This window comes from Nomascus leucogenys, chromosome 8 (genome assembly GCF_006542625.1).
Source record: "Nomascus leucogenys isolate Asia chromosome 8, Asia_NLE_v1, whole genome shotgun sequence".
In the NCBI taxonomy this organism is placed as follows: Eukaryota; Metazoa; Chordata; class Mammalia; order Primates; family Hylobatidae; genus Nomascus; species Nomascus leucogenys.
This window is the reverse complement of record NC_044388.1, coordinates 7,856,981-7,908,227: the sequence shown is the minus strand read 5'-3', so window position 1 is coordinate 7,908,227 and position 51,247 is coordinate 7,856,981. Positions and strand designations below refer to the sequence as shown.

Sequence of the window (51,247 nt, the reverse complement as noted above, 5' to 3'; positions counted from 1 at the left end):
AACAACATCAACCCAGAAATGGAGATCGTGAAGTCTGTAGTTTATGTGGGGAACAGTGATTAACCTGTTTGGCTGAAGCAAGGGGCCAGGAGAGTGGAGAATAGAAGGAAATTGTCTTAGTTCATTTGGACTGCTGTAACAAAATACTACAGACTGGATAGATTATAAACAACAGAAATTGATTTCTGCCAGTTCTGGAGGCTAGGAAGTTCAGCATCAAGGTGCTGGAAGGCCCAGTGTCTGGTGAGGACCCACGTACTGGTTCACACATGTCTTCTCACTGTGTCCTCACAGGGTGGAAGGGGCAAAAGGGACTTCCTTCATAAGGGCACTAATCCCATTCATGAGGGCTGTACCCTCATGACCTAATTACTTTCCAAAGACCCTATCTCCTAATATCACCATTTTGGGGATTAGGACTTCAACATAGGAATTTTGGGGGGAACACAAACATTCAGACCATAGCAGAAATGAAGCTGGTTAGAGTTAAACTTTGGAGGGCCTTGAACAGCAATAGACTGGAGAGTTTTGTTGGCTTTGCTTTTTTTGTGTGTGTGTTTTTGTTTTGTTTTTAATTTTTATTTTTGAGACAAGGTCTCACTCTGTTGCCCAGGCTGAAGGGCAGTGGTGGAATCACGGCTTACTGCAGCCTCAACCTCTTTGTCTCAAGTGATTCTCCCACCTCAGCCTCCCGATTAGCTGGGACTACAGGCAGGCACCACTACATCTGGCTAATTTTTCATATTTTTTTGTAGACATGCAGTTTCGCCATGTTGCCCAGGCTGGTCTTGAACTCCTGGGCTCAAAGGATCCACCTGCCTCGGCCTCCCAAAGTGCTGATATTATAGGTGTGAGCCACCAGGCCTGGTGTATTGGTCTGTTCTCACGCTGCTATGAAGAAATACCCGAGACTGGATAATTTATAAAGAAAAGAGATTTAATTGACTTACAGTTACGCATAGTTGGGGATGCCTCAGGAAACTCACAATCTTGCAATTCACAAGAAACTCACAATCTTGGAAGGCACCTCTTCGTAGGGCGGCAGGAGAGAAAATGAGTGCCAGCAGAAGAAATGCCAGACACTTATAAAACCATCAGATCTCATGAGAACTCACTCACTATCACAAGATCAGCATGGGGGAAACTGCCCCCATGATTCAGTTACCTCCCACCAGGTCCCTCCCACAACACATAGGGATTATGGGGATTACAATTCAAGATGAGATTTGGGTGGGGGCACAGCCAAACCATATCACCTGGCCTGCTTTGTTTTTATATATGTGTTGCAACAGAGCCACTGGTAGCATCCAAATAAGCTCATGTCTCTTTTGCCTGCTGCCTGCTCCCGCCAAGCTGCTTCTACTTTTCTCTTCTCCTTTCAGCTATACTTCTTGAAAATCTTGCCTAAATGTATTTTTTCTGAAATTCAGATGCTTCTACATCCACAGCAACCTGGTTTCCATTCCATCCTTCTACTTGGAACTGGCTCATCAAGCCCATCAATGACCTTATTGCCACTTTGCAGTTCATACCATGTTGACACATTGACCCTCTCTCCTTATTTCATCCAACACCTCTGGCTGCTGTTTCTCATTCCTTGGCAGGCTTGTCTTCCTCTGCCCATCCTTAACTATCAACACGCCTTGGGGATCTAACCACATTCCTCCTCCCTTTTCGTCGTCTCTCCCTGAGGGATCTAGTGGCTCCTCTTCAGCTCTTTATCACTACTTCCATGCCGAGGACACCCAGATCCTCATCTGCAGCCCTGTCCTCTCTCCTGGACTTCTGAGCCATATTTCCACCTCTGCTTGGATGTCCCCCAGGCACCTGAACCCCAATGTGTATAACTGAACTCATTGTGGGCCCCCATCCTGTGGTCTCTATCTTAATAAATTGCCAGCCATTGTGTAAGCCAGAAATCAAATGTCATTCAAGCCTCTACTCTCCTTCATTCCCAGCCACCAAGGCTTATTGCCTGTGCCTGTTTCTTGAAATCATCTACCACTCTTCATCCTCATTGTTGTTGTCTTATATTCTTTGCTAGCCCTAAGTAGTCTTCCTTACAGGCAGTCTTGCCTTTTCCTCTCCATCTATTCTTACACTGTAACCCAGCCACTGTTGTTGTTTTTCAATGCAAATATGATCGTATCATCTCCTTACTTAAAACCTTCAGTAGTCCCCATTATTCATAGGGGTGAGTTGCAGACTCATCATGGCTTACAGGCTCTACAGGATCCGGCCCTGAAATGACAAGCAATTTCTATCCTAAGATTGCTTAGTGGTTTCCTATTCCCTCAGGATGGAGGCCAAACATAGGGGCTCACAAGACCTTTCATTCCCTGGCTCCTGCCTGGAATGCTTATCCAGTTCACATCTGGATTCTCACCCATGTGCACTCTGCCCTCTAGTCATCCTGAATCTCTTCTAGGTCCTCGAATGTGCCACACAACCTCCTCTGTCCCCAGCCCAAGCACATGCCACCCCCTCTGCTCCCTCTGTTTGGGACATTTGTCTTCCCTTCCACAACTGACATGTCCTGCTTATTTACACATTTAATTTAATTTAATTTTATTTATTTATTTATTTTGAGATGGCATCTTGCTCTGTCTCCCAGGCTGGAGTGCAATGGCCTAATCTTGGCTCACTGCAGCCTCTGCCTCCCGGGTTCAAGCGATTTTCCTGCCTTAGCCTCCAGAGTAGCTGGGATTACAGGCGCCTGCCACCGCGCCTAGCTAATTTTTGTATGCTGTAGTAGAGATGGGGTTTCGCCATGTTGGCCAGGCTAGTCTCAAACTCCTGACTTGCAGGTGATCCACCCGCCTCAGCCTCCAAAGTGCTGGGATTACAGGCGTGAGCCACTGCACCCGGCCAGAGCAGCCTTTTCAGATTGGCTTTTATCACTTAGTAATATGCATTTAAGTTTCCTTCGTGTATTTTCATGGTTTGATAGCTCATTTCTTTTTGGTGCTAAATAATGTTTTGTTTTCTGGAAGTACCACAGTTTACCTATCCATTCACTTACTGAAGGTCATCTTGGCGCTTCCAAGTTGTGGCAATTATGAATTAAGCTCCCATAAATCTTCACGTATAGGTTTTTGTGGGGACCTAAGTTTTCAGCTCCTTTGGGTAAATACCAAGGAGTGTTACTGCTGGATCAAAGGGTATGGTTAGTTTTGTAAGAAACTGACAAATTGTCTTCCAGTTGTATTCCCACCAGCAATGAGTGAGAGTTCCTGTTGCCTCACATCCTTTTCAGCATTTGATGTTGTGAGTGTTTGGATTCTGGCTATTCTAACGGGTGTGTGGTGGGGTCTCATGGTTTTGATTTTCATTTCCTTGATGACATATGATGTGGAGTATCTTTTTGTATTCTTACGTGCCATCCACGTGTCTTCTTTGGTGAGGCATATGTTAAGGCCTTTGGTTCATTTTTTTAATTGGGTTCTTAATTTTCTTATTGTTTAGTTTTAAGAGCTTTTTGTACATTTTGGGTAACAGTCCTTTATCAGAGATGTCTTTTGGAAATATTTTCTTCCAATGTGTCGCTTGTCTTATTCTCTTGTCGTCTTTCGGAGAGCAGGCAAATTTTATTTTAAGAAGTCCAGCTTATCAATTGTTTCTCTCATAGATGGTGCCTTTTGTTTCATATCTAAAAAGTCAGTGCTAAACCCAAGGTCATCCAAATTTTCTCTTACATTTTATTCTAGGGGTTTTAAAGCTTTGTGTTTTACATTTAGGTCTGTGGTCCATTTTGAGTTTATTTTCATGAAGGGTATAAGCTCTGTGTCTAGATTCTCTTTCTGGCATGTCAATGTCCAGTTGTTCCAGCAACATTTCTTGAAAAGACTATCTTTCTCTATTGTATTGCCTTTGCTCCTTTGTCAAAGATCAGCTGACTATATTTATGTGAGTCAATTTGTGAGCTCTCTATTCTACTCCAGTGGTCTATTTGTCTGTTCTTTCACTAACGCTCATTGTCTTGATTACCGTAGCTTTATAGTAAGTCTTAAAGTTGAATAGGGTCAGTCCTCCAATTTTGTTCTTTTCCTTTAATACTGGGTTGGCTATTTTGTGTCTTTTGCCTTTAGAATCAGTTTGTTGATATCCACAAAATACTTTGCTGGAATTTTGATTGTCATTGCATTAAATCTATAAATCAAATTGGGAAGAACTGATATCTTGACAATATTGAGTCATTCTATTCATAAACATGAAATATCTCTCCATTTATTTAGTTGTTGTTTTACTTCTTTAATCAGAGTTTTGTAGTTTTTCTCATTTTGTTAGATTTATACCTAAGTATTTCATATTTGGGGGCACTAATGTAAATGGTATTGTGTTTTCAATTTCAAATTTTACTTGTTCATTGTTTACATAGGAAAGTGACTGACTTTTATATATTAACTTTGTATCCTTAAACCTTTCTATAATCCCTTACTAGTTCTAGGAGGGTTTTATTTGTCAGTTCTTTTGAATTTTCTACACAGGCAATCATGTTATCTGTCACAGTTTTATTTCCTCCTTCCTAATCTGTATACATTTTATATCATATTCTTATCTTATTGCATTAGCTAGGACTTCCAGTATGATGTTAAGTGCAGACATGAGACGGGATATTCTTGCCTACTTCCTGAACTTAGTAGGAATGTATCAAGTTCCTCACAATTAAGTATGATGTTAGCTGTGTGTTTTTTGTAGACAATCTTTATTAAGTTGAGGAAATTCCCTTTCTAGTCCTAGTTTGCTGAAGCTTTTACCAAAAGCAGGTGTTAGATTTTGTTAAATGCTTTTATGCATCAATTTATATGATTTTGTAATTTTTAAATTTGGCCTGTTGATTTGATGGATTAAAATCCCATTTATGCCTAGTGTTCCATTATTGGAACACTAAGCATGTGGGAGTTATTTTTATCTTACTGCTCAAGGTCATCTCCAAGGTCTGATTGCAAAATTAAAAAAATTGTAACCTCAGGTATAAATGGGTTAATTGGTTTTCAAATGTTGAACCAGCCTTGCCTACCTGGATAAATTCCACCTGTTTGTGGTGTGTAAGTCTTTTTATACGTCGTTGGATTCAATTGGCGAATATTTTGTTGAGGAATTTGCAACTATGTTTATGAGAGATATTGGTTTACAGTTTTCATTTCTTTTTTTTTTTTTTTGAGATGGAGTCTTGCTCTGTCGCCCAGGCTGGAGTGCAGTGGCACGATCTTGGCTCACTGCAACCTCCGCCTCCCAGGTTCAAGTGATTCTCCTGTCTCAGCCTCCCGAATAGCTGGGATTACAGGCGCACGCTACCATGCCCAGCTAATTTTTGTATTTTTAGTAGAGACGGGGTTTCTCCATGTTGGCCAGGCTGGTCTTGAACTCCTGACCTCAGGTGATCCGCCAGCCTCAGCCACCCAAAGTGCTGGAATTACAGGCGTGAGCCACTGTGCCCAGCCTATAGTTTTCATTTCTTATGATATCTTTGTCTGGTTTTGGTATTAGGATAGTGTTGGCCTCATAGAATAAGTTCCGAAGTATTCCATCTGCTCTGTCTCTTGAAAGAATTTTAAAAGAATTAGTGCGATTTGTTCCTTAAGTGTTTGATAGAATTCACCAGTAAACCCATCTAGGCCTGATGGTTTCTGTTTTGGAAGTTTACTAATTTTTGCTTTAATTTCTTAATAGGTGTAGTTCTATTCAGATTGTCTGTTTCTTCTTGTGTGATTTTTGGCATATTGTGTCTTTCAAGAAATTGGTTCATCTCATCTAGGTTATCAAATTTATAAACATAGAGTTGTTCATAGTATTTTTTTAATTCTTCTAATGTCCATGGAAGCTGTAGTGATGCCCTCTTTTAATTCCTGATGTTAGTAATTTGTGTCCTCTTTCTCTTTCTCTTAGCCTGGCTAGAGACTTATCAATTTTATTGATTTTTGCATAGAACTGGCTTTTGGTTTCATTGGTTTTCTCTACTGATTTCCTACTTTCAATTTCATTGATTTCTTCTCTAATTTTTTTTTTTTTTTTTTTTTGAGATGGAGTCTCGCCCTGTTGCAAAGGCTGGAGCGCAGTGGCACAATCTTGGCTCACTGCGAGCTCTGCCTCCCTGGTTCATGCCGTTCTCCTGCCTCAGCCTCCTGAGTAGCTGGGACTACAGGCACCCACCACCACGCCTGGCAATTTTTTTGTATTTTTAGTAGAGATGGGGTTTCACCATGTTAGCCAGGATGGTCTCAATCTCCTGACATTGTGATCTGCCCCCCTCAGCCTCCCAAAGTGCTGGGATTACAGGCGTGAGCCACTGAGCCCTGCTCTTCTCTAATTTTTATTATTTTTTTTCTTCTGCTTATTTTGGATTTTATTTATTCCCCCTTTTTAGTTCCCTAAGGTAGAAGCTAAGATGATTGCTTTCAAGTCTTTCTTCTTTTCTAATATAAGCATCCAATGCAATAAATTTCTCTTAGGCACTGCCTTTGCAACTTTTCACAAATTTTGATTTGATAAGTTGTATTTTTCATTTTCATTTAATTCAAAATGTCTTAAAATGTCTCATAAGATTTCTTTTTCTTTTTTTTTGAGACAGAGTTTCACTCTTGTGACCCAGGCTGGGGTGCAATGGCACAATGGCCTCCTGGGTTCAAGTGGTTCTCCTGCCTCAGCCTCCCCAGTAGCTGGGATTACAGGCATGCACTACCAAGCCTGGCTAATTTTTGTATTTTTAGTAGAGATGGAGTTTTGCCATGTTGGCCATGCTGGTCTCGAACTCCTGACTTCAGTTGATTCATCTACCTTGGCCTCCCAAAGTGCTGGTATTACAGGCATGAGCCACAGAGCCCAGCCCAAGATTTCTTTTTTTGATCCATGTGTTATTTACAAATATGTTGTTTAATCTCCCAAGTATTTTGGGACTTTACAGCTATCTTTCTGTTTTCCAGGTTAATTCTGTTGTGATACTGAGAACAGACATTGTATGATTTCTATTCTTTTTTTTTTTTTTTTTTTTTTTGAGACTGAGTCTCACTCTGTCGCCCAGGCTGGAGTACAGTGGCACGATCTCGGTTCACTGCAACCTCCACCTCCCAGGTTGAAGCGATTCTCCTGCCTCAGCCTCCCAAGTAACTGGGACTATAGGCGCCCGCCACCATGCCCAGCTCCTTTTGTATTTTTAATAGAGATGGGGTTTCACCATGTTGGCCAGGCTGGTCTCGAACTCCTGACCTCAAGTGATCTGCTTGCCTCGGCCTCCCAAACTGTTGTGATTACAGGTGTGAGCCACCGTGCCCAGCCTTATGATTTCTATTCTTTTAAATTTGTTGTGGTATGTTTTATGGCCCAGAATGTGGTCTATCCATGTGAATGTTCCATGGGAGCTTAAAAAGATTGTGTGTTCTGCTATTGCTGGATGAAGGAGTCTCTAAATGTTCATTATATCTAGTTGATTGATAGTGTTGTTGAGTTCAATTATGTCTATACTGATTTGCTGCCTCCTGGATCTGCCCGTTTCTTATAAAAGGGTGTTAAAGTCTCCAATTATAATAGTGGATTCACCTATTACTCCTTGCAGTTCTATCAGTTTTTGCCTCATGGATTTTAATGCTCTGTTGTTAGGTGCATATACATTAAAGATTATTGTATCTTCTTGGAGTATTGACCCCTTTATCGTTATGTAATGTCTCTCTCCCTTTTTTTTTTTTTTTTTTTTTGAGACAGGGTCTTGCTCTGTCACCCAGGCTGGAGTGCAGTGGCACGATCACGGCTCACTGCAACCTCTGCCCCCTCAGGCTCAAGTGATCCTCCCACCCCAGCCTCCCGAGTGACTGTGACCACAGGCGCACACCACCATGCCCAGCTAATTTTTTTGTATTTTTTAGTAGAGATGGGGTTTCACCATGTTGCCCAGGCTGGTCTCTTACTCCTGAGCTCAAGTGATCCACTCACCTTAGCCTCCCAAAGTGCTGGGATTACAGGTGTGAGCCACCATGCCTGGTCTGTAATGCCTCTCTTTATCCCTGACAACTTTCCTTGCTCAGAAGTCTGCTTTGTCTAAAATTACTATAGCTGCTTCTGCTTTCTTTTGACTAGATGATATGTTATTCTCCATCTATTTACTTTTAACCTATATGTGTATTTTATTTAAAGTGGGTTGATTGTAGATAACATATAGTTTGGTCTTGTTTTTTTGGTTCATTCTGACAATGTCTGTTTTTAATTTTTTTTAATTTATGTAGTTATTTAAGAGATAGGGCCTCATTCTGTTGCCCAGTCTGGGTTGCAGTGGCACAATTACAACTCACGGCAGGCTCAGACTCCTGAGCTCAAGTGATCCTTCTGCCTCAGCCTTCTGAATAACTAGGAGTACAGGCATGTACCATGATGCTTGGCTAATTTTAAAAAAAAATTTTGTACAGATGGGATCTCACTAGCTTGTCTAGGCTGATCTCAAACTCTTGGCCTCAAGCAATCCTCCTGCCTCAGCCTCCCAAAGCTCTTGGATTCCAGGCATGAGCCATTATGCCCTTCCTCTCTGTCTTTTAAATGGTGTGATTAGGCCATTAATGTTCAAAGTGATTATTGATGTAGTGAGATTAATATCTATGATGTTTGTTATTGTTTTTTATTTGTTGCCCTTGTTCTTTCTTCATATGTTTGTTTTCCACTCTTATTCTGACTCTTGTGGTTTAATTGAGAATTTTATGATTTCATTTTTTTCTCCTTAGCAAATTAGTTGTACTTTTTAAAACCTCTTTTAGTGGTTGCTCTAAAATTTGCAATATCCATTTATAAATAATGCAAGTCTACTTACAAACAGTACTATCTTGCTACACAGATAGTATGATATCTTATAACAAAATAACCCCAATTCTTCCTTCGTATCCCTTGTATCATTGCTGTCATTAATTTCAGTTGTATACAAGCATATATTAAAAAAAGGAAAAAATATATGCATATGTAAGCAAACATAATCTAATACAGTGTGGCTATCATTATTTTGAGTAAACCATTATTTGTTAGATCAATTAAAAATAAGGAAAATAGGCCAGGCACGGTGGCTCACGCTTGTAATCCCAGCACTTTGGGAGGCCGAGGCGGGCGGATCACGAGCTCAGGAGATCGAGACCACGGTGAAACCCCGTCTCTACTAAAAAATACAAAAAATTAGCCGGGCGTGGTGGCGGGTGCCTGTAGTCCCAGCTACTCGGAGAGGCTGAGGCAGGAGAATGGCGTGAACCCGGGAGGTGGAGCTTGCAGTGAGCCGAGATTGCGCCACTGCACTCCAGCCTGGGCGACAGAGCGAGACTCTGTCTCAAAAAATAAATTAAAAAAAAAAAAAAAAGGAAAATAAAAGTTTTAATTTTACCTTTACTAATTCCTCCTTTAATGTTCTTTCTTTCATTATGTAGATTTGAGTTTCTGACTATACCATTTTTCTTCCCTCTAAATAACTTCTCTGGCAACAAATTTCCTCAATGTTTGTTTGTCTGAGAAAGTGTTTATTTCTCCTTATTTTTGGAGGATAATTTTGCATAGTACAGAATGCTAGGTTGGTGCATTTTTTTTCTCTCAACAATCTTTATATTTAATTCCACTTTATTCTTACTTACATGATTTCTGAGGAGAAGTCAGATGTAATTCTTATCTTTGCTCTTCTATAGGAAGGGTGTTTTTTCTCTGGCTTCTTGTAGAATTTTCTCTTTATATTGATTTTCTGTACTTTGAAAGCAATATACCTAGGTGTAGTTTTTCTGGCATTTATCATGCTTGGTGGTCTCTAAGATACCTAGATTTGTGGTTTGGTGTCTGACATTAGTTTTGGGAAATTCTTAGTCCTTATCGTATCAAATATTTCTTCTGTTCCTTACTCTCTTTCTTTTCCTTCAGATAGTCCTATTACATGTATGTTATACCATCTGTAATTGTTTCAGAGTTCTTAGAGATTCTGAGGTTTCTTTTAAGTCTTTTTTTCTCTGTGCTTATCAGTTTGGGAGATTTTTACTGAGATATCCTTATGCTCAGAGATTCTTTTCTCAGCCATGTTCATTCTACTAATAAGCCCATCAAAGGCATTTGTCATTTCTTTATTATTATTATTATTTGAGACAAGTTCTCACTTTGTCACGCAGGCTACAGTGCAGTGGGGCAAACACGGCTCACTGCAACCTTGATCTCCCAGCTTCAAGTGATCCTCCTGCCTTAGCCTCTCAAGTAGCTCGGACAACAGGCATGCCACCATTTCCTGCTAATTTTTGTATTTTTTGTAGAGATGGGATTTTGCCATGTTGCCCAAACTGGTCTTGAACTCCTGGACTCATGTGATCTGCCTTCTTTGGCCTCCTAAAGTGCTGGGATTACAGGCATGAGCCACCATGCCCAGCCTACATTTTTCAATTATATTGCAATGTTTTTGATCTGTAGCATTTCTTTTTGGTTATTTCTTAGAATTTCCATTTCTCTGCTTACCTTGCCCATCTGTTCTTGCATGCTGTCCTCTTTACCCATTAAAGCTGAGCACATTAATTGTAGTGCTTTTAAATTTCTGGTTTGATAATTTCAACATATTTGCCATATCTGAGTCTGGTTCTGATACTTGTTCTGTGTTTTCAAACTGTGGGGTTTTTTGCTTTTTTGTATGTCTTTTTTTTTTTTCTTTTTTGGATAGCAGGATATCATACGTGTCCTGGGTAAAAGGAACTGCTGTCAATAGGCCTTTAGTTAGGTGGTGATAAGATCTGTGGGGAGGGGAAGTGTTCTCCTCAGTCTTTCAGTGAGCCCGTTACTCTGGATTGTGAACTTCATGTGCCTCTAGGTTCCTTCGCCCACCTCAACTTAGGTGGGACAGGATGGCTGGAATGGACTTGAGTTGGGTATCTCCCTTCCCTTATGTCAGTTATGCTCTGATGAAACCCCAGCAGCTCAGGCTCTGGTTACATAGTTTCTCCTGAGGACAGACCTTGTTAAGAACATAATGCTCTAGCATATTTCAAAATGCTCCTTTTCCCCTCCCACTGCTGGAAGCAGGAGGGGATTTTTTCCCTAATATTCACTGTGAGACCTGGTAGTGCTCCTGGAGGTAAAACCCCCAAAAGTGTGGGGACCTCTCTAGGATTCAGTTCCCCTGGATTTTTATCTCTCAGACTTGTTCACACTTGTCTCAGAACTGGCTCCAGCAATTCACAATTACAAGTTCAGACTTTTCTATGCCAACACTGGTTCCCATGGAGGTTTCTGCTCTTGAAGTTGTGATTCTCTGTATTTGCCTGTTGGTCTTCCCAATTTTGGGGGAAGCAATTTGCCCTGTGCCATCACTTCTCTTATAGAGCTAAGAAGAGTTGTTGATTTTTCACTGCCTTTTTTTTTTTTTTGAGACAAGAATCTCGCTCTGTCACCCGGCTGGAGTGCAATGGTGCAATCTCGGCTCTCTACAACCTCCACCTCCCAGGCTCAAGTGATTCTCATGCCTCAGCCTCTCGAGTAGCTGGGACCACAGGTGTGCACCACCATGCCTGGCTAATTTGATTTTTCAGTTTGTTCAGCTTTTTACTCATTAGGACAGCGTGGCAACTTCCAAATTTCTTACATGCTGAACCAGAAACTGTTTTGTTAGTTTTTTAGGATTCACTTTAAGTCTTTTCCTCCAGGGAGCCTTCCCCAACTTTCAGGTCTGCATTAGGGACCCCTAAGATGTGCTCCTGTAGATGCTTTTTGTTTCTCATAGCTTTTACACATATTGTGATTGTCAATTCACTTGTCAGATTCCCCCTTTAGACTGTTGGCTCTGTGTGGAAAGGAAGGTTTGCCTTACTCATTCCTGTATTCTCAGCACCATCCATCAATGCCTGACATATAATAGGTATTGAATAAATATGTGTTGGGTGAATAAATGAATGAATGGAGCAGCTTCTTCTCTGTAATTACAAATAAATTAGAAGCAGCTGTTAAATATAATCATTCATTCAATCAATCACTATTTACTAAGGGCCTATCATGTGCCAGGCACTGGGTTAAGAAACTGATGATGAAAAAGCCACAGAAATATGGAAACATGTTTGTAACACAATCTAATGAAAAAAAACCAGAATACATATAGGTACACCATAATTTAAACTCTTTAAAATATATAGGAGGCAGGCTGGTATTGCACAGTGGTTTTAAGATTTTCTATTTTTAGTTAAAGTCTCTTTCTTCAAATAAAATCTTAGAAGGCCAATGTATAAAACATAAAAAGCAAGGTTTTCTGCTTGATGCAGGGGCGGAGGCCAGAGCCTGCCTGCCCTCTTCCTAGTCTGCTTTCCTGTCTGTCCTCTGTACTACTGCCACCTTCCCAAGCCAGAAGGAAGCCACTGTGGCACCTTCACAGAGGATTATTTGAAAATCCCCAAAATAGACTTCTGGTTAAACATTGCAGTTTAAAAACCTGTGTTTTTCTTTTATCTCTTTCAAAATGCTACTAAAATGACAGCAAAGAAGCCAAAAAGGCCCAAGTCCACAAGACAGAAAGAATAGGTGAAAAGTCCATGTCATCTCATTTTTGGAGATGGACATGGACAGGGGCTGAAACTGCAGTATCAGCAGATGGGGAGCTTAAGAAGGAAGCTAGTTCACGGCACAGCACCCTGAAAGGCCCCAGAATTGGAGGCACTGGATTCTTCTGAAAGAAAAGGTAAGAGGCGGAGCTGAAAACAGGAGGTTTATGGAAAGTCTTTGGAGAAAGTAGTCAGACCTCTGGATTCCTTCCTCATCTCTCAGCAGCCTCTCTCCTGTCCTGGCAGAAACCAGGTTTACTCTCTTGGGAAACTCAGCCACGAGAGGATCTGGGGACAGACCAGCGAAGGATGGTAGGCATGCCTCAGTGAACTAGGAGAATGAAATGATTGGCTTAGGGTTGGGAATGCGACCTCAACTGGATCAGTTGAGGCCATCCTTGGCATTTTTAAATTCTGAAGCTGGAAGTGTGGGGAGGATAGTGTGTGTATCCTGCAGGTGTTGAGGTCCTTGTTCTAGTCCTTGAGATTCTCGGCTCAGACTATTTCCTGTAACTCTTTAATTCTGTGAAATACCCAGTATTCTTCTATTTTATTCTGCTCGGGCTGCATTAACAAAGTATTACAGACTGGGTGGCTAAAAATGGGAATTTAATTCCTTGTGACTTTGGAGACTAGAAATCTGAGATCCAGGTGTCACAGGGGTTGGTTTCACTCTGGAAACTCTCTTCTTGCTTGCACATAGCCCTCCTCTCTGCGCCTTCACATGGCCTTCCCTCTGGGTGTGTCTTTGTCCTAATCTCACTTTCTTATAGGGACACCAGTTAGATTAGATTGGGATCCATCCGAATGACCTCAGTTTACCCTGATTAGCTCTTTAAAGGCCCTATGTCAAATGTGGTTATATTTGGAGGTTCTGGGAGTTAGGACTTCAACACATGAATTGTGGGGGGACAAAATTCAGCCCATAATGCCTTCTACTATTGCCAGCAAATAAATAGCTTTTGAGATAACTGAAGAGATTTTAAATTTAGTTTCTGGTGCTTGCACTCAAAGAGTTCTGACTTATACTATTCACTTGCCTCTTGGATATTGCCTTTTGCCCATTATAGTTGTCATTAACTGTTATTTAAATCTGCATTACCATTCACCTTTTCCTATGTTTCTGTTCCTTAAGATGGGAGGTAGATCATAGTTTGCATAGCCCATGGAGTCAGATGACCAAAGTAGTAAAGTTCTGTTTGCTGGCTGCCTGATCTTGGTGAAGTTCTCTGTGCCTCAATTTCCTTACCTGTAAACTGGGGATGGTGATAATAACAGATATTCACAGAGTTGTTGTGAAGATTAAATGTTTTAATGAACGTAAAGCACCTAGACCAACCTGGCTTATGGTGAGTGTTATGTAAGTTCACGCTATCATTTATGCATTCAGTAGTCTCTACAGGGAATGCCATGGACGTGGTACATACTTAGTAAATATTCATTCTCTCTTGTTAATGTATGTGTCATAATAAGTGATTCTCAAGGTTATCTTCAAATTCTTACTACTCTGTATATTGTTATCTGCCAGTGTAATGATATCTAAAGCACGTATCTTAAATACTTTAAACAATTTGATACAACAAACAAAATTAGAGTCATTTTCTTCTACATTGGAAGATGTGCTGTGTAGGATGAGAGACTGGGGTGGAAGTAGGGATTGCAGGCTTCTGGTCCTGGCTATACCCTCACACTGTGAGACTCTGAACAAGTCTGTACTCTCTGGGCTTTGCCTCCTTTATTTACACACCAAGGCTGGACTATGTAAGCTTTAGGCTGTTTAATGTTTTATATCACTTATCTTTGAAAGGCCATCTTAGGTGAGCTGCTCAGAGTCTTTAAAAGCTACATTTCCCCCTCTTTTCTTACTTTAAATATAATGGTAATGAAAATGTTTTGGAATTATAATATATATTAAATGCATTCCTGGGCATCAGTTACAAAAATGAGAAAGAAATTAGTAACAGTTGGCAAAGATTAGTATCAGTTGTAGTATCTTGTGATAAGTTGAGAATTTTATTTTCTAATGAGTAACCGCTCCTCCCCCATACAAAAAACTAGTGTGCTAATAAAAGAATTTAAAAATGGGATTTTATTTCATTGGATTTTAACTTCTTGGCCATTCTTAATATTTTTGGAATAGCATTTTGAGTCCTGACCTTCTAAGTCAATTTGTTAGTCTGCAACTGTAGTGTCTCTGGCATGGCTGGGAAGTGGTGGGGTGTGGGGGGTGGGTGGCTGCAAGAAAAATAAAATATATGATGTTCACTCCTGACAAGCCTATTTTGTGCTGTGAACCCCCACACTTGCACACAATACTCAGACATATTAACACATGCGCATGCACTCTCCAATATGTGCAAAGTAACATCACATTCCTTCTTTCATTCAACAAAAATGTGTTGATTGCTCACTCTGTTCCTGGGGATCTGTGTGAACCCAGACAAAGTTGACACTGTAGTTAGATATATCTCCCTGAATAAAAGAGTAAGTTTAAGGTAGAGTGAGGGCTAATTCTGTTTATAAGCCTCATGCGTGAATTCACACCGAGCAGCAGGGGGCAGTGTTCTCAGGCAGGGCAGCTCTCCTGAGGATCTGCAAGAAAGCAGGGTGTGCCTTGTGTGACTGGTGTTACGGAGCAGATCATTTTTTAACACCCCACTACTCCATACAGCATTATTTTCAGTAATAATAATGAAATGAATAAAAAGAAAAATGGACTGAAAAGAAACATGGTGAGATTTTTATTGAACTTCGTATATGTAATCATTCCAATAAAAATGAAAAATAAAATAATAAAATACATTTTATAGTATCAAAAAAGGGGAAAGTAGTGGACTAATACTTTTAATTACATTAATGCTTTTCAAACAAAAGAGAAAATACATATACCTACATACTAGACTGCCATAAAAATGAATAACATTACAGTGCAATAGTAATTACATAAGAAAAAGAACAATAAAAAAGACATCAATTTCAATTTTTAAAGATATTATTCAAGGGTGTGAAATATTGCATGTGTGAAATAAACTTGCAGTTACCAAAAAAAAAATTACACCTTGTGGTTTACGCTGCATTATTATTTTAAATTTTAATTATAAATAAAAACTCCAAGTGAGATTTCATGAGAGCACTAAATTGAATGAGAGAGAACTGAGGTAGCCCAAGTTCTGTCAAAATTGCTCTACTGCCATTGCGTATTCCAAATCTAGTGTTTTAAATGCAGAAGCAGATAGTCCCACATGGGTTGGAGCATGAAGTGTACCCAAAGTAAGCACAAATATGAATGATTCTGAACCATCTGGAACCTAACTCTCAAATAAGAGTGTGTAGGTAAGTCCATTTATGTCAAGTCTTCTCTGAGTTAACTCTCACATAGGAGTTATTACTAAAGGAGAAAATGTGTTTCTTAAGAGATAAGCAATAACATTGCTGATTTTATTTATTACAAAATTGAATAACAACCACAGAAATTTTTTAGACTGCAGACCAACAAAAGATTTAGCAGGGAGGGGGAGAGCATTTGACCATTGTGTAGAATTGCCAATGTGTGAATATAGTAAAAGCAAATCAACTTTTAGTCTATTTAATTATTGTTTTAAAATTCTCTATAGAAAATGTGTCTCCTTATTGCCTGAGACTACTCCTATTACTACTGTTGGTTTACCAATGCCATTGGCAATTAGAAACAATGATATAGGGACTGGACTGTAAATTAAAGCCATATGTATTTAACACTAGTGGGCCCAGCTCTACATGGGAACCTCATGAAGCCGCAGTTGACATTCCGGATCTTGCAGCAGGGTGAAGAGTCTGTTCAAAGTTGCTTTGCATAGGTTCTGAAATGGCTGCACAAGCTGGTTAATAGATAATCAGTCATTTTATAAAATAAGAGGTAGGGTGTGCATGTTTATGTGAGGGTGTGTGCATGTGTACATGTGGGGTAAAGTCAAGAAAGGTGGTGAAAAGCACTAAGAATAACCATAAGATGAATTTGTGCCCTCTCCTGGGAACAATAGGAAATTTTAGGTTTAAAAGTAATGTGGATTCAAATAGCCTCTCCAGGTTTAAAATACCTCAAAGCATTTAATTCTTACTTTTAGTTTCCCTGTGAGTTTGCTGAGATGTCTATTACCAGTTCAACAAGGAGGCAATTGTGATAGGGATACTCAATGGTACTTTCCCCCAGGATGAATGTCTGGATCGATAGATGAGTTCTAGACATATTTATAAGAAAAGAAAAGAAAAGAAAAGAACCAAACTTAGTGAGAAGCAACCATTTAAAGCTATTATTTAGAAGTGTTCGCTTATAGAGACTGTACTTACAGATATTCACCAAAGAAAAATCTCCTGCCTGTGCACCGGCAGACATGTTATGAAAATGTTCTGACAGTTCGAGGTTATTGATCCTCAGCTATGGTTTTCTGCTCAATGCTACTAATGACCCTCCAAAAAGATCACCTTCTTTTGAGTGCAGAGAGGTGGTTTTGGTCGTTGTTGTGGAGAAGCTGTTGGAACTCTCTCACTGCAGAAACCATGCTGTTGTTGTGTTCCTCCTGCTTAGCCAGCTGGGCCTATTGCCCCCTGCTCCAGGTGTCCCAGGTCTTCCATGGCACAGCTCAGGATCACACTACCTCATGCCTCACACCGCCGGCCTCTTCCCTCCTACCCCGGGCCCTCCTTGTCACCAGGTACAAGACACAAGAGGACCACTGGGGGCACACTGGCTTGATAGGGCCTTGAAATGCCAGGCTGCAGGCAGAAAGGAAGTGTCCCTGGCTTGTGCACACTCACTGACTCACCTTGTGTTTTGAGACTCATACGAGGGGCCAGGTAACAATGCTAGAAGCTAATACCCAGTGAAACAAAAAAAAATTTTTATTTTTGTTTTTTTGAGACAGAATCTCACTCTGTCACCTAGGCTGGAGTGCAGAGGCAGGATCTCGGCTCACTGCAACCTCTGCCTCCCAGGTTCAGATTCTTGTGTCTCAGCATCCCAAGTAGCTGGGATTACAGGCGCCACCATCACGCCCAACTAATTTTTGCATTTTTAGTAGAGATGGGGTTTCTCTATGTTGGCCAGGCTGGTCTCCACCTCCTGGCCTCAAGTGATCTGCCCACCTCGGCCTCCCAAAGTGCTGGGATTATAGGCGTCAGCCACCGCGCCCAGCCCCAGTGAAGCAAATTTTAACCACTGAGAGGCAGATGATAGGCAATAACTCATGGATAAATTCTTGCTCTTCTTCTCTCCAAAAGGATTCTTCTGAGAAATGTTTCCATGTGGGCCTCTCTGGAAACTTTCAGGTGACAGAGCAACCAATAGTGCTTTCTATGAAGCAAGGCCAGCTCAATAATAAGACATCTTCTCTTTACTTTCCTGCCTTCCTGTCTCATTGGCCTGCCCCTGTTCACTCCTGCTCCCTTGGGTTTGCATCCCTCTAGTGAAGCTTTAGAATGTAAATTTTGCCTCAGACTATAATTTCTAGGAAACCTAGACTCAGACAAAGAATGTTTACTGCAGTAAAATTGTCACAATGCTCATTGTTTTATGATCACAAAATAAGTAATTAAACTATCAGTACAAGGAAAAAGAAGAAAAAATAGACAAAATAGTACTTTCAAAACCAGAAACTAGAATTAAAGCAAACACGGACTCAGTGCAAAGAATAGATTTCACTTCCATTCTTTCTCTGCTGCTCATTTGCAAGCTGTCTTGTACATATTATATTTTAAATGTACAATATTGTGAAAAAATTGAGCTCCTTCAGAAATACTTAAATATATGGATGCCAATGATTAGTCTACAAAAGAAAAAGTAATATTCAGAAGAGTAGTAGTTCTTTCAGATATAACTTTAATATATTTCATTATATAAAATTGGCTTGAGTTTCAGAAGGTCAGCTAAGAGTTCTGGAGTCAGGCTGATCTGGGATGAAAAGCCCAGCTCTAGCCATCACGCAGAAGTTACCAAGTCTCTTTAAGCTTCAGTTTTTCTCCTCTTTTAGATAAAGATGGGATAGTACATAAGTCATAGGGTTATTATAGGTTTTAAATGAGATAATTTAGTATCTGATCCCCAGTGCTCAATAAACATTATTATTATGACCCATAATAGTGCCAGTGAGGAAAACTAATTCTTTGTGAGCAATAATTGGTGCTGAGCAAAGCTATATAAATGCTAGTTATCTTGGGAAAGATGAATTCTAGTTGGAACTTTTGCAATAGAAAACAAGATGTGATTTTTTCATCATTTTAAGAATGTGGTGTGTGTGTGTCTGTGTGTGAACTCATTCAACCCATTTTATGGAGCACCTACCTTGGGCCCAACAATTTTTCTAGGCGCAAGGTTAGATGGAAGTCAAGGTAGAGTAGGTCCCTGTCCTCAAGGATTTTCTGTTCATGAAAAACAGCTTATTATTGTTCTTTTTTTTTTTGTTTTCTTTTGCAAAAGGAGCAGTTCAGCACTTGTCAGGGAGATAAGAGGTCAACACCCCAGGATGGAGTGAAAACCTAAGGTTTGTATTTTTGATAAACAAAGTGCTCTTTTGGAGGAAACCAAAAAATGTTGAGTTTCTGGCAAGGTATGGAAACAGGACAGAAGGAGAGCAGAGTCGAAGCACCAGAGGGCATAGATGTGGAAAGTGGTCCTAGTTAGGAGCTGTTGCCCAGGAAATGTCGAGGGCACAATTTGTAAGCAAGACCACTGTGGAGACAGCTAGTGTCAAAAGCCCTGCCGAGCCAGTACTTCACAAGGGCTGTCCAGCCTTCAGCATGGGGGACTCAGCATGGCAGGCCTGTACCTAGTAAAATTTCTGTCTTCCCAGTGGTGACAATCGGCTCCTTCCGCACCTGTAAGAACAAATTTGGTTCTGCCACTGTCTGATTGCCTGGTGCTCACACTTCACTTCCCTGTCAAGCCAGGTCATCGTAAGACCAGAGAGGACTTCACTTCTCCCTAGCAATTACCAATTCTGTGAAACTGATTACTCCAAACTGTATGTACACACTTAGCAATGAGGAAAGGCTTTGCCATATCATCCTTTAAAACTAAACCTCAACTTCGATGTGCTCACTGTGCTCCAACCACACCTGTCTTTTTCCTTGTTCCTCAATGGTGTCATGTTTCTGTTACAGGGTCTTAGCATATGTTATTCCTTCTGCCTGGAGTGCGCATCCCCCAACCATCACATGACTGGCCACATTGCTCAGACTTTAGCCTAGATGTCACCTCTTCAGAGAAGCCTTCTCTGACCACCCTATCTAATGTTGATCGCTCTACCTGCAGCCCAGACACCAGCTAATAAATTCCCTCCTACTCCTCCATCCTTTCTTTAATTTTTATGCCTCATGTGAAAAGTATCAAGTCAATCACATACTTCAGTTCATGGTATACTATTATTACATTTCCTTCATGGATATTTTCCCCATTCATCCCTGGTTTCCACTTCCATTGCCTCTCGTTTCACATATTCATTCACTATAAGGCATTGCATATATATCCTTGTCTAAAAATGTAATATTGTCAAATGTAAGTTATTATTTGGTGTATGTTTCACAAATAGTATTGTGCAATAGACCTTGCGCTAGTTATTATGTTTTGTATTCACCAGTGTGTTCTAAAGACCCATCTGTATCTGTTATATATGTATGTACACTTGGTTCATTGCTTCTAACTGATCCTTGGTATCCCGTAGTGTGCATTCGTCCCTGCTCTGGATACAGTCAGCTCCCAAATTCCGTAAACAACTCCTCTGTAAGTAGCCTCCTTTTGACAGGGGGTAGAACTGCTCAGGGTCCAGATACTCCCATTGTTATCTGTTCCTCACCCTGGCCAGGCTGTGGCACTGCCCTGATATTATCCCATCACCTCCGTGTAGCAGATATTTTGTCTCAAGGTGGTGCCAGGCCAGGCGATTATCTGCCAAGGACAGTGGTTGGAGAGAGGAAACAGCCTGCAACTCTGCCTGCAACATGTCCTAACAATGACTTCCTCTGCTCAGCCTATGGTTTACCCACAGCAGGTCACAGCCACCCTTTCTCTCTGCCCAGGGGTTTCTTATGGTTTTTACCTACATTTACATCGACTTGCAGATCAGTACACTCCTCTCTTGCTTCTGAGGCAACGTCAGGGTTGGAATTTGTGGAGGTCCTTATAGTCTTCATAATGCTAATCACTACCTGAAATTATCATCTTTTTAATTGGTTTACCTGCTTATTGTCTGTCTCCCTCACTGTAAGACCGTAAATGCCACATGAGCAAGGACCTTATCTGAACACCTTCCTAGGTTTGGGGATATCCTACCACATGCATACCACTGAGGGCCAGAGATGCCTTCCGGTGTAGAAACAGCCAGGACCATGTAGTCACAGCCCCAGGCAGCTTCACAGCTAAGGCACAGGCACGCCTTCTCTATTTGGCCATCAGACCGACCTGTGAATCCCAAGCTGGAGAAATGAAGTCACCAAGGCAGCGGAGAATTCACTGGTGGGGGCAGCTGTAGTGGCAGCAGTAGTGCCTATGGCAACAGTTTCAGGAGTAGCAGTTGGTATCCTGCCTCCAAAGACAGAATGTAGGGCCACCAGCAGCACCGCCTTTACCAGACTGGTACTAGGACCTAATTTTGGAAGTGGTTCTTCCTATCAAGCCTTTGGGCTACCTAATATCCTTTCAACAAATTTGTCATTTCCTAAATCAGTCAGAATTGACTTTTAGTGCATAAACTGAGAACCCTCAGTAGAACTATTAGCCACAATGTCCCCTTTTATTGTCTAAGTCCATTTGAGCTGAACTTTCTGTAACTTGAAGACAGAAGCTCCCTAACTCAGGGGTCATCAACTCCCAGGCTACACAGCAGGAGGTGAGCTGTGGGCTGGCAAGCAGGGGAGGCTTCATCTGTATTTACAGCCACTCGCCATCACTCGCATCACCACCTGAGCTCTGGTTCCTTCAGATCAGCAGTGGCGTTACATTCTCATAGGAGTAGGAACCCTATTGTGAACTGTGCATGTGAAGGATCTAGGTTGTGTGCTCCTTATGAGAATCAATGCCTGATGATCTGTCACTGTCTCCCGTCACTCACAGATGGGACCATCTAGTTGCAGGAAAATAAGTTCAGGGTTCCCACTGATTCTACATTATGGTGAGTTGTATAACTATTTCATTATATATTACGATGTAATAATAATAGGAATAAAGTGCACAATAAATGTGATGTGCTTGAATCGTCCCCAAACCATCCCCCACCCTTATCCTGTCCATGGAAAAATTGTCTTCCATGAAACCAGTCCCTGGTACCAAAAAGGCTGGGACAACTGCCCTAACTCACGTAAGAGTATGGACAATAAGTGTTTTCAGTGCACTGAGTGATTAAAGATTGTTGGGGCACGGTGTGTGCGCAGTTGAACTTAGCTCAGTGCATCCACTGGCAAGGAGGTGGTAGCAGGAAATAGGCACGTGCTGACTTCAGTAACAGAGAGGACTGCAGGGCTGACCTAAGCTTAGTAGCCTGGCTTCTCCGGGAGCTGAGGGTGAGCATCATGCCCGCTCCGTCTCCCTCTTTGTTGTGGATAAGGCAGGTAGGAAGAATGACAGATTGCCTTACCCTTTCTAATTGTTGTGCGTTCTCCATACCCCACCCGATCCTACTTCAATATTGTCACCTAAGGCTTCACAAACCCACCTTTGTGCGAGTCCAGCCGTCTGTGGTCTAGACTGTCAAGGACCATATCGGATTCTGAGATGCTCAGGAAGGTGTGCTCCCAATTGGTCCTCATCCAGACTAGTTCACTTGCTGAGTATCCCCAGGGCACAGGGACAATCATTTGGGGTTGTGGCTTTGTTCATAGGGTCATCAAGACAGGAGGATATGAGGCAGAATCACCACACAGGGTAAGAGTACATTTAGAAATTCTCTTGAATAAATAATACTGGCTTCATCACTATGTTTATTTCTGTTTTTCTACTTGCTCTCAGATTTTGGCTTGGTTATTTCTTACTATCTTGTTAGCTCTTGGATGCCTCTAGTTTTGTTTTTATTTTTGATATTGTTGTTTTCTTTTCTTTTTTGCTTTTTTTTTGAGATGGAGTCTCGCTCTGTCACCCAGGCTGGAGGGCATTGTCACAATCTCAGCTCACTGCAGCCTCCGCCTCCTGGGTTCAAGCGACTCTCCTGCCTCAGCCTCCCGAGTAGCTGGGATTACAGGTGCCCACAACCATGCCAGGCTAATTTTTGTATTTTTAGTAGAGACAGAGTTTCATCATGTTGGCCAAGCTGGTCTCAAACTCCTGACCTCAGGTAATCTGCCTGCCTCGGCCTCCCAAAGTGCTGGGATTATAGGCATGAGCCACTGCATCCAGCCGTTATTTTTTATTTTTATTTTTTTCTGATTTAGCCACATTTTTCATTATTTTCAGTGGGAGAATGGTCCAAAATATCTTGGTTGCCATATTATCAGAAATGGAAATCTTCTATTGATTTTTAAATTTCATCATTCTTATTTTTCATTCTTATTTAATTCTTCATTTAATTGGTTCTTTAAATCTTTTTGACATTTTAAGATAATTTCTCATTTCCTACCTATATTTTCAAGGTTGTTTGATATTTCTCTAAAATTGTTAAACATAGTATTTTGTATTTTGTATATGATATGTCCAATATCGAAAACACCCATCCTGCCACTACAAGAAAAGTTTTGCCCAAGAATGAACCAATGTAGAGAAAAACAGAGCTAAGACAAACCAAGGCTAACTGCTGATTTAAGTCCCTAGATCCAGCTATTCTTGAAGCCTTCTCAGTTACACAAACCAATAATAGTTTCTTTTTTTACTTAAACTATTTTCTGTTTCCATTACTTACAACCAAAATAGTTCTGATTAATACATAGAATAATGTGAATTTTTATTTTTATTCTGACTTTATAAAAAAGAACTTTTACAATTATGCATTATGCTTGGATAAATGCGTGTGTAAATATTTGGGGTGGAGGATGTACACTGAAATATTAACATTAGGTTTCTGCAGAGGATGAGTTGGAAGGGATGAAGGAGACATTAATATCTTTTTCTGGCAGAGCACGGTGGCTCACGCCTGTAATTCCAACATTTTGGAAGGCGGACGTGGGCGGATCACCTGAGGTCGGGAGTTCGAGACCGGCCTGACCAACATGGAGAAACCTCGTCTCTATTAAAACATACAAAAATTAGCCGGGTGCGGTGGCAGGTGCCTGTAATCCCAGCTACTTGGGAGGCTGAGGCAGGAGAATCACTTGAACCTGGGAGGCGGAGGTTGCAGTGAGCTGAGATGGCACCATTGCACTCCAGCCTGGGCCACAAGAGCAAAACTCCGTCTCAAAAAAAAGAAAAAAATCTTTTTCTTTGTCACCTATGCAATGTTTGACCTGCAAGCGCTTGTATCTTTTGTAATTGTTTAAATCCCTCAAAATTTTAAATGAGTATTGCATATATTTTGTGTTTTTCCAAATATAAGATTTTATAAAGAAGAGAATGATGTAAGTGACCCGGGGGCAGTGGGGGGAGCTTAAATTTGAAACTAGAAAAAATTTTGAACAAAATAATCATAATTGCTAGCTGACAAAAAACTAGAAAAGATTTTCTGAGTAAATTCTTGATTTCAGAAATTAACTATAATTTATATTGCTCTTAATATCTTACCCTTGCATATACATGATTAGTGCCCTTTAAAATGTCCTTTTTTCTAGCTAACCTGATGTACATATGACATTAATCTAATAGACTTAGGAATAAGATACAGGGGGTTTTCCTGAATGATTCAAGTATATCCCCATTCATATTAAGAAAACAAAGTATTGGCCGAGTGTGGTGGCTCACGCCTGTAATCCCAGCACTTTGGGAGGCTGAGGCCAGCGGATCACCTGAGGTCAGGATCACCAAGACCAGCCTGTCCAATATGGTGAACCCCCGTCTCTACTAAAAATACAAAACTAGCCGAGCATGGTGGCGGGCGCTTGTAATGCCAGCTACTCGGGAGGCCTAGGCAGGAGAATCGCTTGAACCCAGGAGGCAGAGTTTGCAGTGAGCCGAGACTGTGCCATTGCACTCCAGCCTGGGCAAAAAGAGCAAAACTCCAAGTGTCTGAACTGCCTAAGTGATCTCATAATTTCATGAAAATATAATTTAGATACATAGGTGTACAATATTTACATTTGCATTATTTAGTAAGATGGGCTTTTTCCCCTGCTGGAGGCTGGGGAATGAGATTAATGGGAACACTGGTGACGGAGTGCAGGGGAAAACACACACTGCCAACTCTTGCCGTGGAGTGGCATTTCTCAGTCTTAACCTCACAGTATATTCCAAACCCACAAAAGGTCATTTGCCTTCTCTCACAAGCCTTTAATTCACCTGAGAGATGGGCTTAGACAAAGATAAAGCCCCTGTGAATTGGTAGCCTGGCTTTGGGAAAAGACTTACACAGTAACTAAGGTGTTGGATAAACAGATGCTAACAATTTCCTTACAGATCTCATAACTATGATTACTGTATTGATCATTTATTCATAGCACATAATAGCTGCCTTGAATTTCCTTTTAACAGAAAAAGGATCAGTTTCAACATAATTAAAAGTTGGAAATTATTTCCTTAAATTTGGGTATATCAGATTATTAGATTGTTTTGTTTTTGTAAATCCATGTTTATAGGTAGAAATAGTCATGTCTTTGTGTAATTTATAGAAAAAAGGTATTTTAGCAGAATAGCATTTTTAATGTACCGTGTATTAAATATTATCCATTAAATCCTTCAAAATGAAAATTTTGACAAATGATAGTGAGTTAAAGAAGTAAACAACACACCCTGAAAAGGCACAGTGATATGTAAATAATTTTTATCTTATAACATCCATTCCATAAGAGAGCATAATTAATTTTATTGATTTACAGTACAGTCAACGTTCTTGTAATGTAAAATTTAGCAGGTAGCTCAGACATTAAATTTTAAACTCAGAATCATCATCAATCTTTTATTTAGATCTGATAAGCTTCTGGGGTTGCTCCAACAGTGGAATCTTAATATGGTTCTCTCACATAGAATAATTCACCTTCGGAATATTATGTCCTCTTTTCCAAATATGTAAACAAATGTATTACTTATTGTAGTGGAAATAACATACAACTACATTTTTGTCCACTTTGCATTGCAGTAAGGATTATGTTACTCTGACTAACAGCTTATACTTTTTTCTCGGCTTTATTAACTCCAGCCAAGTCCTTCATTTTCATGAATAGAACTGAAAATGCTGTTCTTTTAATCTTCTGAGTTGAATTCTGGGTCATGCAAAGATTAAGTGAAGTGACTCCAAACCTAAAAATCCTATAATTACGGAATGTCTGTTTAGATTGGTGCTTGGTCTTCTTTTTCCCTCTTCTGGATGGGGAAGAGAGCTTTCTGAACTACAAATTAGGAAGGCCTCGGCTTGTTTGTCTGTGGTAAAGCAAACAGATTTGAAGAGGCCATCTATTTAGCTACCATTTGTTTTGTTTAATCTGAGATTAGGCCTAGGTTTACAAAAGAAATCTACCAAATTTAGAGTAAACAGAATTCTTTAAGGCAGCATTGCTTGATGGTATTTTCTTCTTATAGCCTCTTCTGAGTGGTTTGTGATTAAGGGATAAAAAAGTGACTATTTTAAGCTCTGAAAAATGTGAGGACACAGTTTTGGAGGAAATAGAAGGTAAATTGATCAAATAACTTACTAGGGAACCTCAAAATGGTAGCATATGATCTTTAAATGATTTTTTTGTAATAATTCCTCTGAAGATCTACTGGCTATTTTTAACCACGGACCATCACCTAAGGGAAGACCATGTGACTCGTTACTATAATGGCCTGCCTAACAAACAAAAACAAAACAAAAAAACCCTCAGGGAAGAGAAGACTTACAGCTATGACCTCATTTCTAATTGGACTGTGGTGAAAAAGATACTAGTCATAGCTGAAACTAGGGGCCAGGAGGGCTGCTTGCCTGTCCTGGGCAACCTGTAGTTGGCAAAACTTTAACTGTACATATAAAGAGACCATTTTTTACAGCGAGTTTGGGGTAAATTGTGTAAAGTCTCGAAGGGACCTAATACAGGACATTTCCTAGATTCCAAATTTGACACTTTAAGGAAGACTGCGATAGGTAATGTGACCTTCCACGTTAGACATAGTATTATTCATTAATGAAGGGCATTTAGTTTTGTTTTTACAACTCCAATAAATTTAAGAAATGTCTTGGTGGTCCTTGAAAGTGGAAAAACATTTATGATGCCATATTTTTCTTCCTGCTGCTTTGTCTGCTTGGAGAGCCTGCCTGGAGCAACCAGGTAAGTTGAAAGGAGTAAGGACTTGGGGCCAGGCAGCCAGACAGACGTGCGTTCACATTTCAGCATTCACATTGATGAATTCAGTAGTTCACTAGTTCGCTAGTTCAGTCACAGGCTGGATGAGTGTGAGTGTGAAACTTATGCTCCCTGTTTCCCCAGATGTTAAGTGGAATCAATAATAATTACACTGAGGAGATGTGAAGACAATGAAGTAACATATGCTGAGTGCCTAGTTCATAGTAGATGCTTCAACATGATGCTTTCCTTCCTCTTTCCCTTCTGTCTGCCATCCTTCAGATGGACTCAATGACTCTCTTACCGTCCAGCTCTCAAGTCCCTTCTCTTGTGAAAATGGAAAAGTTGAACTACAGTTGAGATATTATTCCCAGGTGTTCTTTGGAACACAGGGGATTTCTCCAAAAGACACAGAACAAATTGCCTCCAAACAGCCAAGATTCCAGCAGAAACCAGAGTAGCAGACTACTTGGATCTTCAAAGTACCTGGCCCTGAGTCAGTTAAGGAAGATCGTTTCTTCTCTTTTGTACAATCCTATGATGAGAGGTGCAAAGTGAACTGACTAAGAGCTTCTGCCTTCATCATTGACCTCCCAATCCTAATAATATGTTCACTGGCCAAACTTCCTAGTCGATTTGTCTTTTGGATGTAATGTTCCTCCTACTGTTTGCCTGATTGAGAAATCTGCTACAGAACATGACCAGTTAGCATTCCCACCAACCCCAGTGCTACACTGACTGTCTTTCGATGGACTTTGCTCCTTGCTGCCTCTCTGAGGTCCCAGACCTTCAGAGTGACCTTCACAGCTCTGCCTAACTTTCTGTCATACTTCTATCAAGAGAGACAGCTAAATCAATATTTTTAATGTGCTTTGCTGCCAGAATTCGATGATCTGTCACAGTTCTTGCCCAATACACCCCATCATTATTGTTAAAATGTTTTTAGCTTTGTTTGTACAATTGCTTTATCTGGTTTCATCTCTGGGAGCTACACTTTGAAATATTAACTGTAGCAACATTTTACTATATTTTTCACAACCCAGAGCAGTACTATTTTATGCTCAGTGGTTAATCTAATTCCATAAATCTTTTGCAACTATCCTCTATTCTTTTTCTTGTAATTTCTACCTGGAAAGGTTTTTACTGATAATCATCCTATCCTGAGTCATCCCACAAACCAATCTGTCTCACTAATCATTGCTTCTAACCTACAGACTAAGCATAACTTCTGCTAAATGATCTTTGATAAGATGCTATGACTCTATAAAGTCTTTGATATTCATGTCTAAATTTAATCACTTGTAGATTTTCATAGAATCAATCTTTCACTTCTACAATTGGGAGTATTTATAAGTTGTTTATCTTAAACAGTTCCTCTATCATGCTTTTCACTTTAAATAAAGCAACCCCTTCAAATCAATTTTCTGTCATGTCTACGATGTTATTATTTCATGGTATATGGGTCAGGAGTCTACAAACTTTTTCTGTTAAGACCTAGATAGTAAATATTTTAAGCTTTTCAGGCCGTACAATCTCTGTTGCAACTACTCAGTTCTGCCATTGTAGCACTAAAGCAGCTATACAGACATACATAAATGAGTGAGCATGGCTGTGAGCCAATATAACTTTATTTATGAATGCTGAAATTTGAATGTCAAGTAATTTTCATGTGTCATAAAATATTACTCTTCTTTTTTTTTAACCATTTAAAAATGTAAAAACTATTCTTAGCATGTGGGCTGTACAAAAGCTGGCAGAGGGCCAGATTTGCCTGGGATAACTCCAGTTTTCTGACTACAGTATACTTTATGGCCAGGAGCAGATTCAGGTTTTGTGGGGACTGAGCTCTTCACAATTAGGGGGCCCCCTTTAAGAAAAGGAATGCAAGGCCTGGTGCGGTGGCTCACGCCTGTAATCCCAGCACTTTGGGAGGCCAAGGCGGGCAGATCACAAGGTCAGGAGATCGAGACCATTCTGGCTAAACAGGGTGAAACCCCGTCTCTACTAAAAATACAAAAAAATTAGCTGGGTGTGGTGGTGGGCGCCTGTAGTCCCAGCTCCTCGGGAGGCTGAGGCAGGAGAATGGCGTGAATCCGGGGGGAGGCTGAACTTGCAGTGAGCCGAGATTGCACCACTGCACTCCAGCCTGGGTGACAGAGCAAGACTCCGTCTCAAAAAAAAAAAAGAAAGAAAGAAAAGAAAAGGAATACAAAATTACAAATACAAAATTAGATACGGTGCTTTGGAAGAGACCCATGCAAATGAAAGGCCCTGAAAATTGAGCCTCCTTGGCATCCTGGTGAATGTACTTCTACTAACACTTGGACAATTTTGCTGCAAGGGTTCCCTGAACTGGCTGATCGTTGGAGTCACCAAGAGAGCTTTTCTAACTACAGGTTCCAAAGCCCCAACAGGTTGCCCGAATTAGAATCTCTGAGGATAGAGCCTGGCAATCAGCTGTCTTGTAAAACTCCCTAGGTAATTGTACCGTGAACCCAGGCTTGGCAACCACTATTTTAGTAACCATTTTACAACATCAAACAAATTCATTTGAACTGGTATCACAAACACACTTATTGCCTTAGTTGTGTTGCTTACCCAGAAATAGGTTTTAACTATTGTTATTGACCCATAGCCCAGATGTTTACTTATCAAGAATACCCTATTGTTCAATGACCTCAACACAGAATATATAGATAGCTTATGCTAGGCCATCTATCCCCTTTCTTTTTAGTAAGAGTCAACACATATATAATAAGTTGGCTCTTCACCATTTGGGCTCAATTTAATATTTTTATATATTAAATTTTATTTTTAAAACTATTGGTAATTTTTTAAAATCTTAAATCTTCGAGTTGGCATACAATTCAGACAATCTATAAAGTAAATAAATGGCTTTTGAAGAACATCTGACACTTATGATACCACAGTTGGGAGAGTCAAGTTTATAAACCTAGACATAAAGGTAGCAGTTGAGTCACTTGTTATTGCCTGATTAATCATCAAATGTATAGAAGACTCTTTTCATATCCCCGTGAGTATTATGCAACCTTTGTACTGTTCAAATTTAATATTATTCCCACAATGCTGAGATATCTTCTTGGTCAAAATTGAGTATTTCCGTCTATTGAGTAGGTAGCATCTATTTTTGGCAAGATAAATATGAAACAATGTTACTTTTAGTAGACAAATGCCTTGTCATTGCCAGCAATAAAGCTCTAGTGTCAACCGAAAGTTTCATTTTAAGGGTTGAGGAAAACCTGTCCCAACTTTTTCAAATTACCTTTTCTAATAAGGACTTGAGAATTTCATATCCCAGAAAACATGCAAATATCAATTCTTCTAATTTTGTTCACTTATCGGAAGGCAAAACTACTTACTTTCCTGCTCAGAAGCACAAACAGAAAGTAAAGCATGCTTCCTGACACATTGATTTTAACTGTTACCGGGGCAGTATTGACATAAATAGAAAATGAAGCTGCTTTTTCCGTTGTTTGGAGCTTTCATTTTTAGAAACTAGGACAATATTATATCAAACTTGTTTCCTCCAACAAGGACTCCCACATCTAGTAATTTATTCACTTGTTCATTCATTAATTCACCCAAATATTAAATAAGTGCCTATAATGTGCCACATACTGTGCTGGGTGCTGAGGATCTAATTCTGCAGCCTGAGAACTTGGGTTCTAAATGAGGACAGGGAAACAATAAGCAACGGAATTTCACATGGTGATATGTGGTGTGTAGAAAGTAAAGCAGGGTGAAGCCAAGTGAATGTATGTGTACGTGGGCATGAAGGGGGCAGGGGCAACTGCAGCTATTTTTTTCTTCTTTCTGTTTTGGAGATAGGGGTCTCACTATATCCCCAGCCTGGTCTCAAATTCTTGGGCTCAAGGCCTCTAGTTGCTGGGACTACAGGAAGGAGCCACAGCTCCTGGAGAAGGGGAACCTACTTTAGATAAGTGGTCAAAGGTGGTGGTGACATTTGAGTTGAGATCCAAATGGTGGAAAGGAGCTGGACATTCATATGAAATGGGAGAGTTCTCTGATCCACCTGCAGGATGTGCAGCAGGGTTGTGGCTGCCTATTTGGTTACTGCCACTGCTCAAACCCCTGACAGGAATGGCAGCATGCAGACAGGTAGGTGCAGGAGCCAGGGGAAGTGCTTTGGGCTCTGGCCCTGTGGTAGTGTCTGGGGTGGGTGCCTGTGCTCCCAGTGTTACAGTGCTCTTTCAGTCTTGCTGTCCACGGACAGCTTAAGTGTTAACCAGCTCAATGGACCCTCTGCCTTTTTGCAAGGGCAAAGGGCCAGGGTGACAGCTTTCTATATCCCGAGCTCTTGCCCAGCATCCTGGAAGAATCTGGTCACACACAGGCTTGAAGGACGAATGTAGGGTTTTATTGAGCGGTGGAGGTGGCTCTCGGTAGGATGGATGGGGAGGTGTAAGGGGGATGGAGTGGGAAGATGATCGTCGTCTGGAGTTTCGCCATTCAGCGGTCGAACTCCTCTCTGACCACTCCTAGCTGAACTCTTGGCATTCAGATGTTCCTCCACTTCTTTTTCTCTGCCACGCCATTCGTCTGCTTGTCTCCCTGTCTCCTTGTTGGCTGGTCTGCTTCTGGAGCCTGGGGTTTGGGGTTTCTATGGGTACAGGACTGGGGAGCATCGTGGGCCAAAAGGTAACTTTTGGGGCACAAAAACAGAAATGCCTGTTCCTACTTAGGGCTGAGAGTCTCCAGGCTTAAGGGTGGGGCCTTTGCTGGGGAACCATTCTCTTCTACCCCATATTTCCCTGTCTCTTGTCCGTCTCTTATCACAGAGATCTTAGGGAAGAGATATCCAGAGCTGTGCTGTCTAGCACAGGGGAGATTGAAGCTCCTGAAATGTGGCTAATGTCACATGTTGAAGTGATATTTTGGATATAGTTGCTTAAAGAAAACATATTACTAAAATCAATTAAACACCTAACAATAGGCAGTATCTTCGCTGGATTCCTCATTACCAACATTTCTAGCACTCAATCTAAGTATAAGCACTACAACCCTGTCACTATCTCACGATTGAAACAAATTAACATGGTTAACACCTATAATTCCACTAATTCAATTCATCCAATTGTTTTTACACTTTTAATGTGGCTTTAGAAAATTAACGAAATACATACATGGTTTACTTTATATTTCTATTGGACATCGCTGGTCTAGAGAGAAAATCTTAATCCAGTTCTTGCACACAGGTCCCTCGGATCCTCATGGATTGGGTGTGTTATGAGTTTGACCTAGGCCGGGCACAATGGTTCTTGTCTGTAATCCTAGCACTTTGGGAGCCTGAGGTGGGAGAATTCTTTGAGACCAGGAGTTCGAGACCAGCCTGGGTAACAAAGTGAGATCCCCATTTCTACAAAAATTAAAGAGTTTGAGCTAATAAAAACACTAGCTACAATGTACTGAACAATTACGGTGTGCCAGGTGTGGGGCAAAATTGCTTTACATCCATTCATTGTATCCTCATACTGTTACTGGAAAGGGGTCCCGATCCAGACCCCAAGAGAGGGTTCTTGAATCTCATACAAGAAAGAATTCAGGGCAAGTCCATACAGTAAAATGAAAGCAAGTTTATTAAGAAAGTAGGGGAATAAAAGAATGGCTACTCCATAGGCAGAGCAGCCCTAAGGGCTGCTGGTTGCCCATTTTTATGGTTATGTATTGATTGTATGCTAAACGTGGCGGGGGGGCGTTATTCATGCCTCCCTTTTTTAGACCATATAGGGTAACTTCCTGACTTTGCCATGGCATTTGTAAACTGTCATGGCACTGGTGGGAGTGTAGCAGTGAGGACGACCAGAGGTCACTCCCATTGCCACCTTGGTTTTGGTGGGTTTTAGCTGGCTTGTTTACTACAACCTGTTTTATCAGCAAAGTCTTTATGACCTGTATCCTGTGCTGACCTCCTGTCTCATCCTGTGACTTAGAATGGGCTAACCACCTGGGAATGCAGCCCGGTAGGTCTCCGCCTTATTTCGCCCAGCCTCCTGCATTCAAGATGGAGTTGCTCTGGTTCAAAAGCCTCTGACAATACCACTGTGAAGTAAGAAATACTTCCCGCTCCATTTTACAGATGAGGAAATGGAGGATGAGAGGCAGAGTAGGTTGCCTAAGGTGATAAGAGGATGAAATAACGGCGCGAGAAGTCGAACCCATTCCAGATCCGCCCGTGCAAGACACAAGAAGCCACAGGAGGAGGAAGGGGCAGGCGCCCAGCCCGGCGCCTACTCCCTCTCCTCTGCGCCGCTGGAGGCCTCGAGTTCGCGTCCTCTCGGCGCCTGCCTGGCTGCCCCTCCGAGGCCGCAGCGCCCTGCCATGCCGGCCTCCCCGCGCTCTCCCCGAGACCCAAGCAGACTCCCAGGCCGACCCTGCCGCCCGCGCCCAGCTGTGTCGGACCTACCTGCACGCGACCGAGGAGCTCAGGGACTGCCCCAGGAGTCAGGCTTTCCAGGCGCCCCAGCCCCTGCCACGCCTCCCGCCCCTGGAAAGCACGACATCCCGCGGGCTGCATATCTGAGCCTGCATCGGCCTGCGGGAGTCCAGCCTGAGCCATTTTCCTGCTTGTCCCCACTCCTGACAGCCCGTGCCCAGTTCCCCTCAGCTCTCTCATGGTTCTCAAAGGGTCCTTTCTGGGAACCCTTACAGCTTGGAGATCATCTCACGGTGACCAGACCAGGGTGTTTCTGAGTTGTGTGTGTGTGTGTGTGTGTGTGTGTGACCACTGGAATGTCAGAATCCCCCATCCCCATCTTGGAGGTCCCGCTTTTTCCTCCCTGCTATAAGGAACTTCAGACTGCCCCTCCACAAGGTTGCCTGCCTGGGCAGTCATCCAACTCTGTGTCCACCGCAAGGACAGTGGGGACAGTGCACCAAGACACAAGGACCAGGCTGGACCCTAAGATGCTCCGAACACCTGGGCAGCTGTTCCAGATTCACCGTCCCATTTTTCAGGATGGCACTTGTTTCCTGTTAGAGATGACTTACGGGAGATTGTGAATAATCACCAGCGCTTTTAGTGGCAGCCAAGTGACACTGAAGCTTGGCAGATGTCTATCAAAACCAGTTACGAGACTGGACAGCGAGGACCAGGAGAAAAAGGTTTATTTTTTAAAAAAGTACTCTGGTATTCGTATGATAAGCCCAATTTTGTTATGCCCAAGAACAAGGGGAGAACCTCATCTTCGCCATACTTGAGTCTGACTCAGCGTGGCTGTGACTCATCCTTCTAGGACAGCTCCCCTGCCACAATAGCGCAAATGGTGGCCTGGGGACTAAAATGACTTTGTCAAACAGTTGAATGGAGAGAAGGTGGTAGAGTTGCCACCTGATGCCAAGAACCCCCCCCCGCCCACCTCCGAGCTTTTCCTTTTTTTTTTTTGTTGAGACTGAGTTTTGCTCTTGTTGCCCAGGCTAGAGTGCAATGGCGCGATCTCGGCTCACTGCAACCTCCGCCTCCCGGGTTCAAGCGATTCTCCTGCCTCAGCCTCCTCAGTAGCTGAGATTACAGGCATGCGCCATCATGCCTGGCTAATGTTTTTGTATTTTTAGTAGAGACGGGGTTTCTCCATGTTGATCAGGGTGGTCTTGAACTCCCGACATCAGGTGATCCACCTGCCTTGGCCTCCCAAAGTGCTGGGATTACAGGCATGAGCCACCGCGCCCGGCCAGCTTTTCCTTTTAAGCTGTTCTCTTTAAGTTCATTGTAGCCAGGTTTCATGGCAAGGCACCATGATTTATACCACTGGCCCTGGATCTCCTTACGTGTTTATGTGACAAATTGGCACCCATATATTAACAAGCTTTACATTTGGCAAGACATAGGTAATGCCAGAAATCAAAGTGAGGGGCTTCTGGCAGGATTTCACATCTGCTAGCTTTTATATCGGATGCTTTCTCTAGGAGCTTGGCAAAAAGAAAACACCAAAATCAAAAGTAAAAAAATCAAATCAAAACAAAAAAATCAAACCAAAATAAAGATAACAACAGGCGAGAACTGGGACATGATCTTCTTATAGTTGGCTTATTACATGTATCTGTAGAATTATTTATTTCCTTAAACCTGTTTCCTTTTGTACTTTATGACATTTCTGTGCAACTAAAGTAAGAATCTGAGAGAACTCTAAACTGATATTTATAGATCCTACCCTCAAAACAGATAGATAGTGAGGTAGAGATGAACTAATGCTGTCAAGCACTGAATTAATAAGCGCTGGAGTAAAAACTAGGCCATTAGCTTCACTCAGGTCATCCTGAAGTAGTAAAGTAGCTCTTAGAGAATTACATTTTGTACTAATAAATGTTCACTTCTGCCCACCTTTCAGTTTTCCACATATATTTTTACAACTGCAAAGGATCAAGATAGAGAGAATGGACATTATGGGAGCAGGCAGGATGTGAAACCTCTTATTAATCCTATGGCTTAAAATTTATTTATAAATTGCAAAGTTAATCAGTTTCCTTAAATCTTCCATTTATTTTAGGAATTTTTTCAGCTCTTAAGAAAAAAGTTTTTGGAGGTCAGAAACTGATAGTGGACTTCTGAGAAAGAGAAGAGAGAAAGAAATTATAAGTAATTCAAAAGTCTTGTCTCTATGTGGAATATCATTTCCTTTCAAGCTGCAGAGTTTGAGTGGGTGTTTATTTGTTAATATCCTTCTGTTCCCCTCTCTCTTTCTTCTTTTTGTATTCCCATTAAGTGTAGGTTACACCTTTTGTAATTGCCCCACGATTCTTGAATATTCTCTTCTGATTTTTTTCTAGTCTTTCTTTCTTTGCTTTTCAGTTTTAGAAGTTTCTAGTGACATAGCCTCAAGCTCACCGATTCTTTACTCAGCAGGGTCTAGCCTAGTAATGAGCCCATCGAAGCATTCTTTATGTCTGTCACAATGTTCTTGATTTCTAGCATTTATGCTTGATTCTTTCTCAGAACTTCAATCTCTTTGTACATTATCTGTTGGTTTTTGCATATTGTTTATTTTTCCATTAGAACCTTTAGCATAATTATTTTAAATTCCCAACCTGACAATTCCAACATCCCTGTCATATCTGAGCCTGTTCTCATGCTTGCTCTGTTTCTTCAAACTGTGTTTTTTGCCTTTTGGTAAGCCTTGTAATTTTTTGTTGGAAACTAGTCATGATGCATAGGGAACAAAAGAACTTGGTACTGGTTCTTGAAGAAATTTCTTCTTGTGGGTTCCTGCTCTGCTAAATTGTGATTCTCTGTGTCTACCTGTTTGTCTCTCCAATTTTTGGGAGCAGCAGTTTGCTCTGTGACTTCATGTCTCTGATGGACCCAAGAAGGGTTGTTGATTTTTCAGTTCAACTTTTCACTTGTTAAAATGGAATGACAACTTCCAAGTTCCTTACATCCCATACTGGAAACTCTAAGTCCTCAGTCAATATTCTTTCATTACAGGAAATTGGAACCTTCCGATGAACTTAAGATGGGAAAAAGGAACAAAAAATAAGGAAATAATGTATTGAAAAGCTATGGGGTAGCTCAGAGAATTTTATGAAGACCTGTGCAGGCAAGTCATGGAGAATAAAGAATTGAGAGAAACTCTGGGCTTGCAGGGCTACCTTGGATTGCAGTCCCACCAAGCTTCAGTAGGAGGGATTATTCCTCAAAGGAAATTCAGGGCACTGCTAGCAGAAGCAGAGGAATGCGTTACAGGGATAAACACCTTTGTCCGGGGAAAGAGGAAACCAAGCAGCGCTGAGATCCTGACTCACTCTGGCCATTCCCCACTGGAATGGAGGACCACAGTTAATTTTTTAGATCAAACACTTACAGGATTCTCACCCAATGTTAGAATTCTGAATATTCTTTTTTTTTTTTTTGAGACGGAATCTGGCTCTGTCACCCAGGCTGGAGTGCAGTGGCGCAATCTCAGCTCACTGCAAGCTCCGCCTCCTGGGTTCACGCCATTCTCCTGCCTCAGCCTCCCGAGTAGCTGGGACTACAGGCACCCACCACAACGCCCAGCTAGTTTTTTGTATTTTTAGTAGAGACGGAGTTTCACCGTGTTAGCCAGGATGATCTCGATCTCCTGACCTTGTGATCCACCCGCCTCGGCCTCCCAAAGTGCTGGGATTACAGGAGTGAGCCACCACGCCTGGCCAGAATTCTGAATATTCTTTAGTGAATTTTTGGTTATTAGGGGTTGAATTTTTATATGAACATTATATAGATGACATTGATACATGAGAATACCACTTATTGTTCATAGGATTTATTTTATTTATTTTTATTTTTTAATTTTTTATAAAGATGGGGTCTTGCTATGTTGCCCAGGCTGGTGTCAAACTCCTAGCCTCAAGTGACCCGCCTGCTTGGCCTCCCAAAGTGCTGGGATTACAGGCATGAACCACTGAACCCAGCCTGGATTTATTTCAGACTTTTTCATTTGACATGTATTCTAAGTATCCATACTGTGTCTCCCTTTACCCATTTTAAGTAAACATTATGGAAAAAAAATTCCTAGGTAATGATTTTCCTAGTGTTTCTTTTTTTGCTTTGAAATAGAACCAAACTCTCTGAAGTAGCTGTCTGATTCAGAACCTACTTTGTTTTGCCAAGGAAAATTAAAGATAAAAAATTCAAGGCCCAGTAGACTACTTGCCAATGATTGATTTGGGGAATAAAGAGCATTCACCATCCTTTTCTGCTTACCTGATATATCAGTTTGGGGTCAATTGCAGACAACAAAATCTATTCAAGCTAGTTGGTGCTAAAGGGGATTTATTAGTAGGCATTGGTTGGCTTACAAACTCACTAGAAGAATTACAGGAGTAGACTCAAGGTTTTCTGAACAAGAATTAGAATGTCTCTAAATTGAGCAGGAAAGCTGACAGAAAGTGGCAGAACCAGGAAGCCACTGACCAAAGTCCTTCAACTATACCGGTATAGATGCTCTGTGCTCACTCTTTGAGAAAATTGATGTTAGGCATGAAAATCAGTAGAGGAGATTGTAAAAGAGTAGTACAAAAGTCACAGAGGCAAAAGGAAGAGTGTTTCAAAGAGAACAGAATGGGAAAGAGGATCTCAGAAATGTCTATCCATCAACAAGGAGGCCGATGGAAATCTTAGAAGAATCATTCTAGTGAGCTTAATGAAGCCAGAATGCAGTGGGTAAAGGAGTGAGTGGGAGGTACAAAAACAAAGGCGGTGTGCACCACTCTTTCAAAAAAGCCTGGCTGTGAAAAAGAAGGGGGGGGGGTGTTGTTAGAGTGTGACATAGTGGAGAGAGGGTGACTTTCTCATTTTAGAAGGTGGGAGAGACTAGTAGTACATTTTTAAATTCTTGTAGGAGGAATCCTATTGAGTAGAAGTAGTTGACGAACATACAGGAGAACAATGTGTAATAGAGTGTGGTTCTTGAAAAGGTGGGAAGTGGTAAGATCAGAGAGTTGAGGAGAGGGTGGGAGTGGTAGGGTCAGATATCTGAAATATCTGCAATAAAGAATGGGAGAGAGCAGTTCAGGCATCACATCGGGGTCACTGGGTAGCTTTGAGTCCTAACACAGCATATCTGTACTTAAAAAATGAAGTATCACAAATATCTAATAGGTAGATTCTAAAATGTGGGACTGGCCCAGTCATGGTGGGATGGGAGCTGTGCAACTCCTGTTATATATGGCTGAGAAGTTAGCAAATTTTATGGATCTGTTAAGATACTTCTGATTATAAGGCATAAATATAACTTAAATTCAATTGTGAAATGAAGGAAATGTATTGGCTCACATGGAAAAGTCCAAAGGTGTGTGGACCTCAAGCACAGTTTGATCAAGGCTTCCTTTGTGAAATACTTTCTTTGGCCCCACTCTATGTTCTGGCTTTCTTCTTATCTTGTCTTCCCTCAGGATTACACTGTGACTGCTAGTAGTAGCCAGGGCTGAGGATTCCAGGAAAAAACCAGAAGAGTCGGGAGGGACAGGAAAAAATACCTGCCTTCTGCTGCTTTTTGTTCCAATCCAATGTTCCACCATTTGTCCCCTTGGCAGGACCTGACAAAAAGCCAGAGGGCAAGAGAGCTGAGAATCAGCTCCAATACAGAGCAGATGAAGGGAAGTATGGGAATGTGAATCTAAACGCAAACAAGCAGATATTTGGCACAGGTTCAAGAGATACTAGACAGCCCAGATGGAGTGGCCCTCTTAGGAGTGGCCCTGGAGCAAGGTAGACAGAGATCCTCCCCGCACACAGAACCTGAAGAACTCATTCCACTACCAGCTGGTGGAGGCCTTGTCCATCCTAGGCCACAGGAGGTGATGGCTGCCATATACTGGTGGCACAGTACGCCATTAGACATGGTATGCTATTCGGGGTGGGAGTTTGTCTCTCAGCTAGCCAATTCTCCACCTTTCTACAGTGAATTGGGGGTGGCTGAATGTCTTATTTAGCCACATCCTGACCTGAATAAAGGGAATTCCCTTCATTCACATGGAGAACCTGAGTGCTGGAAGTTTGCTGCTGTTCTAAGTGAAGGCAGCTTTGGGTTGTCTTTGGGAAAGGGGACAAGAGTGCTTCGATGGTACAAATAAGTTGTATTACATTAAGAAAAGCATATATAAAAAAGGAGAGTGTGTGCTAGCCAGCTAGGGGCTGGGCTGTGCTTGCTATTGTTTTGGGCTGTTAGCATGGTTTTTTTCCCTCCTTCTCCACATGCTCCGGAGCTTTAACAGGGACCCCACACTGGTAAGACACTTGGCTTGGAAAGCACTTTACATAGTGCGCATGGCTCAATCCGCCAGTCTCCCACGATCTCTGTCCACACACTCCTCAGGAGTGGGGATTATAGTGGAATGCCTGTGGACCAGACAGCCAATGGGTTGGATGAAGTAGACAGCTGTTGTTTTTGTCTGCCCATCATCCCTTCCTGTGGGAATTAACCTCCACCCTCCATGTGGTTCTGGAAAGGGCTCAAATCACAGGCACCCACACCTTGTCGCTAGAGGAGTCCATGTGACCTCAGGTAGGCCAATCTGATACTCTTTTCCAGGAATTTGAATTGGGGACAGACACAACGAGGCCAGGAAAAAGCTGACCATGGCTCATCTGGTGGCAGTGCCCTGAAGCTAGTTAAGCTGGTGGCAGAGCCCTGGAGAGGCAGGAGTTTCTCACCAGAATCTCGAGCACTGCCTGCTCCCTTCCTTCCTGAGGCCTGGGTGGTCAGCTATGTGCACTCCCCAGTGCTCCTCCTAGAAACCTTTTCTTCCTTCCTGAGAGTTTTCTGTTCCTGATAACCAAAAACCTCCGAAACAATAATCAACATGATTTAAAGACGTAGCCATCACCACAGAGTTTAAGAGTTGAAGTTGGATCTCCCTTGCTGGGGTTTTTTTGGGACAGAGATACTGTAAGTTCACACACATCACCAAGGTTCTCGGACAAGATGTGTTGCACAGAAGCCCATGGACCCTATATGCTTTTGAAAAACAGAAAGGTGGAAGAAAACATTTCATAACCTGGGTTATACAAGTATTTTCTTAGAAGATATGGCTTCAAAGTAACACATGAATTTTCTTTTTAATTTATCTAATATTATAAAAAAGTAATATACTAAGGGTGCTTCTTCAGGATAAACTTATACTCTTGCCTTCTGCCTGCTGAATTTTATGAAAAGGGTAATGTTTTTTCTTATCGTGTTTATTAGTGTTATGAATATTTTACTGCTAATTTAGGAATACCCTGTTGCTGAAAGATAACTGTTGGACATGCACAGATGGTTACGATCCTAAACACTGTGCTTACAAATAATTTATTATTTCATACATTTGTTTTTCAGCAAAAATGCATAGTTACAATATTTACACAGAATTTCATATTCAAGACTGTAGGGAACAAATGTCTCAGGAAACCAAAATCATAGCAAATCATACAACAGAAATGTGTCACATTTTTTTTTCAGCTACATGCACAGAACTGGCCAAAGTGATACCTATTTCTATAGATTATTTTATCACATAATGGAGAATTAAGATAAAGTAATGCTTTTCTGTTAGAATACACTATTGATTTGAAACCACATGTTAGTCCGTGCCTGGAAGCTCACATACCCTGAGAATGCCTCTCTTGCTAGCTAAATACAGTTCTTTAGGATGTAGGTAAGGACTGGAGTAAGGGTAGCCTAAAAAGAATGAATCTGGCAAGTAATGGGAAAAATTTATTTATGCCCGCATCATTTTTACTCCCTTCTTTCTCCGTCATCACCCTTAAATGAACTTAAAAACAAAAACAAAAAACAGACACATGAAGGTCTCTATTTGATCACTGTTAACTCTTCCCTCTGCCTCTGACCTGAGGAAAAAATGAGTATGGCCCTTCAAGTATAATGCCCTTTACTGCAAAAGGGGACCTGCTGGTTGTACCTTCTTGCAAATCCAAGAACAGTCACCGTATTTAAAACCTTAGTTTGGAAATGGGTGAACCTCATAAGGCAGATGGTTGGAGAAGGCCTAAATACACATGGAATCCTTTTAGAAATCTTTTCTCTTCAAGCTGGGTATGTGGAAAGTGAAGTTTCAAGGGTAGTGAAAATGGCCTGGGAGACGGCTGAAATGAAGAGAGCTCAGAGCGACCACATGGTCTATACAAATTAAAAAAAAAAAAAAAAAAAAAAAAAGCAGCCACAGAATCCTCCCCCAGCCCTGAAACACAGAAAGCCTTTTCCCAGTCCATATAGTGATGGCATGGGGCTTATTCTTCTTTCTGTTCTGAAGAAACAAGGGACAGAGTTCCAGGGCTATACATTTTATTGGCTATGTTATTCACCATGCTTATAAACTCATCAAAGTGAAAGGTGCCTCACCTCTTTATTGCCTTGGTACTCAGCTGATTGGCTAGAATAATTTTGTTCATAGCCTCCAGAAAAGAAAACTAGCCTGTTCGAAAAGTAGACCTTCTGTGCTAGGTTTTGCTGGAAGAGGGAATTTAATAAAGTTTCTAACCAGAATTTTTAAAAAGACTTTTAAATTTAGCCATGAGACACCCCTAAAACCTATCTCATGTGTTTTCTTCTTTTTTAAAAAATGATTTGTATCCTTCTTTAAACTATACATTATTTACATTTTTAAAGACCTACTAGGTCTTTATCATTTGGGTAAGAGCTCAAGGTGATTAAACTCCCCGGATAAAGATGAGTCTTTCCAAAAAGCTCTGGTTCTCACCTATGTGCTAAGGCCTGTTTTTACAAACAAATGTCTACTAGAAACTTTACAAATATAAAATTAAAATACTTTTTAAAAAAATTTTCCCATGAATTTTATTTTTTGCATCCAGCATATTAAAAACAGATTATGCTTTCCAACTAGAGATGGAACTAAGAAGAAGTGAAATTGTGTCCCCATGCTTTATCTAGAAACAAGAGTTTATTTACACAGTGTCCTTCCAATATCATGGCGAACTGGGAGAAGCAGGGCCATCTTTACAGCATGGCCAAATGGCCACCTGAAGACCCCCCATTCTGCCTTGAGTGCTTATTGCGTATTTTGGGTGGAGGTATAAGGCATGAGGGAAAGGTGGCCTGTCACTTTTACACATTGGAGAATAATTTTGCACATTCAAGAAATTTTCCTTGAGAAATGCCATGTTTGGAATAGCTTCCAGAGACTGATTGAGAACAAAAGCATTAAAGCGAGTGCATTACATTTAGAAGCACAATACATTGGGAAACATTCTCAAAAGCTCAAAGAACAGGCTGTTTTTCCATTGAGCTAAATAGTAAATAAGTGTGCATACTGTTGCATATAGGTATATGTTCAGAGCTTTCAAAAGTCACATCCTGCCACAATTAACAGCTAAATGAGCATTCTTGGCCCCTGACCTATAAATAAACACTCTAATTCTGCAGCTTGCTCACAGATTCTTAAGAAGCCATTCTAGAACAAAAATGCCTACAAACTGGTTAGAAACCTGCAAACCAGAAATGCAATACAGTTATCCTTTTTTAAATGACAACAACAGAAATTTGTATTAGCTTTTGGAAGGGTGACTATGAAGAACTGACATCCATTTTCACAATTAAGAAATAATTATTCACAATATTGAAGAAGCCAAATCTTCAATAAGAAAACGTGTGGCCTCTCACAAAAGAATACAGTAGTGCTCAGCTTCAACCACTGAATGCTTCCTTTTTCAGTTTGTCTAGGCTTGTTTGCTTTTTGTCAGGTGATGTATGTCAGAGAATATTGGCAATCCTTCAAGAAGATGATTCAAAAGGTGATGTACAATTGGCTGATGCTATCCCGTAATGCCTTTTTGCCTCTGTCGTAATTTTACGGAAACAAATTAAGGACTTTAAGCCAGGAGATAAATGTACCACTCAAAAAAAATGTCCAAAATATACCTGGACACTCGTGCTTAGGTCAAATGCAACAAGATGTGGTTAAGCTGACAGACAGAATTCCTTGCCTGTCTACTCGAACGCTAACACCCTGGGAGTTCACATGCTTTTCTAAGGACAAAATTTAACTCGGGCTAACTGCACAGTTGAACTTGCTGCCCCATTCTGACTGTTTGACTCTAATCCTCTTTGTTCTCCCCTTCCCGTGCATTCTTCCTATCTTTTTTACATCTGACACTTTTTAATGATTTCCTGCAGATTAATGTTTTCTAAGACATGTTTCATAAGTTACAACACAAAGATGCTAAAAGGCTAGAGAGCATTAGTTAATCTCAGATAATTTTGGAGATCTAACCATTTACCTTCTTATGTATGTGGTTGGTTGGTTTTATTACACTATAAAATTCAGACACTTAAAGACATCACAATTTAGGCACTTTGGATGATCCACTCTTCATAATAGTATGAATACACTATCAATCTTCCAGTAGTTATCATTATTAGTGTTTTCATAATATAAGTGATAAGTTTTTCAATTCTGTACATATGCTGACTGTTCCCTCATCTGGATTGTACATTACATTTTCAAGTTATTTTTAACAATAGGCCTAGGAGCACACAGAAAAAGAAAAAAGAAAGAGATTGGTTGCTGAGGAAGTCAGCACATGAACAGAAATAAGATTCTATGGATTGCACTTATGCTAGCAAAAGAAGAGACCCAAACTCAGGGACTTACAGCATTCTACCTACAGCCAAGGTCAGAGTTTGGTTCCCGGCCAGAGAGACTTTCTGGGGCTTCTCTCTTCCACCAGAAGACAAAAGGGTAATGGCTGTAATAATACGGACGGGTCCTTGCCCAGTGTTTTACACACAGTAGGTGCTCAAAGATCATGAAACGTATGATACGAGTGCATGAATGAACAGCTCAAAGAATGCTGACAGAGTGAAGTCAGCAGAGGTAAACTTCAACAGTTGAAGAACAAGATGGTAACAACCATTTTAAGTGGCTGATAACATTTTATTTGAGTTATTTTGATCTAATTTCAAAGACAGCCATATCTTACTTTGCTCAATTTTAAAGTTAGTCAATTAAGGGATTGTATCTATACCTGTTTTTCCAATTAGTGTCTGTGTGCTTGGCCAGGCATCACAGCCATGCAAACTAGTAAACACAGTTGAGCACACAATGGTCTCCGCATTCTAATGCCAGTTTGAAAACTTAATCCTGTCACCTTGGACCAACTATAAAGCCTTGAAATGGAGATAACTCCCACCATACCTGTCTCCTATTATAGCTTTGTGCAGATTAATTAAAGTTATGAAGAGATTTAAAGATAAAAATTCCTGTTTATTATTGCTGTTAGTCCTCAGAGTTGGCACCAAATCAGGAAAAAATGATATAAATCACCTCTGTCCCAAAATTTTGCATTTTTAGAAATGATTCCTATGAAGTATCACTATAAATTAGGCTAAAGTGTCTTTTGACTGCAAGCACTTACAAGCTGGATTTATGAATGGAAACATATGAAGGCCACTCTGTCCAGCTCTGTGGCCCCATACTTTCTCCCTGGGCTATTTATAGAAAGTGTATGGCTAGTGGAAAAGTTCACATTTATTTTTACAAGCCAGTCATGACATGACCGAGGAACTCATTTCCTCTCTCTGGGAAGGTCATCTTCTTCACCTGAGCTACAAGAACGGCAGGGAAGAAAGGAACCCCATTAGCCAACGAAGTCAGTCTGAGTCAGCCCCAGAGACCAACCCACGGGGTGACAGGCACTGAAGTCAAACACCTTCATTTTCCAGGCATGACTCTATGGCGCTGCTCCTTGAGATGTCATCCAGGTCATGACTAACAAGTAAAAATGAAACATATTACATAATATGCTTCAAAATTCGACTGCCAAAATAGGTTGTACATAGATAATGGAGTGAATTCTTATTTACAATTTGTCCTACATTTCAAACAGCTGAACACAATAAAGTAAAACTGAATTTTAATGTGGCAAAATGGAAAGTGTGAAAAATATTTTAAAATATATATTGTTCTAATTGCCACATTACCTTGAAATATGTAATAAATCTGGATAGTTCCATGCAAATGGGGAGATTCAAAGTAAACATTTGCTTCTAAAACATCAAGAAATTTAGCAAATTTAGCAAATAAACTGTATAGTTTAACAAATCATCCCTGGCTTTGACTAGTGTATATGGTACCTATTTGCAAACATGAAGTGAAGCCAAACCAGTTTTCAACTAGAATATTCTCTTGTCATTATTATATGTGGTCTACAAAATCAAAGATGGAATGGGAAAGAACAGTGGACGGAGGAAAAGGCAAAGGGAAGAGGAAAGTGAATCCTCATTCTCTCTGGGACATACTGGGTGCTGAAACCTGTATGGCAAAAAGTGTGTCATCTCACTGTACTCATGCAGCATAATCACCTGAAAAATGATATGAGTATAATTTTATCCTTAAGTGGCCTCTCCTTAAGGTCAAAGACACAGGACAAGAAGAGAATTCTGTCTGTGGACCTGGAAGAACAACAAAAAAATTAAAATGACAAATTTGGTGTTTTAGTTATTGTTCTCAAACTCATTAATCCTTGCTAGAAGTCTTCCTCCTGAAAGTTCCTTCTGAAACTGAGGTCCCATTTTACAAAGAAACTACATAATATGCTTCACCCTGTTTCTCTAGCTTCCAAACCAATGTTCTTTGGGGCTCCAGAAAAAACAACGACATGCAAATAAATTTGCATGTGGAAATATCCTGATTTCCACAGTTGTCCTTGAATGCATGTAATGAATTAAGTTACAGCTGAGGAATAATATCCATGGTAAGTACAAATTAGCCTCTGTAACCTAACAGGAATCTCCTTGCACTTCACAAAGGATGAGACACTGACACTCATCAACAACTGTGCAAAGTGTATTTACAATCTCAATAAGAGATTCTAAATTAAATATAGACATATATAAATTGAACTTCTATGTGCAAAGTAACACACACAAGGATACCGGTTCCTCCAGGGAATTGTGCTGAGCTTCTCTGTTTACAGAGAAGTGATTAAAAGCATAAACAAAACCAGCAATTGTTTTAGAAGCGCCAGCCTACCAGTGCTGAGTAAGTGTTCATCTACCTCATATGCATGATCTAAGTTATATCATAAAATCAAGATGCACCTGTGGGACATGATCATCCTGCCCAAGACCTTCAGCCAGGCGGTGGAGATCAAGCCCAAGATGATCCACCACTACCTGGGCAAGCTCTCCATCACCTACAAGCCAGTGAGGTACAGCTGGCTGGGTATCAGGACCACCTACTCCTCCTGCTGAGCCAACAAAGGCACACGTCTCCAAACAAAACAAAACAAAAGAAACAAAACAAACAAAACAAAACAAAACAAAACAAAACTCCCATTCAATGACTTACTTGGCTTCTAACAAAATGACCTACCGGGAAGTGTGATAAGTATTTAAACAAGTCATCTCAGTGGTTTGTGTTAATCTAGAGTGGCCATCTCAATTACAGGTTAGCATTTGTAAGAAATGTCTAAATAACATTGGCTAATCTGTTTGTTAGAAAGGATCTCAGCGACATGTTAACGAATGTTTCAAGGATTTAGGGTGACTGCCAATCATTTCCATAGTCTGGACCCAAATCAAACTTCAGCATTTAACTAGGCAAGTGTAATCTTATTTAACTCAAAATTCTCAGTGACAATAATGTGCTCCTGCCTTTCATAAGAAAACTGCCTCGTTTATTCTTGGATATTATATTTTTAATTTTAAGCAAGGATGGATGGCATCAGTCTAGAACTTCTCCCATGGCTGCATTAGGAACACATCTACATTAGCGGGTTGGCTCTTTGTCCTTATTGGGAACCCAAATGCTCTGCATGCTCCTATAAGCTACTTCCAATCCTACCAAAAACTTGAAACCAACGCCATCTTCTGCCCTCCTGGATGGACCATGAAACCTTGATTTGCAGTCAGGTAAGAAAAGCTTATTCTTACTACTCTCCCCATGTAAGAAACTGTGTTTGAGGACCAGTCATTTGGACTTTGCTTCAAAAGGCACATTTATTCCAGTGGCAATTTAAATAAGTAGAGAAGGAAAGAAAAAGATTAAAAACAAAACAAACAAAAACCAGGATGGGTTTTGTGGAATACATTAAACAAAAATCTGGGGTCTACACAAACCACTCGAGCTCCTCACCAATAGTTTAACCAGAGTCCCTAAGGTAGAATTCACAGTTGTATCATGACACAGGCCTTCAGAAAACACTGTTTAAGAAAGTAGTTGAGAACTCTCAAGCAGCTTCCCCTGATGTCCAGTTCAAGTGTATGCAATGCAGAAGGCTGTGAAATTCAAAACTATGTGACAAAGAAAATTCAGTGCATATCACAGGCTTTGATAAATTATGAAAAATCAATGTATATATTACTATTTAAATAACATCTGAAAAACATTTTGAAATAATTAACTTGTGTTCACATTCCATGCATTTTCTAGCAGGTTAAGCCCTGAGTTTGCGTCTTTGTGCCTGTTTCCTAGAAAGCTCCATTCTTTTGACAAATCCAGGCATTCCTCAGACTGAAACAGAAGTTCCCAAGGATTCTATTTACCCTCTTTACTGTGTACCTGACCTCATAGGGGCTACTCCTTATTACCAATGGCACGGATGATTAGAAAAGCAAACTCTTTAGGGCTTCATTTGGGATTTTACTCACTGCCTTTGAGAAATCCCTGGATGACAAAGACATCACCTGAATTTTCTCCAGGGGCAAGAACAAGTGACTATCTCCCTCCCGCTTGACCACCCCCGCCAACCTCCCTCCTTCAAAGCCTCCAATGGGTTGGGATCCCTTTGTAGCAGTGAACTTTTTCCCTATAGTTTTGCAGCACCTTCCTTGAGCAAAGAAGAAAACACAACGAAACTTGAAAACAAACCAACAATAGCAACAACAGAAACTCCAAACAGATGGGCGAACCAGTAGTCTCCTCCACGGCGGAGGCTCACTTTTTACTGCAGAATTCGGAGCTGTTTAGGAACTTCCTGATGACCAGCCCCAGGCAGACCACCAGCAGCAGCATGTAGCCCACAGTACCTGAGAAAGTGGGTGCGGCAGGCGGCGCCTGGAGGAACTGGCGCAGGCCCTCTTCTACGTAGTACACCTGGTCGTAGATGCTGAGGAAGGTGAAGATGTGGAAGAGCTGGTGGCTGTGGCCGATGATGTCGAAGAGACCCGGCTGGATGCGCTCGGGGATCTTGCTCACGTTGAAGAAGGCGGCCACCACTAGCCAGAAGTAGCGGCGGTAGAAGTGCACGAAGAGTGTGGGGTTCTCCCCACGCAGGTCGAAGAGCCAGCTCTCGAGCATAATGGGGCAGGCCATGCTGAGCGGCATGACGAAGACGAAGGTGCGCAGCGCGAACGGGTAGGTACACCAGTCGGTACGGCTCTTGCAGCAGGCCACAGTGCAAGCCACCGCCAGCACGAAGGCCACGGGCAGCACCAGGGCGCGGTAGGCGGCGATAAGGCGCGTACAGTCCACGTGCCAGCCCAGGCGCTGCTGCAAGTATGGAGTCATGACTCTGGCATCCAGCAAACTGAGGCCTGGCAACAGGTAGTAGTAGTAGGCCACCGTGCTGCCGAAGCCGTAGTAGCTGATGGACGCATAGTCCAGGTAGAAGAAGGCGGCGCGCAGGCGCAGCGACAGGCAGCTGAACACGTGCGCCGTGCAGCTCATGGCGAAGGTCAGCAGCACTCCCGACGCGTAGCACCACAGCGGTAGCAGCCACGGGTGGTGGAAGGGCACGTCGCCGCCGCTCAGGAAGAACAGACGGCAGAACTTGCTCAGGAACAGCAGCAGCGGGATGAAGTGCGTCCAGAAGTTGAGAGTCTCGTTGGTAGGCTTCAGCACCGAGGCTAGGCACTCCTGGGCCGTGCACGGCAGACGCCGGTAGCCCGACAAGATGAAGCACTCCACGAAGTCGTCGGGCACCTCGTCCCAGCGCAGCAGCGGCTTGGCAGACGCTGGGGGGTCCCGGGCGGCTGCAGAGAGGGAGTTCCGGGCGGCCCCCGAAGCTGCCGGGGCCGGGGCCGGAGGGCCTTTTGTGCCCGCGCCCCGGGGCTGCAGGCGCCGCGGCATGGTGCCCGGGGCTCGGCTAGGGCGCCCGCAGGCGACCTCTGGCGCCGGCTCCCGGGCGCTGGGCAGCCCCCGCCGGCCGCCGTCGGAGGCTTTGTGCCCACGCCGGGGGCGTCGCTGCAGGTTTAGGAGAAGACCCGTGCCTCCGAGCAGCCGCTCCTAAAAATTAAATCAACAAGAGAATCAATTAATAGGCAGCGCTGCGACCGCCAGGAGCGCGGAGCGCGCAAGGCTCAGCGGCTTCCTCGCCAAGCCCCTGCTACCGGCGCGCGGCCGCCCGCGCTGCGGCAGCGGCGGCGGCGGCGGCGCGGCTGACTGCGGCGGCAGCGCGGCGGCGGTGACTGGGCATCGCGTGGTGCGGGTGCCTCCGCCGCCGCCCCCGGGGCGGGAGGCGGGGATGTGCGAGCCGAGGCGAGGAGGGAGGGACGGGCGCACCGAGGAAGGGCGGGGGCCTCCCAGGCTAGGGTTTCGCGGCCGCTTTGGGGGATGGAGATGTCCCCTGTCTCGAGTTCCGTACCATCCCCCTCCTCGGGCCGCCGCAACCCGGGCCGCCCCGTTAATGATTGATGCGGGGGCCGCAGGCTGGTCGGCGACGCGGCGGCGCGCGCGCTGAGGACCAGAGTCGGCCCTGCGGTTCGAAACCCGACAGCCACGCGGGCGTTCTGGAGGACACTGGGGAGCCGTGTTCGCGGGGGGCGGGGAGCTGCGGCTGCGGGGGGAGGGGAGGGCGCCCGAACCGGGCAGGGCGGAGAGATGCGCCAGCGGTAATCTCCGGCGGTGTCCCGGGAGGGGGGCACTCCGGAAGTCGGGGGGCTTTAAGCCCGCGTCCGGATCGGGGCCGTGTCATTGTCAGCTACCTGGGGATGCGCCTCTCGCTCCCTCTCTGTCTCTGCGTGTGTGTTAGTGTGTGTGTGTGTGTGTGTGTGTGTGTGTTGGCTTCTCTACGCACTACACGAAGCCTTAGTTGGTCTTCTTTCGTCTAGTGGAGGCGCTCAGGTGCGTCACCATCCTCGCGTTTCCCTCGCCCTTGTCCTGTCCGAAAGAACCGTCCGCAAGCTGCCCTGTGGTCGCGCTCACCAGCCCTTCGAGCCGCAGCTAAACCATCTTCTTGTTCTTGTGTCTTTAACTAGGACTTCTGTTTGGCACTGAGTCCGACAGCTCAGGACTGGCTGCTCAAACTCCACAATTTAATGAAAAATCTCAGATGATGACTCAGAAAACCTCTAATGATCTGAGGAACATATTAAGAGATTCCAAAGTCAAAGGCTGATCATGGAGGGCACTGATGAGGGGAGATTTCAGGTAGGAGGTGCTTTCTAGCAGGAACTAACGAGAATGAAGTCCAGTTGGTAGAAACGGAGGGGGTGGCTTGGATAAATCTTACGTACCTGGCAGGCTCGGTTGGGTGGCTGGAGACCAGAAGAAAGGAACACTGGAAGAATGAAAACAGTTGTGATGCACTGCAGTGTGAAAATACGCCCTTGAGCCTTAAAGAAAGGGGCTTAAGGCCGGGCGCGGTGGCTCACGCCTGTACTCCCAGCTACTCGGGAGGCTGAGGCAGGAGAATCGCTTGAACCCAGGAGGCGGAGGTTGCAGTGAGCCGAGATCGCGCCACTGTACTCCAGTCTGGGCGACAGAGCGAGACTCCGTCTCAAAAAAAAAAAAAAAAAGAAAGAAAGAAAAGAAAGGGTACTTCCTCTAGGTTAAGGAAGATTTACTTAGTAGAGCCTCAAGATGGATTTAAGTTATGGATAAGGATTATTTGGGCCGGGCGCGGTGGCTCACGCTTGTAATCCCAGCACTTTGGGAGGCCGAGGCGGGCGGATCACGAGGTCAGGAGA

At 42.2% G+C, this 51,247-nt stretch overlaps 1 protein-coding gene and 1 long non-coding RNA gene across 3 annotated transcripts; one reads left to right on the top strand and one right to left on the bottom strand.

Annotated features, from left to right (window-relative positions):
- The first annotated feature begins 12,424 nt into the window (after window positions 1-12,424).
- Window positions 12,425-28,287, top strand: LOC100600487. The gene is made up of 5 exons (XR_121736.2): window positions 12,425-12,646; window positions 18,961-19,024; window positions 22,175-22,398; window positions 24,228-24,406; window positions 27,150-28,287. It is a non-coding gene; the product is annotated as an uncharacterized LOC100600487 (long non-coding RNA).
- A 6,636-nt stretch (window positions 28,288-34,923) lies between these two features.
- On the bottom strand, window positions 34,924-49,743 carry PAQR9 (progestin and adipoQ receptor family member 9). 2 transcript variants are annotated; one of them, XM_030816704.1, is made up of 3 exons: window positions 48,280-49,553; window positions 38,859-38,918; window positions 34,924-36,349 (listed from the first exon to the last, which is right to left on the bottom strand). In XM_030816704.1, the coding sequence occupies exons 1-3, from the start codon at window positions 49,407-49,409 to the stop codon at window positions 36,322-36,324; spliced, it is 1,218 nt and encodes a 405-aa protein (XP_030672564.1). In that variant the 5' UTR covers window positions 49,410-49,553; the 3' UTR covers window positions 34,924-36,321. The 2 variants fall into 2 exon arrangements, with proteins under 2 accessions (XP_030672564.1, XP_030672565.1); XM_030816705.1 differs by lacking the exons at window positions 34,924-36,349; window positions 38,859-38,918 and having other exon boundaries at window positions 47,313-49,743.
- Between the last annotated feature and the right edge of the window lie 1,504 nt (window positions 49,744-51,247).

Bases quoted from the DNA above. Each gene is read 5' to 3' on its own strand.
- PAQR9 (XM_030816704.1), bottom strand. From the start codon at position 49,409: ATGCCGCGGCGCCTGCAGCCCCGGGGCGCGGGCACAAAAGGCCCTCCG. The intron at 38,919-48,279 runs GTGAGCCTCCGC...GCTTTTTGTCAG, and splicing joins TCCGAATTCTGCAGTAAAAA to GTCCTGCCAAGGGGACAAAT. The intron at 36,350-38,858 runs GTATTTTTTCCT...TCCCATCTTAAG, and splicing joins CAAAAAGCAGCAGAAGGCAG to TTCATCGGAAGGTTCCAATT.